The sequence below is a fragment of the Lygodium microphyllum genome, unplaced genomic scaffold, assembly GCF_053477565.2.
Source record: "Lygodium microphyllum isolate KBCC unplaced genomic scaffold, Lygodium_microphyllum_v1.1.10 scaffold_34, whole genome shotgun sequence".
NCBI classification, from domain to species: Eukaryota; Viridiplantae; Streptophyta; class Polypodiopsida; order Schizaeales; family Lygodiaceae; genus Lygodium; species Lygodium microphyllum.
Genome location: NW_028229517.1, coordinates 3,461,820 through 3,533,908, shown reverse-complemented (window position 1 = coordinate 3,533,908; position 72,089 = coordinate 3,461,820). Strand labels below are relative to the sequence as shown.

Genomic DNA, 72,089 nt, shown 5'->3' with positions numbered 1-72,089 from the left:
ATACCATTCCTGCATAGCATGCATCAAATTGACACTCATTCTTATTCAAATGAGACTAGTGGAATAACACTTTAACATGTCAAGAAGAAACATAAAGGCTAAATCAATCATAAACATGATGAAGGAATGCAAAGAATCCCTATTAATGTTAGAAAAAAATGGACAAAAACTAGGTTTCTCTTTAGAACTAACCTTATAGGCATCCCCACCATTATAGTAATTTGTAATCTTGTAATCCAACACAAAGGTTGATGGTTTTATGCTTCCAACATTATCCTAGAAGAATGCTTTTCCTTTGTGTAAATTCTCTTAACTCTACCATGTGATGGATTTTGTTGTCAAAGGATTCATAGGTTCTGTTAATATTACGCATAATAGGTGCTAATTTGAAGATTAGCTTGGTACTAGACTCTTGGTTGGCCTTAGTATTTTGCTAGTTATCATTTTTATCTAGATGAGAAGCCATACTTGTAAGCATGATTTCTCTAAGATACATGGTTAGGTTCATGGAAGTAGTATGTAAATTCAAAAACCTAGCTATAAGCAGGTTGTTCAATTTCAATAAGTACCAAAAATGTAACTACAACAGACATTAATGGACAAAAATAGTAGTCGTTGAAGTCCAAAATGTCAAAGAATATGTTGAAGGCACCATGAGTTACCAACAACATTTTTAGAAGCCACCAACAACTTTTAATAGCGTTAATTGCTAAAAAGAGTAAAGTGATTGTAGTTGAAAACAATAGAAAGAAACTAGGTAAGGAGTCATTAAAAGAATTGAGTGAACTTTGGATCATTATATTACATATTTATTTACATTTTTTAGTTTTTTCATTGTTCCATAGTATTTTGGAGCTAATTCTGGAAAATTTATAGCATGAAAATAATGTTTATTGTAAGGTATAAGCATCAAGCCCACTTCCATGTGAATAACATAAATCTATAAGTCAAACTAAGATGTCTTGTAAACACATGTGCATTAGAATGTCCTTCAAGTTTAGAAGAAGCATGTGCATATATTTTTGAGTCCCTCAGGCAAGTAGTGAAGGTCTAATCTTAGGCATTGTTGTTGGTGGACAAGAGAGGGACTATGGAGTTGAGAGTACCATACAAAAGAAAACCCTATGTATGTGGTGTGTAGAAATGGATAGAGAGCTCATTCTTGTGTGTGAAAGAGAGAGAGAGAGAGAGAGAGAGAGAGAGAGAGAGAGAGAGAGAGAGAGAGAGAGAGAGAGAGAGAGAGAGAGAGAGAGAGAGGCCAAAATAATCTAATGAGACAAAAACGTCTACAATTTTGATTGTCACTAGACATCCAAGTGTGATATACTAAAAGATGGTCAATGCTATATTGCAAAATTGTGAAAAGAAGCTAAGGTGATGTTCAAGTCAAAATAGTGCCCATGTAGGGCTACAATAGGAGGATCAAGTAGTTCATGTTTAGCTATGTGGGTGAATGAGATATCTAATTTCACCTAGTTAGGATCAATTGTCGATATAACATGTCATACATCCCTAATGAAATAGTATGGGGGTAGCCTCTAGATTAATCCCTCAACTCTATCATGTGGTGCTCATGTCATATTTGGATCTCCCTCATCTCTCTCTGATGTAGCGTTTGTTTTTGGTACCCTTGTATTTGTGGTCAACATGCTACTGTGATTTCCTCAACTCTCTAGACTATTGACCCTCTCCATGTGGCTACTTTGTCTGGAATCATTATTTGGAAAAATTTGGTCAGTTGACTGATATCCCCCTCTCTATATCGTGCTTGCCTGTAATAATGACGTGTAGAGCCTTTGAATCTCAATTAAGAACTAGCCCAAGTGGTGTTGGCATGAGGACTCCATGACTAGTCTGAGGGGGGTGTCTCCTCCAAATAACATGGGGTATCGAGCTTGAATTGTACTATAGGATCTAGATATGCACATATAGTACTCCTTGCTTTGCACCTTCTATTGGCATAGTCTAAAAATTTGCTTAACTTTGGGGATGTGGGCTGCTCTCCCAATCTCAATCTCCAGCTAATGAGAGGATACTTGAAGTTGGCCAATGGCTACTCACATCTTCTATGGCATATATACATCTAGATATCCATGTCTCACAATGAAACCATCTTCTGTAGTCGGCATAAAGTGGTCCATGTAGTACGGCATCTTTGAAGGAAGAGGCTGCTGAGGTGAAATCCATGTGTATTGGGAGATGGCACCTATGGGCATAGGGAGGTGGATATAGTGAGGAACAAATAGGTATGATCTACTCCAAGTGAGCAAGGGGGCATGGTGAAGGATCTAATTAGTTCCATTGTCTCAATGGAACCGAGTACATAATCCACATTGTTGGAGTCAATGGGCTAGAAACAAGTTAGTGCTTCAAATTCAAGCCACTTTTTCATCTTGTTGTAGATAATGAGATGTGCCTACCTCCTTTACATCCATCACTTTCCCTAGATCCTCAAAATTAGATGTACCACAATGTCTACTCTACATCTTGGCATTAAAGTCTCCTACCAATAGGATCTCTCCTAATACAGAGTAGTGTACAATCTTCTTTGAGAGGTATATTAGAGGGGAATCTTGTCTACCATCTCTCTCCATCTCTTTCTCCATTGGGACTCCTTGGTAGCATATCTTGACCCCCACCGAGGGGAGTAATAGAGGGCAATGTATAGCACATGATCATGAAAGATCTCCACCCTAATCCACATGCATCGCATGTCATGGTCTTGCGCCATGATGAAGACTCTATCCTAGAGCTCCTATTTGATCAACACTATCACTCCTCTTGATCCTTGGGTGGTATCCCGATGTCTCGTGTAGCTCCTATGTGTGGACTCCCAAACATATCCTTGTGCTCTAGGAAATTCCCTCTCAGGACTCTGGTGTGTCTGTTTAACTAGAATCAACTCATGCTTAGTATAGCATTTATCCTTATGTTCAATTGCCTCACTTATCTCATTCTTTCTTCTTTAATGAGTGTGGCATTAATGATGTGTACCTCCTCATTTTGGCAATCTTTTTTTGCTTCCTTTTTATGTTCTTCTTCACTACATCTACCCACCCTTTTGTGTGGCTCGAAGCTTAACATCTATCACCTTGGAGTTTTCCTTCTTTATGGTAGTGATAGTGTCGTCTTGGATCTCCCCTTCCTCTCATCTAGTGCCACAATCTCCTCTTTAGTTGCTAGATTTGTGTTAACATGGATGCCTTCTCATTCCACCATTCTTCGGCTTCATTGTCAAGTTTTGTGATCTTGCTTAGGCCATGTTGCACTTGGTTGATACTATTGTCTAGGGTTTTTTTATAGTATTGGTGATTGGTGCTTTCATTGCTTTCTCTAGCATGTCTAACTTAGCACCCACACTCGCCATCTATATGAAAAGGTTAGTACTTGCATTCTATTAGCAAAAAATACATTTACTTGTATCCCATTGTAAGCAGAGGATATTGCAAGATATCACAAAGTACTTGTGTACTATTACAAGCATAGGATATTGCAAAGTACTTGTATTTTATTAGCCAGAATTCTAAAAATTAGAATTGTTGATATTACAAGATGTGGAATTGGGATATTTAAGGAGACTCCACAATTTCTAAGATGTGTGGAGGCACACACTTTCCACTACTAAATGTACTATGAGCTCAGCTTCAAATCTTCCTTTCTACCATCTAATTTGAAATTAGATATTAGTAGGTGGATTATTTGTTAACATCATGATTTCTTGATGTATTCTAGTCAAGGGCCAATCATCCTCCATTTGCAACACTTAGGGCCCATAGCATAGGCATTTTCAAATAGACATGTGGCTTAATTAGAAAGGAAAATTGGGAGGAATTGATTTGAAGGAATAGAGAGTAGGAGGGAGTATATTATGAAAGATCGAATATTCCTGAGTTTTCTTTGGTTTAAGAACAATATAAAAGATAAAAAATGTAACCCACAATCTAGTCTAGAGCATTCATAGGCATTCTATTTATTCAGATGTTATGCATAGATTGCATGATATCCATGACATTCTTCCTTAAAGAACACTAGAGTATTACATAGTTTAGAACATTCATATGCATTTTATTTATTCAGATGTTATGCATAGATTACATGATATTCATGTCATTCTTGCTACTTGCATCGTCCAACACGACACTACTTGCCATATACTTGGGAGTGGGTGTTTTCATTTTGCTACTTATTACTTATTGATGCCAAATATCTCCAATTTGATAGCATTACGTCATTTGATGGGCCATCCTTTATCTTCATACTGAGTTTGACCCATTATGAAGTGGCTACCCATAGATTATTTGGACATTGAAGCAGGGGGGTTGTCTTTCTTGAATTAAATATGGTGAGAGTATCCACAATATATTTTAGAACCTTAAAGCACTACACCACTCCACTACTACTCACTACAAACCACTTATTTGAAGTAGCTAGAATACAGGCTGTGGCCATCCACTTGATCACCCAAGAGTCATATACCATAACCTCTAGAAGTATTCGAGCTTGAGTAGTTTGGTTGCTAGTTGATACTACCTTAAGCCTAAATAACCCTTCTATCTCATCTCCTTGCCTTATTTTTGTCTCAAGCCTATTGCATAGAAGCAATAGAACTACTCAAAGTGCCATACACCATTCAAACTTTTGAGAATTCTTCATTCAAGATTACCTCGATATTTTCCAAGTGAGAATACCTCAAGAACAATATAGACTTGTGTTTATCCCTTTAGGTTGAGCATTGCATGGTTCCTTAACTTTTGCGAGACCACACACGACCGTATCACAAGGGTTGATATAATGTTGTAGCTAATGCTCTAAGTAAAATGCCTAAATTTAAACTATTTCATTCATAGTATTGAAGAGTGATCTGTTAAAATCTCTACAACAAGCATAAGCATGATTATTCTTATGCAAAGGTATGGGGTGTGGTTATAAGAAGGGATCCCTCACCAATCTCTATGTGCAAGATGTGAAATCTACATATAGGACTCCTCTCTTACAAGTGATGAGGTTAATCAATGGAAGAACTTTACCATCAATGATGGGCACTTGCTTCACAAAGATTAAATATATATCTATACTAGGAGTCAGACACCTAGTGCCAAATCCTTTACGAGTGTCATGATAGTCCTAGTGTAGGTCATCCATGGATAAAAAAAGACAGGGAAGCCTAGGACAATCGTCCCTAACAACAAATCTGACACCCACCTAGGAAGGGTCACTTTGCAACCAATCAAAGGTAAGAGTGGGCTAACATTACACTTAGTTCAAAGAGATAAGAGATGTCTTTTGGACTTCCATGGCTTAGGACTAGTACTATCAATTGCAATCTGAACCCCTATATAATATTAAGATAGTTCTATCCAACCAAAATTAGGAGGTCATGTTCTAATAATTCTATCTAGTGTTAATGAAAGTGAATTTATCAGGTCCACTTAGCTATAGCCTTTCAGTTTGTTGAGATCAAGGTCTCCCACTTTTCTTAGAAGCTTTGTAGCTATCTAATTAGTAAGATATACTACCAGATTGTGTGAACCTATAAAAGAAACTTGATTTTATTCATTTATTATAGATTGCTCATTAATACAACCTTTCAACACAAGAGCAAACACTTCAAAATATAATTAAATAATTTATTATCAAAACCATCGCTCTTATGAGAATGGCCAAATTTGTCTTGCTGCCTAGGATGGAACCTTGCAACTGTGCAAGGTGGTTAGGGGGATGTATGTGACCACACTCCTTCCAACTTTGAAAGATTAGACTGTATGTGATTACACTCCTTCCATCTCATAGGACATTTATAAATTATGAGCTCAAAGTCCCGCTAAGCTCTTACATGCCTCCACATGTGCCCTACCTCACAAGGGCTTTTATCACTTGGTCTTTTTTCCTAGTACGTACTCAAGTGATCAAAATAGACAAAACACTTACCACTCTTGTAGTAGTGTAGGACCCTCATCCCACAATATGATTTTTTCTAGCATCTCACAAGATGCTCAATACTCTTTGCTATGGGGTTCCCAATACTCTTTACCAATGTATCCTCTTTTCTACCTAGTTGTCAATAGCATGGTTTTAGGGTAAGATATACATAAATCCAAAATCAATCATACCATAAATGGAATAAATATATGAAATTTTTTATTATTAAATAATCATGCCATGCATGAACCTATCCTTATATTAATTCCCATTTTTCATTCCTAAACAATAGAGTGATATGTAATGCTAGGTATAAGCTCTCTTTGGTTTTATTTTACTTATTTCTCAACAGATATAATTTTTATAAACTTTTGTGAGAGAATCAAGGATTTAGAAGAAAAACTTAAATGAAACTTTTTAATCTTTAATGTATGCCAACTTGGTTACCATTGTTAGGCCAACCACCATTATGTGGAGTTATCGCAACCTTAGGTTAGTGCATGATCATTGAAATTTGGGTTATGTGGCTTCCATGGCTTCCTTGGGTTCATCGTTGGGACATGTTTTAGCAATAGCCAAAGCAAGTTACTATCCTAGCATTCCTTCCTTTCCCATCCTAGCTAAATTCGATAAATAGCCATAGGTGAGAATAAAAAATAAAATTGACTTGACTCAAAGTAGTGTATTGTAACCATTCTTATCAAAAGTTGCCATTCCAATCAAATTCATTAAATGGATTAGCCATTGAAAAGATTTATTTTGGATTTGAAGTAGCATAAGATGTTTGAGGTAGGAGAAGAAAATGTGATAATCAAATAGGTGCAAGTTATTGGGATGCTTGAGTATGCCATATTTGGCACTGTTCATGTTAGTTTGATTAGAGAGCATCGATGAGCTCCTCTATGGCTTGACATCTCATGGCTCTAGGGGTTTTACTTGATTCAAAGTGGGGATACATGTGGATTTTTGCCCAAGAGGAATATTCAAATAGATGTTTTGGGGCCTGCCTACATAGGGGGTTTGGGGGGGGGGGGGGGGGGGGGGGGGGGGGTGTGACATGCTTTTCTTCTTTAAAAATGCAAAGCTAATTTGATTTTAGCTTCCTAAGTTGGGACTTCTAAAAAATTCTAATTAGTTTTTATATATATCTAATTTTTAGGAATTTTCTTTTAAACTTTTTTTCTCTTATTCCATCCATTATTGTATTACATGGAAAACACATTCTCACATATTATTTTATTACAAGGATGTTCTTCATCTTTGCAGGGTCAATTGATATTTCTTTGGTAAAGATAATATATCCCAAGTATTCGTTCATGTTTGTGAAAAATATACACTTTATCCTTTTGGCATAAGGCTAGTTTTGCAAAGGGTCTAGAGCACAATCACGATGCTTTAGGGATTTGGAATATACCAACACATCATCAAAGAATACTAGCATGAAGTTATCAAAGTATGGGTGAAAGATATCTTACATCAATTGGTAAAATGTCATTGGGGCATTGGTCAATCCAAATGGCATGAGTAGGAAATCATAATATTTGTATCTACTATTGAAGGACATCTTGCAAAAGGTCTAGAGCACAATCTAAACCTCACGATGCTTTAGGGATTTGGAATATACCAACATTTCATCAAAGAATACTAGCATGAAGTCATCAAAGTATGGGTGAAATATATATTGCATCAACTAGTAAAATATCATCGGGGCATTGGTCAATCCAAATGGCATGAGCAAGAAATCATAATACTTGTATCTAGTATTGAAGGACATCTTTGGGATATCCTACTCCTTAATTTGGATTTGAAAGTATCTTGGCATCGTCTATCTTTGAGAAGACTTTGCCCCACAAAGTCGGTCTATGTGTTTCTCCATTTCAGGTATGAAGCACTCATTTGATTTGATTTAGTCCTTTGAAGTCAATGTAGGGTCTAAGAAATCCATCTTTTTGTTTTTTTGGAAAAGAAAAATTGCTCTTGAGGTGAGTTAGCAGGATGGATGAATCCTTGTTCAATTAGCTGACTTAGTCATTCCTTGAGATCAATAACTTCCAATATATACATTTGGTATGGACTTTTGGATTTAGGTTTTGCTCCAAGAATCAATTTTGTCTAATGGTCAACTTCAGAGGTAGGTGCATCAACTCTTCCAAGAATATTCCATCAAAGTCATCAAAGGTATCATGTTTTACTTAGACTCTTTTGACCTTGTTTAGTCAGATCAACTCTCCCAAGAATATGCCATTAAACTTATCAATCCACAGAGGTATCATGTTTTCCTTGGGCCATTTTGACCTGGTTTAGTCAGATAATTCAATACCCATGAGTTACTGATAGATACTTCTTGCGTCCGATGAGGAATACTACAATATGCCTATCAAATGTCCCCTTCATAACACAATTTAGTAGTCCATTAGGAGATTGTTCTAGGCGATGCCATCCAAAACTCCCCTTGAAGACCAAATCCAAGCATGAGCTATTTGGCTATTATCTTGAAGAAAATGTAAAGTCTAGTTCTTGAAGCCTCAAGAAGAGGCAAGCTTCAAAGACTAACCTCACAAAAACATCCCCTGTTCATAGGAAATTTTATTTTTAGTACTAGTTAATATGGTTTATGCTCTTGGATTATTAAAGGCTAAATCTTGAGGGTAGAAGAGGCAAATCAAGTACATTTCAATTTGTTGCAAATATTTGGCGTCATGTATGTAAGTTAGTGGCTACTCCTACAAAACCTATGTTATTTCCTAATTTTCATGGCCCATCTAATCTAGTTGATGCGTCGTTATATGAACATGTTGTTGGGTATGAAACTTTGTATGTCACTCTAGTTCGGGTAGAAAAAATACTTGGCCTAACACCAGTTTACATCAACTATAATAGATCATGCACATTTTATCCAATAATATAGACATTCCTAAAATTCTTGACAATATCATAAGTATAGAGGATATGATGTAGTCCTTATTTGTGGAAATGTTTGTAATATACCAAGAATGAAAAACGTTGTCTTTATCTTTTAGCTTGTTAAATGCGCCTCCCCTTGAAGACCAAATCCAAGCATGAGCTATTTGGATATTATCTTGAAGAAAATGTAAAGTCTAATTGTTGAAGCCTCAAGAAGAGGCAAGCTTCAAAGACTAACCTCACAAAAACGTCTCCTATTCATAGGAAATTTATTTTTAGTACTAGTTAATATGGTTTATGCTCTTGGATTACTAAAGGCTAAATCTTGAGGGTAGAATTGTTGTGAGGCAAACCAAGTACATTTGAACTTGTTGCAAATATTTGGCATCATGTATATGTTAGTGGCTACTCCTACAAAACCTATGTTATTTCCTAATCTTCATGGCCCATCTAATCTAGTTGATGCGTCATTATATGAAGATATTGTTGGGTATAAAACTTTGTATGTCACTCTAGTTCGGGTAGAAAAAATACTTGGCCTAACACTAGTTTACATTAACTATAATAGATCATGCACATTTTATCCAATAATAGAGACATTCCTAAAATTCTTGACAAAATCATAAGTGGAGAGGATATGATGTAATCCCTATTTGTTGAAGTGTTTGTAACATAACAGGAATGAAAAACTTTGTCTTTAGCTTTTAGCTTGTCAAATGTGCCTCCCCTTGGAGACCAAATCCAAGCATTAGCTATTTGGCTATTATCTTGAAGAAAATATAAAGTCTAATTGTTGCAGCCTCAAAGACTAACCTCACAAAAACATCCCCTATTCATAGGAAATTTTATTTTTAGTACTAGTTAATATGGTTTATGCTCTTGGATTATTAAAGGCTAAATCTTGAGGGTAGAATTGTTGTGAGGCAAACCAAGTACATTTGAACTTGTTGCAAATATTTGGCGTCATGTATGTAAGCTAGTGGCTGCTCCTAGAAAACCTTTGTTATTTCCTAATCTTCAAGGCCCATCTAATCTAGTAGATGCGTCCTTATATGAAGATGTTGTTGGGTATGAAACTTTGTTTGTCCCACTAGTTCGAGTAGAAAAAATACTTGGCCTAATACTAGTTTACATTAACTATAATAGATCATGCACATTTTATCCAATAATAGAGACATTCCTAAAATTCTTGAGAAAACCATAAGTAGAGAGGATATAATGTAATCCCTATTTGTTGAAGTGTTTGTAACATAACACGAATGAAAAACTTTGTCTTTAGCTTTTAGCTTGTTAAATGTGCCTCCCCCTAAAGACCAAATCCAAGCATGAGCTATTTGGCTATTATCTTGAAGAAAATGTAAAGTCTAATTGTTGAAGCCTCAAGAAGAGGCAAGCTTCAAAGACTAACCTCACAAAAACATGCCCTGTTCATAGGAAATTTTATTTTTAGTACTAGTTAATATGGTTTATGCTCTTGGATTATTAAAGGCTAAATCTTGAGGGTAGAATTGTTGTGAAGCAAACCAAGTATCTTGTTGCAAATATTTGCATCATGTATGTAAGGTAATGGCTACTCCTACAAAACCTATGTTATTTCCTAATCTTCAAGGCCCATCTAATCTAGTTGATGCATCGTTATCTGAAGATGTTGTTGCGTATGAAACTGTCTGTTACACTAGTTTGGGTAGAAAAAAAACATGGCCTAACACTAGTTTACATCAACTATAATAGATCATGCACATTTTATCCAATAATATAGACTAAAATTCTTGACAAAATCATAAGTAGAGAGGATATGATGTAATCCCTATTTGTTGAAAGGTTTGTAAATTTAACAGGAATGAAAAACATGTCTTTAGCTTTTAGCTTGTTAAATGTGCCTTCCCTTGAAGACCAAATCCAAGCATGAGCTATTTGGCTATTATCTTGAAGAAAATGTAAAGTCTAATTGTTGAAGCCTCAAGAAGAAGCCCAAGCTTCAAAGACTAACCTCACAAAAATGTCTCCTGTTCATAGGAAATTTTATTTTTATTACTACTTAATATGGTTTATGCTCTTGGATTACTAAAGGCTAAATCTTGAGGGTAGAATTGTTGTGAGGCAAACCAAGTACATTTGAACTTGTTGCAAATATTTGGCGTCATGTATGTATGTTAGTGTCTGCTCCTACAAAACCTATGTTATTTCCTAATCTTCATGGCCCATCTAATCTAGTTGATGCGTCGTTATATGAAGATGTTGTTGGGTATAAAACTTTATATGTCACTCCAGTTCGGGTAGAAAAAATACTTGGCCTAACACCAGTTTACATTAACTATAATAGATCATGCACATTTTATCCAATAATAGAGACATTCCTAAAATTCTTGACAAAATCATAAGTGGAGAGGATATGATGTAATCCCTATTTGTTGAAGTGTTTGTAACATAATAGGAATGAAAAACTTTGTCTTTAGCTTTTAGCTTGTTAAATGTGCCTCCGCTTGAAGACCAAATCCAAGCATGAGCTATTTGGCTATTATCTTGAAGAAAATGTAAAATCTAATTGTTGAAGCCTCAAGAAGCGGCAAACTTCAAAGACTAACCTCACAAAAACATCCCATGTGCATAGGAATTTTTATTTTTAGTACTTGTTAATATGGTTTATGCTCTTGGATTATTAAATGCTAAATCTTGACGATAGAATTGTTGTGAGGCAAACTAAGTACATTTGAACTTGTTGCAAATATTTGGCGTCACGTATGTAAGCTAGTGGCTATGCCTACAAAACATTTGTTATTTCCTAATCTTCAAGGCCCATCTAATCTAGTTGATGCATCGTTCTATGAAGATGTAGCTGGATATGAAACTTTGTCTTTTACACTAGGTCGGGTAGCGAAAATACTAGTCCGAACACTAGTTTACATCAACTATAATGGATCATGCACATTTTATCCAATAATAGAGACATTCCTAAAATTCTTGACAAAATCATAGTAGAGAGGATATGAAGTAATCCCTATTTGTTGAAGTGTTTGTAAATTTAACAGGAATGAAAAACTTTGTCTTTAGCTTTTAGCTTGTTAAATGTGCCTCCCCTTGAAGACCAAATCCAAGCATGAGCTATTTGGCTATTGTCTTGAATAAAATGTAAAGTCTAATTGTTGAAGCCTCAAGAAGAGGCAAGCTTCAAAGACTAACCTCACAAAAACATCCCTTGTTCATAGGAAATTTTATTTTTAGTACTAGTTAATATGGTATATGCTCTTGGATTATTAAAGGCTCAATTTTGACACATCAACCCAAACTAACAACCCAACATGGCTAGTGCAACTCTTAAGAAGCCACTTGAAACCTTCTCCCCATGCTATGGACTCTATCAATGGTGTGAGATGAGAATAGAGGATGCATGAGGTGGAATTAGGCTACCCTTTTTGTTCATAGCTATGTTCAAATAGGTCCATCTTGAGGAAGGTAGTATCAATAAAGTTGAGTTGGAGATCCTCAAGCATATGCTGAAATACTCAAAAATAGAATATATTTATTATTTCCTCCAACATGTGCATAATGAGAGTTTCTTGCCTTACACATGTCTAACACACAAACCTTGCACAATGGATACCAAACTAAAAGTAAATAGTTCCTTACAAATACTAAACCTAGAAATAGTCTTTAGTGTAACCACCTGTGTACATAATTTATTATGTTTCCTTCCCCCTGTAGGAGAAATTGAAGGTGTAACTACAAATTGAGGCCACAATCTCAAATTTGTGTCCATAGTTTTCCGTATCAATTCACCCTCATGCTAACTTGGGGAAACTAGGCATTTTATCTTGATGGATAGCTCTTAACTTCTAGAAAGCTCATTTGTACTTACATTATGAACCTATAGCTTCTTTTGTTGTCATTTTCAATTACATAGAGATTGATCTTCTAAGATGGACCTTGCTGTGGCTATGATTTTATCATTAGTCCAACATCATCCTAAACACATATATTTGTGCACAAGTGAAGATTTTGTAAGGCTTAATTTGTATGTTTAATATAACACCATGCTCCAAACATGAGTTTTTAGACTGAGTATAACATGTGTAGCTATTTGCAAAATTGCTACAAGTAGGCTAATACTTGACAATATTTGTGTAGAAATTTCTCGTGTAAGCTCTTTTGCAAGTATCTTAGGCCTCTAATAAGATATAGTGTTGAGGGTCATCATAATTAGGCAATTCCTTTGGATAGGGATATTTTGCAATTTTATACAATAAAAGTGTACAATACACATTAATGCATCTAGCTTTCAAAATAGCTTGTAAAGGGCGATGCTCATACATTTGTGCACACGAATAAGCTCCTCTTGAATATAACTACAAATGTAGCATAACAATCTTATGACAAGTCCCTTGTGTGTACCATGCTTAATCCCCCATCAATCCAAACCAACAAAGTCAACATGCAATTTATTATGTTTATCATACCCATAATGTTACTTGTGCAAGATTGGTCAAATTTACAAGGTAGTAGTTTTCACTCACTCACTCACACACACACACACACAAGCTCACATTGGCAACACTTACAAAATGCCATATATAGATGGTGGGTTCATATATAACAACCTTGTTTTATACAAACCTTGTGATTCATTAATATAGCCTATTGGCAAATATATGCATACGACAATAGAATAATAATTGATCATAAATTTATGAGTGAAATTAGGTACACATGCCATGCATTACATTTGATATTGCAATAACCTTGTTTTATACCAACCTAGCAATTCATTAAGATAGCCTATTGGCAAATATTTGCATATAGCAATGGAATATTGTGTTTTCATAAATTTGAGTAAAATTAGGTACATTTGTGGTGAACAATACTTCCTTGAGGGATATCTAAAGGAATGGGGATCGCAACAAAATACATATACAAAGTTCATGGAAGCAAACTTTAAATGTGAATGGATTATGCATGGGAAGGCTATAAAAAATGTGAGATGATTATAATAATCATTGTATAAGCATTTTGGGATGATAAGAGTATTTCAATGGTGTCTAAAGGCCTAATTGATACACATTTGATGAAAGTTAATTAAAGTAATTAAAGGGGATGTATTTTTTATAAGGATGTCCAATCTCCTCAAGTGGCTTTCAAAATATAAATGGAAGGGGGGTAAGTGCTTTATTAAGAATCAACCTTTCATAAATAGATCAAAGTATTATAGATATTTTCCTGTTTTTAGTATCTTACAAGTTTTCAAAGTTCAAAATGTATCACCATAACATATTTTAATGGTGTGCAACTTGAAAAAACAAGTGTCGAAATTAGTACTATTTATGTAATCCCCTTGAAATTGAGATAGTGCTGGAAGCTAGCATCACACTTGCGATAGCATGAAAAATGCATGCGTAAATAATTTTCTTGCAAGTTTATTTAATGGGTGTCATATTCTTCACAATCTAAGAAGATTAAGTGCATGATACCAATGTTGTTTTATACGTAGTGAAATGAAATGCCATTTCCCTTTAACATTGTTAGTTATAGTCTATGATATCAAACAATTGTCAATCTACAAAGAGGAATGGCAAGTATAGATGATGTACATCCCTTAGTATCCCTTTTGTGATTGTATCAAGATTACACCTAACTAAAGAGCTTAGCTCTACTCAATGTGTTCAAAGAAACTTAACAAGTAATGGCTTGGAATCACGTCAAAAAACTATAAGCAAACCAAACTTAAAAGGCACAAAATAAACAAAAATGTATCACATTAATAATACAAGTTTAGAGGCTATATTTTTCCTTTCATTGTTTGCATCAAGTGAAACATATGTAAGCAAGACTTATACTTTTGCTTGTTATCCTTAGTGTACTAGGCCTTTCTAGACTTGAAACAAGATGTTTAACACAATGTTAGTGTACTTGTAGTCAATCCAAGGATTTGTCATGCATGCTTCGATTAATAAACTTATCCGATCCCTACATAAGCAAATCTTCAAATTTCCCATTTCAAGCAAAGATTCTTGTGACAATCTTGAACAAGGTTTAGCTATCATTATGCCATTACTACTACTCTTATGAACTTTTGCAACTTAAACTTCCTATAAATCATACACGACGACAGAACTAGAGGTAGGATTTTCTAAAGGAAAAACTATTAAAATTTTGTAGAAATTTTCCAAATGCCCATCTACCCTCACATGTTTTTAAATCAAACTAGGCGCTCTGCGCCTAGACTCCCCGAGGCGAGCGCGATTTTCACGAGGGCAGGTGCTGGACGCGTGGCATCTACCCCTACGTTTCTTTATGGGGAGGTTGGGGGCTGCCACATGGCACCCGCCCCCAACCTCCCCTTAACTAATAGTAAAGATGAAGCTTTTGTTGAGGATCCGCCCTAGAGTACCTTAATCAAAAATCATACAACATTCATGTCTTAAGTATATGACCCCAACCAAAATATAATAAAATTCTAACTTGTTCCTCTTTGAGATATGATGCAACTTTCATCATGAAAACTTGCAAAACCATATACTTGAAAAAAAAATACGTAATTATAAAGAATGTTTTAGGATTTTTTGACAAAATGTGAGAGACTTGCTGAAAATTTCCACAGAATTTAAGAATCTTGGGAACTTTTACCAAGCATGAGAGACATCTTAGCCATTTTTGAAGCTTCAACAATTCTTCAAGATGAGTAAGAGATCTTTTGGAATACTCACATAAAGCCATTATAAGAAATATAAGGGATCATGAGTAGATCTTTTGCAATTCTCACATAAAGCGATTATATAAAATATAAGGGATTAACTAGAACTTCTTGATGTAGACAAAGTCAATAAGAGACATTTAGCTACCTATGCTTGCTTCTCCGAACATGCTCTCTTTTGTTTTTCCGTTGGATTTTCTACATATAAACAACTCTCAAAAGCAAACAAGAGGAATATAGCAAACTCAATCATCCACATGAACAAGTACAACAAAATTGTACACACACACATAATGCATGTACCTATGCACATGTACGTGCGTACATACATAAGCATGTATGTAGATGGCACATAGACATGCACATAGTTTGTATGTTATGTTTGTACGTAATTTACATGCATGCACTGTACGCATGTACATATGTATGTATGTATGTATAGACACATCATATGACGTATGTAACCCCCCCCCCCCTTCTTTCTTTCTTTTTTTTTCGTAAATCCCCCCCTCTCTCTCTCTCTCTCTCTCTCTCTCTCTCTCAATCCAATGTCTTTGAATGACTAATATGACCTCAACTTGTAATAACTTAATCTCAAGTTACCTTTGGGTGCTTCCTCCATATTGCCCTCTCTTTTTTAAAGGCCTTGTACAAATCAAGGCCCAATATAGTGTTTAGAATGTTCAGTCCCATCATTCCTGATATAGCAAGTGGCCACTCTATTCCTGGTGGGAATTTAGGGGCTTCAAAAAGTAGCTTGACAGTAATAAATACATGCAAAAAAATTCTTGTTGTAAAGAATGTGAGCCAGTTCAAACTCCATTCTAACTTCACTAAACTGTTCCGTTCATCTCTTAAGCCAGCCATTCGCAAGACTCGCCTCAAGTGCAAAAAGATGGAATGTAGCTGCAACATTGTCAATACCACTGCAATAAGACATTTTGAGGCAGCACTATGAAAAGTCCAACTATGCAAGTAATTTACATAGAGTTATTTAGTATATTTGCATGATAGAAAATATTTAAAAGGAATAGGGAACAAACCTCACAAACCAATGTGAGTATCAAGTAGTTGATTGAGATTTTCCGATAAAGAGCCATAGTGAAACATACGAGTAGAACAGCATGATGCACAAGTAGTGATGGCGCCCAAGGATCATACAAATGCTTACGAAGCATGTGCAGCTGGTCATATGCAAAATAACCAGATGAGAGGCATAATACAACATGGGCCCCTTGCCAGACCCCAGAAAAAAGTTCCTCATGTTTGTGCATTGAACTTAACCCTTTCTTGCTCCATTCACAAAGGAGTATTGATGCCACTGCACAAGAAAATATGTAAAGAGTCATAAATTGGCATTTTCTTTATTTGAAGCAATGTATCTGTGCCTAAAAATAGATTCACTTCTGCCGCACTCTGGCGAAAGCAATATGGCATGACATTGATGTGAAGCTTTGTGGATTTCTATCAAAACTTATCAGCATGGTTATCTGTTAGCTTATTCTGTCAATGTGTGAAGACTTAAAACAACACATGTAAAGAATGTAGCAATAATTTCAAAACACTCAAGACAAGTACAATTTTACTTTTGGGATAATAATATCTAATGCATCATGTGTACGTTTAAGATCATGGCCAACATCACATGGAACAGGAGAGGAGAAGGGTGTCAGACTGCAGCGAGTGCAAAAGGGTATGACGTGACTGAAAGAAGTGAACACAAAAAGGAAAGGGGGTGCGTGGGTGGGTGTGGGGTAGTGGTGGTGTGGAGAGGAGGGGAGAAGAATGCTGAAAACTGCAATCTATGTATGCTGAATACAGAAGGCAACATGTACAAAGGGGTATAGGAGTATGAATGGCCAGAGCACTCTCTCAATCTGCACAAAAAGGATGAATGTGACCGGGGGCAGCAGGCCTGCCTAAGTAAGCAAAAAGAAATGCTAAAATATGATCAGGTTGGCCAGTAAAAACTGGCTGACTATTGCATAAAACGGCCCACTCCATAAAATAATCAGGCGAATGCTGCATTGCCTGCACATCCTGCCATGTGGCAACTGCCTGTTGTTTGGCCATTCCTGCACACTGTCCTAACTGCCCAAACCTGGCAATTGCAGAAAATTGCTGCCTGACCTACTCCTGTACATGGTTTGACCACATAAACTGCCCTAAACTAACCTCTCCCATCTTGGAGGTGGACAAATCTCTAACCCCCGCTCTCAGATCCTAAATGTGGTAGCGTAAGGCTCAAAGATCTGGAATGCTGACAGAACAGCTTGAGGAAGTGCCTTGGTAAACAAATCTTCCACATTATCCTTTGTCTTGAAATACTCCACATCAATGGTCCCATCCAAGATCTTCTCACGAATGAAGTGAGATACTATATCTTGATATGTTTTGTCCTAGCATCAAATACAAGATTCTGTGCCAAGGCTATACAACTCTCATTATCACATAGTAGTGTGGTAGCCCTTGTTTGTGAATAGCCAAGCTCCTCCAACAACCTCCAAAGCTAAACAAGCTCACAAGTGGTAGAATAAGCCTCTTGGTACATACCCTCTACAGATGAAAGAACAACTATAGGCTACTTCTTGCTGGTCCAAGAAATCGTGCTTGTACCTAGAAGAAAGCAATAGCCTGTAGTCGATTGTGTTTTATCATCATCACCAGCCCACTCCAACCTCATAACACCAAAGCCAAACCACTTAAACATATTGGATAAAATAGGCCTAGATAGGGTATCCCCCTCAAGAACCATAGGATCCTCAAGAATGAACGCTTGGCTGCCAAGAGCCAATTATCCCTATTGCAACTTTTCTGACACATCTAGCTTCAAATTCCGAAACACTAAAGGATCAATAGACCATCCTTTCACAGTTTGCATTCATACTAAAAATCAAAATCAAATGAGCTTTTACCCTTTTGTTCCACATGAGATTTCTATTCTAGTTGAGTTCATCTTAGGACACATGCATTATCTTTCAATAGATGTGCCACCCTAGCCAACCTCCCCACCTGACAATGTGTTCCACCTGGAATGGCACGCGAGTGCACCTTAAGACCAGAAGTAGGGGTCGAGCCCCACCTCCACCTCATAGAGTAAGTAAAATGACGTTAAAGTAGTAGTATTTCACCTGCGCCAAAGGCTCCCACTTATTCTACACCTTTCAAGTCATTTCACAAAGCCCAACAAGGTCTTCTTTCCCTGCTGATTTTTCCAAGTGTGTTCCCTTGGCTGTGGTTTCGCTAGATAATAATAGGGATAGTGGAAATCTCGTTAATCCATTCATGCGCATCATTAATTAGATGACAAGGCATTTGGCTACCTTAAGAGAGTCATAGTTATTCCCACCATTTACCCACACTCAATTGAATTTCTTAACTTTGACATTCAAAGCACTGGGCAAAAAATGGCCACTTTTGAAAATGAGATCATCCGCATACAACAAAACCATTGCGTGCCCTCCAACTTATGTGTGGACATACAAATTTGCGTCGGAGGTAGATCTCCAATACCCCATCTTCTCTCGAAGAAATAAGCCTATCTTCTCATTCCATGCACAAGGAGCTTGTTTGAGGCCATAGAGAGCCTTCTTTAACCCATAAGCTTACCATTTGAGAAAGAAAAGTCAGGAGGCTGCTCAACATAATTCTCATTTTAAGTCACCATTCAAAAAGACCGGTTGGATATCCAACTAGTAAACTTGCCATCTCCTATGGCTAGCTAGAGCAAGTACCATCAAAATAGTGGTCATACAAGCTATTGGGGAAAAACTATTATGGAAGTTAATACCTAGCCGATGTGCCATACTTACATCCATAAGTAGTATAAATTGATCCATACAACATGATATGGTATTGTATTAGTACGATTAGATACAAAAAAATATCCCTTTTTTTCCATATACTTTTTAGTATGAAAAGATGACCCTTGTTAGTATGAACAAACTATCTCTTTTGTATAATCATTGATGTATGATGTATCCATTCTCATCTATCTACTTGTAAGTTGCAACGCATGTTGCACATGCAGCATATACAACACAAGTTTTAGCTTGTTAAGTCTCATGTATTCATCTTATATATTCTTAATGGCATTGCTATTTTGGCTTTAAACCTGTATTCTATCATTTATAGTCCAAAGCAATCAAGTTATAATTTTTTCTTACTAATATCATACATACCTTATAAATTCTTAAGGTAACCATTTAGTATTGTATTTTATCATATCATACGGTATCATATCTTTTGTACCTAACAACTATACATTGTGCAATGCCTTTGGCAACAAACCATACCTTGTGCTTGTCAAGTATGCCATTGTTGAGATACTTGGTCTTAAAGACCAACTCGGCCACTTAACTCCAATCACCTTTCGATGAGTGGGCCAAGACACAAGGTACCAAGTGTCATTCCACTTAATGGACTCCCAACTCTTGCTCCATGGCCTTCCATCAATGATCACACAGTAAAACCTCCAGTAACGATGTCCGTTCCCTATCTTGCATGGCACAAGTCATCAAAACCATAGTTAGTACAAACAACCTCAATGGAGTGTCTTCTTAGATTGCCGCAAGCCATCATGCGGTTACCACTTATCGGGACTCAACAAACCACACATCTCGGCTCATATAAACATCTCGTGAGATGGGATCATAAAGTCTATATCCTTGTGATTCAGAGATGTAGCCAACGAACGCCTATCTTTTGGAAGCTCACTTAAACTTGTCCCTTTGCTTCTTGGGGATGTGAGCATAAGTGTCACGTCTGAATATCCTAGAATAAGGAAAATCCGATTTTAGTCCAAAATATGCCCAAAAGAAGTCATACCATCAATTATGGATATAGATTACCGATTTAGGATATGAACTGTAGTGGCCACTGCTTCAACCCCATGGATACGAAGATGTCTACCAATGCTTCATTATATAGTTCGAACCTTCTCGATCACACTCTTATTCTTCTACTCCAATATGTTAAACTGAAACCAATCTTCCTTCTCGAATAGGGTGGTAAATAACCTAATTAAGCACTTAATTACAGCACTTAACAAATTCACAAAACTAAAATGCACACTTTATCATACAACCTTGGATATTGGACAACCTATCGACTCCAAAATTGGCGCCTCTTGCAGTATTTCTTTAACTTTTATTGTAAATGGATGAAGTACAACAGAGATACTCTAACCTCCTCCACTAATCCAAGTGCCTCTTGCTGTCAAAACTGACCAATAAGCCTCCAAACTAATTTACCCCTTGATTTGCTTGGGAATTGGCCTTCACCCTACTCCTTGAAAAACAAATTTAGTCCCAAATCAGATATTGGTTGGCTGGCCTTTTGAATCTTTCTAAAATTCCTCAATATTAATGCTAGAATTCAAGTCTTAAACCCTTAATTTTCAACATACATTCTAAGGTGGTTGTCAAACCCTAATTTATACTATGAATTAGGTTTACATAAGAGATTGATTGAAATCTCTTTCTCTGATGGCTCAAACTACTGGAAAATGCTAAGATAACTTGAGGAATGGTTGCGGAATGAGAGAGAATGTTATAGAGAGAGAAATTTCAGAGTTTCATCACGAGAAACACTGAAAAGCTACTGCTGCCCTCCTCAAACAACCATGGAAGCTGTCATCTATAGCTTATGATAACCAAAAAGATTGTTGCCCCCTCTTATATATTGTCACCTACACCAAAAAGACCTTGGGCTGCTGTCACCCACTCCTAGAGGGCTCCAAACTGTTGTCACATGCTATAGGACTAATCCTTGGTGGTTGCAAATCATATCAACAACCTCTCCTTGCTCTCCAACAACCTCCTCTCTCACAATGGCTGAAATAGACTTTCACCAACCCCTCGAAACGTTTTTTCCACTTGCATAGGCAAGTTTTGCCAAGTGACAACCTTCTAATTTCATTTTTCATCATTATCCAACTTATTAAATTAATTTTCAAAATATTAACTCTGAAAATTAATTTAAAATTATTCTAATACTCAAAAAATTAATTTCACTAACTAATAATTAAATTGGCTAAACCAATTTGTCTTTCAAGTATCCCTAAATAATTATTGACCATAAGATTGACATTAATTAATTAATTAATGCCTAGTCTCTAATGTCACCAACTGACATTAGTAACCAATAAATTGATCTAGGCCCAAATCTAACACAGAATACCACCTAGCACCTGTCAAGCATAACTTATTACAACTTTTGCCTTTGACACCCACTACATTCTCAAGGCCCTTGGCCTATTGCCATGAAATAACTACCATGTACATCACATGTGCTAAATAACCTTGCATATTTAATTGATATCTTAATTAAATATTACCGGCAAGATTAAAGCATCTCAAAATTTCATGTCCCCGTGACACAAACTCTTGATGAATCATAAAATCCACACAAAACTGAGCTATTTCTTAAAGATTCTCCCCACCCTTGTCAAATCTAACTGTCTTAAGCTTCCATCCTAAACAATTTTTCTAGAAGATAAGCCACTTCTTAAAGTTAGAGAAAGCTTTTGATTTTAAAATCAAAAAATAGACCCATATGGCATGTCATCCTATTATAGTCATTCACAATCAATATAATGTACACACTCCCCTTAAGGGACTCCATCTACAAAGGTCCATATAAATTTATAGAAATAAGCTCCAAGGGCTCATCTTGCAATACACACACCGGTCGGTCACAAGTTGCCTTCCAAAGATACTCATAGTTGAGGTGGCCAAACTGAGCATACCATAACTCGGTCTGAGACTATAAAGAGAGAAGCAAGAAAGTAAGGACTGTAAAACTCCACATCTTGTGGACGCCATTTTCCTCAAGCTCCTAACACAACACCTATCTAGTCTTGCTATCAAGAATTATGAAGAAATCTACATTAAACTCAACCCTAAGGCCAAGTCCACAAACCTTACTAATAGAAAGATGATAGCCCAAGCTTGGTATATAAAGAACTTCGAAGTGTGGGCATTGCACCATGCCCATCCAGAATAAGCTACATATCATCTTTGCCCTATACCAAAGTTGAAAAACGGTCACCGATTAGAATTCACCAATCAGAATGTTATTGGATACACATGGGCAAGTCCACTTTGGAATAAGGTGCATATCATCTTTACTCTATATCAAAACTGAATAACTGTCACCAATCAAAACGTGCCCAAGCATCAAATACATATAGAGAATACTATCTACAAAAGAAATCATGTGGCAAGAAGCATCACTATCCACGATCCACCCTCCAAACTGTGAGGCCATCAACATTGCATCAAAAGAATCCTATATAGAAGGCTCAATCACCTCTAAATGTAGAAAGGCCGCTCTTGAAGGAGCAACTGCCACTCTTGAGTCCTTCGTAGTCTTTTTCTCCTCCTCCTTGGTGTCCTTATCCTTGTCAAGACAAACCTTCTTCCGATGACCTGTCTTACCACATAGGTAGCAAGCAAACTCCTTGTTCTTCTTGTTCTTATCATTCTTCTTACCTGCTTGCATCAGTCTTGTGACGATGCACAACCCTCCAACTCACCCTCATACGCTGAAAATGCAGCCTTGGTGTCGCACCGAGACCTTCCCTTCATATCCGCCCATGGTCAATCAGCCCTTCAACACTGCTCTGATACTATGCTAGGGTGCAGTGAATACGGAAGTGTATGACTCAATTGAAAGAAAGAAGTAAACTCGGGGAAGAAGGGGGGGCGGGGCGCACGCAGAGAGAGAGAGAGAGAGAGAGAGAGAGAGAGAGAGTGTGTGTGTGTGTGTGTGTGCGTGGTTCAAGACTGCAATGAACATCTGCTGAATACAGAAGACAGTATGTACAAAGGGCTATAAGAGTATGAACAGCTGGAGCACTCTCTCTCAATCTGCACAAAAAAGATGAATGTGAATGAGGGCAAAACTACCTAAATAGGCAAAAAGAAATGCTAAAATATGATCACGTCACCCAGTAAAAATTGGCCGACTGCATAAAACAAGCAAATGCTACACTACCTCCATAGGCTGCCACATGGCACTTTCCTGCTATCCAACCACTGTTACGTACTGTCCTGCTTGCCCGAAACCCTGTCCAAACCTGGGACTGCAGAAAACTGGTGCCTGACCAGCTCCCGAACATGCCCATGCCCATCCTAAAGGTGACCAAATCTCTCACAAAGGGGATGGGGGGAAGGGACAGGGACAAGCAGAAATTACCATTGAGTCATATGACACGGAAACAGGGACAAGGAAAAGCTACCAGTTTGAATGTTCCTAAACCAAAAATGCCCACTACCTTATGACTAAGGTCATGGATAACTAGCATTATTGAAAATGACACAATGCCAGCAAAGTATGTTATGACTTTCAAGCAAAAATTGGAAGCGCCACTTGAATCCAGTAATGAAGCAGACTTTAAAAGTTGAATGTAGTTGTAATTTGACAGTGTCCAAATCCTGTACAAGAAGTAAATCAAACTCCTATGAAGAGTAACTAAAGCCTCATTGTCCAAAAGAAGGTTGGACGAACCACATAGTCAATAGACACCTAAATCTTATTGTGGTACATGCTCAAAAGATACAAGAATTCAGGATACAAACGATAGTTTTTGCACAAAATGAGACCTTCATTCTCTCTCATCCTTTCATTTGTCTCCTTTCTTGGGCAACTATGGGTGAATTGGGTTTCATCAAACATATAGAGCAAAAGAGACACCTTCAAACATGTCTTCTGCTGCTATAGGTGGCTACCAACCTCCAAAACACAGAACCAGCTGCATCTCCTTGGCCACAAAGAAGAATGTTTCCAATGGCTGAATACAGCTTCCAACTGCCAACACAGGCTCCAAATAACCTAATTTTGCTGAAATAAAGCTGTCAGCCTACCAGTTGCCTAAAAAACAAGGTTTGGAGTGAAAATCTTTGGCGTAAACAATGTTCGCATAATTGAAGAAAAAGATATAACAACCCAGAGGCTGAAACACTCCTCAAATCATATATTATAACAATAATATGGGAGTGTACAAGATATGGCTGCCAACAGTGTATCTGTGCTGTGCTAAAATCCTATGCACTACTGCATGCCAAATGCAGGTGAATGTGAAGCTGACGCATAAGGTGCAATGGGATCAGTACTCGCAAACCAATCAGACAATCCCTCAAGGGCAATGAAATAGATTGTCGGCGAAGCTAGGGGGCCTGGAACCTGCAAAAACAAGATTGGACTGAATGGAGGGCAGCATGCCTATTTATAGAAAGTTTCAAGACCTCGTACCGCACACCGTTTTAAAACTCTCTTGAACCGCACACCATTTTAGGGTTTTGATTAATTAAGCATTTTTGGGGCTGTTTAAGTGGCTAATTCAGCATGTAATGCTTATGTTAGCTTAACAAAAGGTAGGGTGGATAGGGTGGGGGAGTGGAGTACACTTGGAAATTAATCCCAAAGTGCCCACCATGCATGCGGGAAGTGTGCACAGTGGATCCAAATGTGGGCATGGACTGGCTGGGCATGGGTATGGAAACCGCATGAGGAGGCCATGAAGGAGGGATAGGGATACGTGGAGCAGAGGAGAGGAATCCCTGCGTAGGAGTGACCTAACCCATGGAAAGTGTGATGACACACCACAAGCAGAGGATGGAAATCCTTGCGTTTGAGAGGTCAAAGAACGTGTGTGACTGGGGGTAGTGAGGGGGATGCCCATCACAGCCGTCCCACTAGGAAATGATGTGCTCATTTGCATCAAGGTGGAGGGAACTGTGTTAAAGGGTGGCATGCCCTATAACGAAGCCTCATGGTGCAAAGTGGCTAGAGAATAAGTGGATGGTACAGTGTTAAAGGGTGGCAGTCCCTGTAACGATGCACCGTGATGTGTAGTAGTAGGAAAGTGTGAGTATGGAATGGAGAATGACAATGTGCTAGGGGCAGAAACGGAGGTTCCAACTCCCAATATGAAGGATGCGGATGTGGAGTGTAATCCAAGGTTTTAGAATAAAGTAGAGAGGAAATCAAAGTGGGGGCTAGAAGAGGGTGGGATAGGAGGGATTGAAGAAGAGAGGCTTGCATACTCAAATGAAACAGAAGATGAAGATATACCCAATGAAGGATGGCTGCTTCAAGAGCCCCCTCTATTGAAGGTCACATACAAAAAATCATCCAAATCTAGCACACCAAAAGGGAAAACAGGAGAGGGTTTTGATTTGTATGACTCAAAGGGGTTGTATGAACCTGACACTGGGCTTGGCTAAGATGATGAAGTTGGGTTGCCAATCATCCCAAATGCCATATGCCCTCCATGATCGGAGAAGTGGCTGGCCTCACCAACTAGTCCAAATGGAGTAGGAGGGATGTAAGTTCGACTATACGTATTGCACAAGTACTCTTGCAACTCCTCCTCCGACATGAGACTGAAATCTAGAAAGGTAAGGGGGAGTGTCGTCTTCCTCGCCAAGTCCATAATGCCTCCTCAAGGCCTCTAGTGATGGAGAAGCCAAATAAGACATCATGGGGTCACAAGAAGAAGGTGACTGAGACATTGTGATTCGATTACGAGCCATTCATGTGCCCCGCACAAACACTAACACTCCACAATATCCACAGAATACTCTTTACAAGAGTATCAGCTCTAATACCATGTGAAGAAAACTATGGAGTAGCTGCTAAGGTTTGCTATGAGGAAACACAGTGTACAACCACGACAAAAACATGACAATACAGATACACATATGCAAAACTCAAAACTCAAACACAAAAACAAACACAAGAAAAAGGAGAGAAAGAACACAACTCTGAAGTGAATGAAGAGTGTATAGATTGCCCAAGGGCAAAGTAATAGTGTCAAAGAGTGACGTCCACTGGAGACGGATCCCAAGTATTGTGACCACCAATCGGAGTACCGAAGTGAGAAAAATAATCAAACACAATATCAAAAGCTGCAAACACAACAATGGAGTGTTGGGTGTAAAGGCCCCTTACGCTTTCCTGTGTGTATATTACTTTACACATGTGAACTCACCCTTGAGGGTGTAAGTGTACCGCACCCTAAGTATAAATGCATTCTTTTATTCTTTATGTGTACCACACTGGTACACACCTATTTGTCGACTCTCACTCTCACACTCACTCACTATTCACCAAACTCCTACTGTACCTCAATTGACATGCGTACTCTTTTTGCTTTTGCTCAACTCTTCATGGAGCAACTACCTAATGATGTACACCTGTTGCTAGACTCCAAACACAAGCAACAACAGGGTGTCAACAGCTAGCGATGGCAATGGAGATCCAAACACAGCAATGGATGGTCACTAAGCAGCAAGCGGCAGCATGGAAGAAGTGACCATCTAGCTAGAGGGGTAGACAGAGTGATGGCAGCAGTTGCGAAGGCTAGACCGCCACGTGGTAGAAGACTGATGGCTGAAATCTGCATGCAAGGGTGGGAAACCTACACAGAAGGGATGAGGACTAAATGGGGGCAGCCTGTCTACTTACAGATGTGGATGGACCATCCTAAATTAGGGTTTCACAGAAACTCTCTGAAACCACATACCATTTTTGCGTTTTTCATTAAATAAGCATGTTTTGGGGCTGTTTAAGAGGCTAATCTGCATGTACTGCATTTCTTAGCTCAAAGGTCAGCCAGTTTTTACTGGCCAACTGACTGCTGATCAGTCCAACTGCAACAATAAAATAATAATAATAAACAGAAAAACTATTGCAATGACTGCAAGTTGGCATGTGGCAACCTGCACAACTGATCCAGCCTACCTGACTCCCCAAAATTGATCCTTAAATGCTGGTGACTGCATGAAACCTGTCCAACCTGCTCCAAACTGCATGAAAACTGCCCTAATCAGTCCTAGCACAGCCTATGCCAATCTTGGAGGTGACCAAATCTCTAACACCCCCTCTTAGATCCTAGGCACCACATAAGACTCAAGGATCTTGAAAGCTAACAAAGAACGGCCTAAGGAGGAGCCTCGTAAAAAAGACTGCCAAGTTATCCTCTATCTTACAATGCTCCACATCAATAGTCTCATCCAGTATCTTCCCCAAGTGAAATGGTACTATACTTCAATGTGCTTCATCCGAGCATGGAATACAAGATTCCGTGCATAATGTACCCACCCCTAAAGCCATGGAAGAGGACGTTTTGTAGTCACTCATATGCCTATCTTGAGCAACATCATTCAAACCCCGTAGGATTTATTGGCCTAGCTCGTCAAGCGGCTTTGGTTCTACCTTGCAACAGAACATACGGCCTCAACTCACTAGGATTGCCATGAGGGACCTAGGACCTGATGGTCTCTCTCAACAATCTAGCGCCCAACCACGAAGGATTGCTTTGCAATCAATTGAGGCTGAGAGCATGCTATCATTGCACTTGATTCAAAGAGAGTGAGAGACAACAAGGAGCTACACTCAATCCCTCTACTTTTACGGCATAATCTTAGCTCCAATCCCCTAAAACAGTACACAAACCCTAGACAGTCAACATTCAACCCTATTCCTATTTCCTTCTTTAAGAAAGCACCCAACTAATTGGGTCCATCCATCCATCAAACAACATCATCAAGACAACCATCCACCCACAGAAACATAAGGGATACTTCAACCCATCTCAAAATATATATTGTCCTTCCTCTCAGTATCTCATCACTGGATACTCCAACCCTAAACCAAGTCAAATACACCCTATGACCCCTCTCTTCTAATCACAATCCCTCCAATGTCCATCAACTTGCATCGTGCCTACCAAGGATTTCTTCCTTATCATAGGACTAGTCGCAACTATTACCTAAACGACCACAACCCCATTGGTTCTTGTACCACCATAAAGGTAACCTTTCCTCGTACTTTTGACCTCTCATCGAGGTGGTAGTCTACACATGAAGTGATAATTAACCATGCAGCATGAGACAACATCGTATGGACTTTATCCTGTATGGTCCAATTCATACACTCTGCAACTCCATTTTGGGATGGATTATGAGGGAGAGTAAGCTCCCTCTTTATCCCTTTGCTGTCACAAAATGCTTGAAAGGCCTTGGACGCATATTCCCCACCATTATCAAAGCGAAGACACTTGAGTGTCTTATCAGTTTGATTTTCAACCAATGCCAAAAAAAATTTAAACTTGTCAAGCACCTCATCCTTGCTACGAATAGGATAAATCCATACCTTTCGTGTAGCATCATCGACAAAGGAAACAAAATATTTATTTCCCCTTAAAGATAATCCTAGCATCTGACATACATCTGGATGTACTAACTCTAGAGGAGAAGTTTTCAACAAAATAGATTTTTTGTTAGACATCTGTGCATGTTTACCATAAATACAATGATCACAATGCTCAAATTCAGCATAACGAATACAAGGCAAGTAACCCAACGAGAAAGCACTTTCATTCTGGTTTAACTCCTGTGTCCTAACCGGCCATGCCACAAAGAAACGCTTGGCTGCTCGGTCACGGCAACAACATGATTACTCACACTAGATATATGGAGAGGATACAAAGTATTACTTTTATAACCTCTGGTAATCACTCTAGATTCCTTACAAATCTTCCATTTTTCATCACCAAAGGTGGTATGAAAACCATCATCATCTAGCTGTCCTGTGCTAATCAAGCTCTTCTTGAGCTAAGGTACATGCTGCACATGCTGAAGTGTGAAGACAGAGCCATGTTGAAACTGCAACTGCACACTGCTAACACTTGCAATGTCACATGCATAGTTGTCCCCATGATAAACAACACCATGTCGACCCCCTATATAGACAGAGAACCACTCTCGATGAGGGGTGACATGAAAGGAAGCACCTGAATTGAGAATCCAAGTATGCATATCCTCATCTGTATCTGCAAGTAAAGCATATGCACCAAAGTGTGAAGAGACCAAAAGTACATCGTTCCCACTATCCTCACTATCATGAGTAACTACATTCACCTCTTCAATTTTGACACTGCTCTTCTTGGGTTAACCCTCATTCTTCTCTTCCTTGCTATCATCTGTCTTCTTGCCCTTTTCTTTCTCTTTTTTCCATTTGTAGCAACCACGTTTAAAGTGGTCCTTCTTACCACAATGGTGGCATTCAAAATCTTTGCCACGTGATTTACTGTGTCCCTTGCTATCAGATTTGCCTTTCTGTTGTGATCTACCCCTAGTATGTAAAGCACTAGAAGACTTACTAGATGCATTGTTCTGCCGATTCATTTCTTCCATGAGTAGAGCACTCTCTACATCAGCATACAAAAGAATCGCATTAGAATTGCTCATAGCAGTCCTAAATGTATCCCAACTCTCTGGAAGAGTGCAAAGCAAGAACATAGCCTTAAATTCTTCATCAATCAAGAACTTCAAGGCAACCAATTGGCTGAAAATAGAGTTAAACTCACTCAAGTGAGTAGACATTGTTATACCCTCTTTCATACGCAAATCCATAAGCTTTTTCTGCCAATACACTTTGCTTGCAACACTCTTCTGTGCATACAATTCTTCCAATCTAGTCCATATAGCATATGCAGAATCCAAACCTTCAATGTTAAACAGCAAGGCATCAGAAATCGATAGCTCGATGATTGAGCGTGCAAGCTCATTTAACTCATTCCAATCTTCCTGTTCCATGTCCGCGGGCTTTGCCCCTTTGGTTTTAATCAGCTTTGCCTGCTTCTTTTGCAACAAGATATTGTAGCACAGTTTTTGCCAAACTGCAAAGTTATGTGCTCCTTCAAGCTTCTTTATGTTCATGAGATTACTGCTATCACTGCTGCCAGCCATGATTTTCAGCCCAAATGTAACCAAAAAATCAGCAAATGCAGGCCCAAACTATCACCCAAATGACCATGGTAAAAACAAGTACCAACCAACAATAAATGACCACGTGGAAGCAAAGATTTCAGATCTGAAATTAAATTTTCAGAAGCACCAAACCATGTGCTACAGCATTCCACAACTGATTACAGCTATTCCAAGGACATATGCATCACATTACATAAGAAGTCCCAAATTTTAGCTGCAATTTCTGTTGTACATGTACCCACGGGCATAAAATTTGACACGTACAACCAAAAGCCCCAAAATTTTTGTGCTAAAAGCATCAACCACACATCTGCATTTTCTCTGTCATGCATAGAACACGCCGATTTTGCCAAAATAGGGCAATTTCAGTAAAACCCCCAAATGTTTCCAAGTGTTATATGTACAAATTGCATGGAATTAAACATGCATGTACATAAAATGACCAAGTGGCACACAAGTTTTGCCCAAACTGTAAAAGCCCCAAATTGCACGAGGTCCAATGTGCATCAATGTCAAGAAATTGGATAAATTTCAACCCAATTTTTGCAGGTACATGAAAAGCCCCAAATGTCGGAGGCAAAATGTCACAAATTCCTGCAATTTCTGAATAGAAATCACTGTTGTATCTTGCTCGCACCAAATCTGGACAAATCCCCAAATTTTACAAGTCCTATGTGCACTAATTTCAGTGAAATTGACAAAATTTCACTAAAATGTGAAAAGCCCCAAAATTCCCAAGCAAATGTGCACCAACTTTGTAATTTCTGAGTCAATTTGTCCAGTTCTGCGTTAAGATCCCCAAATTCGGAAAAAGCCCCAAATTTCTAGGCCTAAATTTGCCCAAAATCCTAACTATGCCTACACGCACGAACGCCTGTCAATGGGCAAAGGGCTTGTTTGCACGAAACCTTTGAAAAAATTAAAATTTTGCAAGGAAAAATGACAGATATGCTCCCGTTAATCAGTCGCAATTGTCATGACCTATCGACTTGCAGTCGCGTTGCAAAAAAAGTGCCGCCTGATGCCACGCCTACAGCTCCCACCAGTCGCCTGCAGCCGCGTTGCAAAAAAAAGTGCCCCATAATTCATGCCTACGGCTCCCACCACTCGCCTGCAGTCGCATTGCAAAAAAAAGTGCCATGTTGTCTGTCTAAAGATGATGTTTTTGTCCTATGCCTGCACCTTGGAACTATTGGCTGAGAGAGACGTGACCTGTTGACCTGCACGAACTCCGAAAAGTACAAAACGCCTCATCCGTAGCTCTAATAACCAGTTTGTAGTGACCGGGAGGCACGAAGATCGAGATAGTCAGTGTTCCTTACACGCGGAGAGACAGAGAGTGTGAGAGAGAGAGCAAAGTAGAGAGTGTGCACGATTTGTGGGTACAATGACGAGTGTACCACTTTAGGTTTTTAGATAGATATATATATGTAAGTACAAGTGCTAAGGGTGTATTCACACCGGAGCACATTTAAAGGCACAAGGGCCTTTATTCCCAATAGGCAAAGTGCCACAAATAGGCACTGAAACAATGTCAACAATAGTGAGACAGAACCCTCAGACGGGCATAGATCCTACAATAAATCACCTCGTGGAGTTATATGACTAGAAGCTCCACTATCAACCATCCAAGGCCTCGCAAAAGATAAGGCAACCACTGAAGAAGGCTCCTCCAAGTCAACAATATGAAGGAACATTGACTTAGGGGTAATTGCTGAAGTAGAGGTAGAAGGCTCAGATGCGTCAGCTCCATCCTTTGCTCCCGAACGAAGGTGAGGATACATCTTCCAACATTTCTTCTCTGGATGTGTCCCCTTCCCATAGTATGGGCATTTAGATTTCTCTGAGTCGGAGTCAAATTCTGAAAAACTTTCTTGTCTTTTAGCCACTTCCCTTTCTTCTTCATCCCCCCTCCCGAACCTGCAACAAAAGCTTTGGTGGAAGTGGATCCACTAGCTACCTCTTTGGCGCACTCATCATGCTTCAAAACAAGCGGGGCAGGCTCCTCCCATAGAAGCTTTTCATAGGTCCACGATGTAAAAAGGCTGGCGTAGAAGACATTAAACCGAAGAGATAGCAGCTGAGTCAAAAGAATCATAGTCATATTCTTTGAAGAGATCATCTTGCCAAGGGATGCAAACTTATCCCTCATGTCCTCCAACCTATTGATATGATCCTTCAAGGAATAAGAATCATCAACAGTAAGCATCCGTAACTTCTTCTCGAGAGTAATCCGATGGGTAAATGTCTTCTAACGGTACAAAGAAGCAAGCTTTGTCCACACTTCCACTATTTTGCGCAACCTGCGCACATGCACTAAAACAAAATCCTGTAAGCTCATAAAGAGGAAAGATCGGGCTCTAGAGTTGAGTTGATCCCATAAGGCTGCACGATCCATCGATGGTCCAACAATGGGATCCTCCATTGGACAAGGAATAGGGTGGGTAACAAACTCCCAAAGATCAAAGGTATCAAGGATACACTCCACCTTACACGACCAAAGCAAATAGTTGGAACCATCAAGCCGGTCTTCTTTGGGTAAAGAAGGGAGTACGTGCACCTGTATAGAGGGTGCCATGGAAGGCATATGAAGGCCAATGGAACGGGCCTTCTAGAAACATGGAGAGAACGGGGAGGAAAGGGATCATTTACAAACGGGCTTGCATGAAAATCTCTCCGTCTCTCAAGAAAGGAAGGAAACTGTTAGATATGATCAATGCCTCACCCTCATTAGGTGCTACCAATGATCCATGGTGCTCAAAGTTGTAAGGCCCCCATTATGAGGAGAAGCCAAAAGTGAGCCCGGACATTGGTTGAGTCCTGACTTGTATATCAGATGAGGTCTATGTGACCGGATAGCAAAAAGGTGATTGTTGTGGGTCTAATCTTTGGGTTAGACTGAGTGGTTAAGCTGGTAGCAACTCGAGGCGCATTGCATTGAGTTGCGGTGTAAGGGAGTTAAAAGGGGCCCCTATTGTGGGATCTGGGAGCCGCAGAAGCGGCCCCTGGCTAGGGGGTCCCAGGGGGGCCAGCGGCCCCCGGACCCCCACCAGGATCACAAGGAAGTCAATGTAGAGGGTCCGCCTGGAGGAGATAGACTGTCACCTGCACAAGGACTATGTGTGTTTGCTGAGGAGAGTTGTCACCTAGCCAAGGAACACTGCATTTGCAACAGAAGACTATCGCCCGACTAAAGAAGCCTATCATCTCCAGTAGGAGAGGAAGTAGGCAACAAAACGGGTACTTGGAACACGAAAAGCAGACGCCTCCAAGCAGTCTGGAGTGGTCCCCTCTACAAGAAGTCAGCTCTGTCTCCCTCTTAGGCAATGATACCATGCTTTGATACCATATGAGAGTACGCAATGGAAGAAGACACAAATATAGAGGAAGAGAGAGAGACAATCTGTAAGAAAAGAAGAAAAGAAACATGCACTAAACAAGGAACAAATGTTGAATACAGGAAGAGGACTGATCAATCCCTGCATGCAACCTACAACGCCAGTGAGGGCACCAGATCAAGCGGATGATGATGATAGCACTGAAGACGAAGGAAGATGACAGAGTCGAAGTGTGCACCTGCCAAGGAAGAAGGAAAGATGATAATATATATGACTGCCAAGTGAAAAATGCACATAAATTCCCGATTGCAAGAGAAAATGCACTGAAATGCAATAAATTGAGTGCTCTAGAATGAGCTACCTCCTCTGTCAAAACAAGTGATAGACACGTCAGAGCTCCTAAAGTCCTTATCTGACTCAGATTGAGCTTCACATGCAGGAGATGAGAAGGCATGACAAACATGACTGCTAACACTTCCTTGGTTCCGAGATTTATCAGATGGCATAGGGCATTTTTGTTTCACACCACAAGTACATCTCTAAGCTTCTCTCGGAGTTTGGTATGGCCAATTGTCAACCTCTTTCATGCCCCATGTGTGAAGAAAACTGCTAGGGTCTGCACTGAGGACACACAGAGTGTACGACCATGACAGAAACACAAAGAGACAGACACAGACACAGAGGGCAAAACTCAAACCCTAAACGCAAAACTCAAAACTCAAACACAAACAGAAGAAGGAAGAGAGAGAACACAACTCTAAAGTGAATGAATGCTATAAATGAATGTAAGAGTGTACAATGTGCTCAAGGGCAGAGCAACGTCGGAGTGTGATGTCCACCAAAGACGGATCCCAAGTCTGTGACCACCAATCGAAGTGTGAAGAGAGGAAACTGCAAAACGCTGACACCAGGGGCTACCAGAGACAAAGGCGACAGTTGCAGAGTGGCGAGATGAAACTAGGCGGCTCTAGAAGGATGCAAACGTAGGCTATAAGATGTCGCCTGATGTTGGAGATGCAGGTGATGGCAGGTGGATGCCAAATGCAACCTAGAAGATGACGCCTGACAATGGGCGACAACTAGAAGAAGGCGACAAGGCACTACGAGGCTGGTGGGAGAGGTGGCAGCAATCGCGAGGGCTAGACAGCCACGTGGAGGTAGACTGATGGCTGAAATCTGCACTGGAGAATGTGAAACCCGCACAGATGGAATTAGGATGAATGGAGGCAGCCTGTCTATTTATAGATGTGGAAGGAGCCCCAAAATTTAGGGTTTCCACCGAACTCTCTCGAACTACTCCCCGTTTTTGGATTTCCACTGAACTCTCTCGAACCGCTCCTCGTTTTAGGGTTTTACTCTAAAAGAGCATTTTTTTAGTGTGCTTTGGGGATATTTAAAAGCTAATCAACAAGTAATGCATGTTTTAGCTCAACACCCCCTCTCAGTCCCAAAACTGAGCCAAAAGGTTAGGCCAGCCATTGTGATGTTTAGTGACCTCAAGGCGTCCCACCCCAAAGCAACCAGGGCATCGGACAAAGGGTGCATAGTGGCTGCCCAATGGCCTACCAAGACTACAGAGGCAATAGTTATCTTACCAAGGGAATCGAAGTAGTCACCCCAGAGAGGACAAGGCATCAGACAAAGGGTACACGTCAGCTGCCCTGCCCAGTGGCCTACCAAGCCCTACAAAGGCGGATGGAACCACATGGATTTTATTTTATTTTTTGAATAAGTGAGATAAATTTTATGGAAAGCGGCCGATTGAGTAATAGTGACCCAAAAGACGCGAGTAGGGAGGGTACACCCACCAACACATCACAAAACAGAACAAGCTAACCCATCCACTCAAGGTGTCGATGATGAGAAAAAATAGGTGATGAGGTATCCATGTGATGGAGGATGGTGGTGTGGTAACAACAGCCACCGGTTGAAACGGCTTAGGATCCGCCCAAGTGATGCTCTGCACGATAAGATCCAAAGTATGCTACATGCTAAAGAATGCTCATGCAACAAGTGCCACTTGGACAATGTCTCTCGTGGGAAAATTCTTCACTTGCCCAAGTGCCCTAGTACAAAGATGATGAAATTATGCAATACAAAGGGTAAGATACAACAAGGGGGAGAAGCTAATGTTGAAGACAAAGTGCTAAAGCTTGTAGAATACCAAGAAGGGTAGGAACCCCCTCTCAACCTGGATGTAGATGCCGAAGAAGGAAGAGGAGCCTAATGTCGGTCTTTGGATGGTACCGAGAACCATAAGGAATGAAAGAAAAGAAAGTGGATGAAGCACCCCGCTAAAAGAGCAAGGTAGAAATCACTGCCATGATAGCATCAAGAGAAATGCTGCACAATCCGCCTCGAGAGGGAAAACCGCCATGCTAGAAGAAGAGCAAGCACTCCTAGGATGATGAAACTATGAAAGGAACGGTGCGCATCCCCACGTCTCTAGCCCAGATAGGACCAAAGCAATATGCAAGGTAGCCCTACACGAAAAGACAAAACCCTACAAAAGAGATGAGAATCTACAAACACAGAGGTTAGTGGTGAGATGCTCCAAAGCAAAACATAAAAGAAAGAAAATCTAACTCAAAAGAAATGCAATGAATGTGTATGTATGTGAGTAAATACAAGGAAGTCAAAAGAATGGAAAAGGTAAGAACAATGAATCCTATGGGCCCAACTCTAAGAGTGCGAAAAATAAATACTAGACTGACCTAGGGTATCCGATTGGACATAGAGACATGCTAGTCTAAGAAGATGGCCACTATCGCATATGTCCAGTAGCAGGGCTCTGCCAAGGGAATGCCTAATGAGGTGGGGAGAAAGATGAGATAGATGCATGAAGTGCAACGGGATCAAAACCCGCAAACCAATCAGCCAATCCCTCAGGGGTAGTGAGAGAGATGGGCTGCTAAGGCTATACTCGAGCCACATGTCCAGCAGCAACAACGGCTGCTAAAGGAGCAGATGAAGCAGAAGCGAAAGACGTAGCCCCACTGGACTGTGCAATCATGACGCTCTGCTGAGGCTTTTTAGGTGGAAAACCTTGGGCCTTGGAACGACACTCCTCGTCCACATGGCATGCTCTCTAGCAGTGTGTGAAACCGGTTTTTCTTAGGGAGTTGCTACCAAATAGGTCTAGATTCTTTGGTTCCATCTGAGAAAGAGAAGTCACCCTTTGATTGGCTTGCTTTCGTATCTTGCAAGTTCTTGCCACTGATGGTTTTCCCTTCCGAAGAAAAGGCAACCAACCCCCTCTGCTCTGAATAAGGCTGTGATGAGGATTTCTTGTGGACTTGATCATACAGCCTTGCATAACGCAAGAACTAGCACTCAAACTCGTAGAAGGTTGGCAATCGAGGTTGGAAGATGATGTATTGAATGAAATTAAAGTATTTTTTGAACTTATTCAAGAAGAATGTAACATGATCGTCATCTGACTTAAGAGAGCCAACAGTAGCGAACTCGACAAGTAACCGCCTATATTCAGCCAGCTTGACTTTCAGATCATCCCCTTTCTTAATAGAGAACTCTTGAAGCTCAAAGTCGAGATTGATGCGCCAAGTACGATCACGAGCTGCATAGCGATCGAGAAGGTGACTCCAACCCTCTGACGCAAGCAAGAAGTGCTGCAACTGAGAGTGAAACTCAAGAAGCAATCCTTGCATCAGCTCAACATTGGCTGTGGCATTACGGGCTCTCCATTGACGGATGTAGTCAGGGTGAGCTAGTCGAGGGTCTGGCATAGACTCTAGACCAATGACGAGGTCCCAAAGACCCTGAGACTCAAGCACTTGTTGCATGAAATTAGCCGAAGTGGTGAAATTTGACCCGTTAAAACGCGTCTTGTCCGTGAAGGCATTCTTGGCCGTTGCAACAGGAGTGGTAGTGCGCAGAGATGGATAGTGTGAAAAAGTGTAGTGTGGGTAGGATAGGGGAGTGGAGTACACTTGGAAATGGGCCCCAGAGTGCCTACCAGGCATGCGGGTAGTGTGCAAGATGGATCCATAGGTAGAGATGGGCTGACTAGGCATGGGCATGGTAGCCACATGAGAAACCCAAGGAGATGGGATAGGAACACGGAAAGCAACAAATGGGAATCCCTGCGTAGGTGTGACCCAAGGAGAGAGTGAAGATGCACCATAAGTTGAGGACGGAACCCCTGCGTTTGAGTGGTCATGTGAGATGTGAAGCTGAGGATAGTGAGGGGGATGCCCATCACAGTCGACCCAGGAGTAATGGGTGTGCTCCTTTGCTAAAAGGTGAGAGGCACTGTGTTAAAGTATGGCATTCCCCCTAACAAAGTACCATAGTGCAAAGAGATAGAGAATGGGGTGGAGAAGGAAAAGATGCTAGGATCGGAGATGGAAGATCCAACCCCTAGGGTGTGTAATGCAAATGTGGAGTGTAATCCAAGGTTTTGGAAAGATTATGAGAGGTGATCAAGGTGTGATATAGAAAAGGGTGGGATGGGAGAAAAGTAAGAAGTGTATATGATATACTCAAATGAAACAAAAGCTGTAGATGTACCTATATTTCGTCTGCTTCGTGAGTCCCCCTCTATTGAAGTTCACATACGCAAAGCCATCCGGATCTTGTACCTCAAAAAAAGAAACAAACGAGGGTTTTGATTCATGCAACACAAAAGAATTGTGCAAACCTAACATTGGACCTGGCTGAGATGATGAAGATGAATTGCCACACATTCCGAATGCCGTATGTCCTCCATGATCGGAGAGGTGGCCAACCTCACCAACCAATCCAAATGTGGTAGCAAAACTGGTAGGAGGGATGTAAACATTACCGTACTTGTTGCAATAGTACTCCTCAAAGTCCTCCTCTTTCATGTTAGTGAAATTGGGTGAATGTCGAGTGTCGTCCTCCTCACCGAGTCCATAATACTGTCTCAAGGCCTCCAATGATGGAGAAGCCTCATAAGACATCATAGGAACTAGAGAAGAAGGTGTCTGGGACATTGTGATTCGGTTACGAGTCGTATTGTGTGCCTCGCACAAAGACTAGCTCTCCACAATATCTGCAAGATACTCTTTAGAAGAGCACCAACTCTTATACTATGTGAAGAAAACTGCTAGGGTTTGCACTGAGGGGACACAGAGTGTACGACCACGACAGAAACACAAAGAGACAGACACAGACACAGAGGGCAAAACTCAAACCCTAAACGCAAAACTCAAAACTCAAACACAAACAGAAGAAGGGAGAGAGAAAACGCGACTCTAAAGTGAATGAATGTTGTAAATGAATGTAAGAGTATACAGTGTGCTCAAGGACAGAGCAATCTGGGAGTGTGACATCCACCGGAGACGGATCCCAAGTCTGTGACCACCAATCGAAGTGTGAAGAGAGAAGAAACTGCAAAACGCTGACACCAGGGGCTGTCAGAGACAGGGGCAACAGCTGCAGAGTGGCGAGATGACACCAAGCAGCTCCAAAAGGATACAAACGCAGGCTGTAGGATGTCACCTGATGTTGGAGATGCTGACGATGGCAACTAGAGGCCAAACTCAGCCTAGGAGATGGCGCCTGACAATGGGGGACAGCTGGAAGAAGGCGCCACGGCACTGCGAGGTTGGAGGGAGAGGTGGCGGCAGTCGCGAGGGCAGGACAGCCACGTGGAGGTAGACTGATGGCTGAAATCTGCACTAGAGAGTGTGAAACTTGCACATACGAAATTAGGCTGAATGGAGGCAACCTTTCTATTTATAGATGTAGAAGGGCGCCCGAAAAATTAGGGTTGTCACTAAACTCTCTCAAACCGCTCCCTGTTTTAGGGTTTTACTCTAAAAGAGAATTTTTAAGTGTGTTTTGGGGCTGTTTAAGAGGCTAATCAGCAAGTAATGCATGTTTCAGCTCAACACCATGGACCCAGAGTTCAAGCTTTTGGCAGCCGGAGTTTCCCTTACACATGTTCACACTCAACCGGATATTTCCTTTGTTGTGGCTCTATTGTCTTCTTTCATGAAGACTCCCACTCAGAAGCATTGGAGCTTACGCATTCTTTATTATTTAGAGGCGACTTGATCCTACAAGATCATGTATGGAGAGGGGGGTAGTCTCTCTGGTTGGAGTAATTATGACTGGGCAAGTGATGTGGATTCACGGAGGTCCACTACACGTTATGCCTTCTCCCTTGGATTTGGAGTTATCTCATGGAACAGCAAGAAGCAGCCTATTGTGGCCCTTTCTTCTACATAGGCAAAGTATCGTGCCTTATGTTCTACAACTATGGAGGCGGTTTGGCTTCTCTACATGTTGGCTGAGCTTGGCTTTCCGCAACCAAGACCTACGGAATTGCATGTGGACAACTAGAGTGATCTAGCTCTAACCAAGAACCCTGGATTTCATGCTCGCACGAAGCACATCAAGGTTCGATACCACTATGTTCGAGAGCGGATCTTGGATTTCGAGTTGGCGGTGGCCTACTATTCTACAAAGGACAATACAGCTGATCTCTTCACGAAGCCTTTGCCCAAGGCTTCTATGCTTCATCACATGAGGTTGTTGGGTCTTCAAACACTCCCAAGATCTGAGAGGGGGTGTTAGCCTACTTATATTAGTCATGTTAGCCTACCATCTCTTGATTGTGAGCTCTTGTCAAAGTTTGACGAGGACATATGAGCTTTGGCAGTTTAGGTGCATTTTCTTTATTTGTCAGCTTCCTGTGTGCATTCCTAGGCCAGTTACTACTTTCCATAGTCTGCCTACACTTGCTAAACATTGCCTTTGTCATCTAGGATTTTTCCAAGGTGTCCCCTATTTTTTTTGGCATTTCTTTCTATGTGACCAGAATTTATTGCTGGTCGGCCAGCATTTTTGGCCCCCACTGATGCAAGTTAGCCAAATTTGGACATTTATGGCTATTTTTAGCCAACCCCCCACTTGGCAAACACACACACTCTTCAATCTTCAGTCTTCTCTTTGCAAGTGCACACTCCGACTCTCCGTGCTTGGTGATGCCATCGTCATCAACCTGATCTAGTGCCCTCACTGACGCTTTGGGTTGCGTGCAAGGATTGATCAATCCATCATCATTGTATCAACATTCTTCTTCCCTCATCCTTTGCTTCCTCTCTCTCTCTCTCTCTCTCTCTCTCTCTCTCTCTCTCTGTTCATGATTCTCTTCCGTTACACACTCTCAAAGATACATCTCTTCAATCACATCCACAAATAACCATATCAATACGCAAACAATTCTATCAAACAATAATGCTACTTAAAACAACCCTTTCGCATTAGAATCTTAAGGAGAAAACAACACTTCACTATAATCACAATGTATGGTTCAAGAATCATTATAGCATTACATGATCCCTTTTCTTCCAATAGAATTTCTCCAAAAAAGCACTAGGCACAATTCAAAACAACCATATTATATATACATTTCCTTCATCAACTCTCCTCCCTAAACCGGAAAGTTTAAAAATTAAAGCACATCTATTATACCATCGGTTATTATACTCATGAAATCCTCTTCGCTAATGGGCAGTGACGATTTATGAGTCTATAGTCTACTCATCCTAAAGACCATTTGATGGGAACTATTCTCTGCAAGCTTCCGCTAGCATTTGATGGTGTTGCAAATGCCTTACAAGCTCAAATATTCAATTTTTCATCAATTTCCAACACATGACATCAATGCACTTGAGCATGAGTCCGCCTTACAATCAAAAGGCAGATTGGCATCTCGTTCTTCATAAAGGGGTGACATGCAAAAGAAAAAGAAGAGTCAATGCTACATTTGTGGTAAGAAGGCATCTCTATAAGGATTGCAACCAACTAGCAGCATTGCAAAACTAGAAGGAGAAAAAAGGGCATGTCGAAAGTGGAGTAGCAATGGAAGTGTAAACATTTGCTGTCATAAACTGCTGAAACACAAGACAAACGAGAAAGGGAAAGAAAGAACATTGAAGAACACAATACAGATGAGAACTCAGATGTATGCTCGCAAAATGGAATCCATATATCCAACACAAGACGATCGCATACAACATTGAGTCACTGGTTGCATGGGCACCGGCACTAGCTCCTCTCTCCACTGAGTCTCCACATGTGATAGCAAATAAGTGATGGAGTGAGGAGGAGAAGCCTGAATATATAGGACAAAAATATGTCCTCTATATGATCAGATCCGCCAACAATAAATGCTGAATATGACCAATATGAAGACCATAAAAAATGCCTAAAATATCCTAAATAATGTGCCCAGCCTCTGCATGCACAGACTCACACATGAGCTTACATATCTGCTAAAGCCCTCTCTTAGATCATGGGTAATCTGATACAATACAATGGTACAATGAGAATGGATCCTAAACCATATAACATAGAACCACCAAGTAGAACCATGGATATCCAAGCAATGGGTGATCAAGCCACCACCAAGGTGCCGCGAAGAGAACCTGATGTCGAGGTCGATCATACTAGCTCCTAAAAATAGAGAAGATCGTAGCATATCTCTATGTTTGTCCCAATGTCTCTCAGTAGCAAACGTGAACCACCTGTTAAAAATGCCTTTGGGACATACATGACCATGGATTCCCCGTCGCCTTTGGCTAGACCGCCAAAATGTCCCCTCATATGAGCTCATTACTAGGAACCAAGCCCACTCTCTGTCAAATAAACAGCCCATCATGAACCTAGATATCAATCCTATCATGAACCTGAATGTCAATCCTAGCTTCTGGATTTGTACCTACCACACTGCGGTCGATGCGTCAGGGATGTCCCTCTCTGGATCCTGTGCATCTATATAGAAATATAGATGAGGCACGGCTGCCCCATCTCACCACCCTCTCACACTCCCTCTCTGGCACTGGAGAGTCGTGAGAGATGACCACATCACTACCACTAGAAAGCAACTAAAGAAGGGGCCACCAAGCCCTTTCCACGAACCGAAGAAAAGGATCCCTTCCACACCTTGGAATTCGCCTTGGTCAAAGGAGCTGAGTCGGAATCTGAGGCAGATGATGACTCGTCAGAGGAGTCCGCATCCCGCTTCGTCTTCTGCTCCTTTTTCTTCCTGAAAGCCGTTAACTCATTGTAGTCCTTCTGTAAATAACCCTTCTTGCCACAATGGTAACACTAGGCCTCTTCTTCATCGTCGAACCCCTCTCTGAAGCTGCAAGAGCCTCACCCGAACCTCCATAATGTGACGAAAGTCTCCCCTGTAGTTGCAAAGTCGCCTCATGCTCAAGTAGCATCGAGGACATATAAAGAAAACTAATAAGAGTTGTAGATGTCCGCACCCGTAAAGCATTCGCCACTCCAAACTCTTGAGGAAGCTTGTAGAGTACCGTACCAACAAGATGTGCCTCTGATAGAGCAAACTGCATAGTGCGAAGCTGGTCCTGGAGTTGGGTAACTCAAAGTAGGAATGATTGGATCGTGTCTTTGGAATCAAACTTCAGTTGCTGGAGCTAGCCATAGAGAGTAACGGCCCTCATGGTGGAAGGAACCTCATACATCAACTGCAACTTCAACCATACGTCTCAAGCCATCTTGCGGAAGGTGACCACTGGTAGAACTTCTTTGGAAATACACCAAAGTAAGGCAAAATAAGCACGAGCATCATCCAAATCCCATGTAAACACTGCCTCCTCATGGTTATCTTCATCAAAATCATAAGGAACAAGAGAAGGCTATTGAGGACGTACCATAGCTCCGCCAACCACGTACCATAAGTGCTTTTGGATAAACCGGGCCTTCATCACCGCACTCCACGCATAATAATTAGGTCCATGGAGCTTGTTATCAATGGATGTGCATGGAGGAGCCATCTGTAGAGGATTTAGAAAAAAAGTAGAGAAAAGAAAGTATTTGGAGAGGAAACACAGCCAAAACACGAGCACAGACTCCAAAAAGCAAGAGTTCACATACAATATAACCCAAAATCTGACCAAAACAAGACAAAGGCTGCTGTAAAAAGTCAAGAAATCAATCAAAAACTGCCAAAAATAGTAAAAACGGTGTGATGATGCAAGCACCCAGCTAGGAGATGCAAAGGCACCAAAACGCTGGCTGAAATGGATACGTAGGCTGTATGGATGCTGACGTCAACAAAAAACGCAAGTAAAGCAGGTCGCCTAGTTGGAGCAGTAACCACTTGATCAGCAAGGGTGAAAATAGTCCCAAAATCAGCAAGAAAACACAACAGGAACACAAATCCTGAAATCTAATACCATATCAAAAGTGGTGCAGCAATGGAAGCGTAAACATAAGCTGTAATAAACTCCTCAAACACAAGACAAAAGAGAAAGGGAAAGAAAGAACACAATACATATGAGAACTCGGATGTATGCTTGGGAAATGGAATCCATGCACACTAAAACCTGACAAAAGTCTCCCCTATGACTGCAATGATACCTCATGCTCAAGCAACATCAAGGTTATATATGTAAAACAAATAGGAATTGATGATGTATGTGCCCTCAAAGCATTCGCCACTCCATCGAACACTAGAGGGAGTTTAGAGAGTACAAGTCCAATAAGATGAGCCTCTAGAAGGACAAACTGCATTTGCCGAAGCTGGCCTTGGATCGGGGTCACACGAAGTACAAAAGACTAGATAGTATCTTTGGCCTCGAACGGAATTTGTTGGAGTTGTCTATAAGGAGTAACCACCCTCATGGTGGAAGGGACCGCATACATCAGCTGCAACTTCGTCCATACTTCAAAAGATGTCCTACAAGAGGTAACCACCACCAATAGGATGTCTTTGAAAATACACCGAAGAAAGGCCGAGTAAATACGAGCATCGTCCAAATCCCATGTACGCACCGCTTCCTCATGGATATCTTCATCAAAATCAACTGGAACAAGAGAAGGCCATTGAGGACGTGCAATAGCTCCACAAACCACATACCATAACCGCTTCTATATAAACCAAGCCTTCAGCACAGCACTCCATGTAAGATAATCAAGTCCATGTAACTTGTCATCAATGAATGTGCACAGAGGAGCCATCTATAGAGAATTTAAAAGAGAAGTAGAGAAAAGAAGGTATTTGAAGATTGAACACAGCCAATCCACAAACACAGACTGCAGAAAATGAGAGTTCACATGCAATATTCACCAAAATCTAACCAAAACAAGAAGAAATCTGTTGCGAAAAGTCAAAAAACCAGTCAAAAACTGCCTGAAACAACAAAAAACGGCCTAACAATGCAATCACCCAACTAGGAGGAGATACAAAGACACCAAAACGCAAGGTAGAACTAATGCACAAGCAATAGAGAGACTGACGCAAGCAGTGCAGATGTTGACGTCAGTAAAAACGCAAGAAAAAACAGGTCGCCTGGTTGGAGCAGTAATCACCTTATCAACAATGGTCAAAACAATCCCGAAATCAATAAAGAAAACACATCAGGAGCATAGAACTTGAAATCTAATACCATGTCAGAAGTGGAGCAACAATGGAAGCGTAAACATCTCCTGTAATAAACTGCTGAAACACAAGACAAAAGAGAAAGGGAAAGAAAGAACATTAAAGAACACAATACAGATGAGAACACAAAACATTGAAGAACACAATACAGATGAGAACTCAGATGTATGCTTAGGCAAGGTTGTCACGTCCGATGGCATCCAATTAGTACCATTCGATACTAGTACGATACTAATCAGGCTAAAAAATCCTGGACCTATGTTTGATGCTACGTTCGATGAAAAAATTGAACATATAATTTTAATACCTATACCGAATGTTGGGGCTCAAAGTAATATACTTTAAACATTTAGAGACTTTATACTAGAAGTTTACATATTAAGAGCTTGAGGATAGAGAGGGTGACCAATGGAGAGCTTGAAAGTGGAGGCAAGGTGGAGATATGGCAAAGGAGATCTTTAGGGAGTCGGGTTAGAGAGTTTAAGGAGAGGGAGTTTGAGAATAGAAGGCTTGAAAGTTGAGCTTGAAATTTGAATATGAAATTAGAGAGAGAAAGAGAGAGAGAGAGATTATATTGCTAGAAGGGAGGTAAGGGGGGGAGAGAGAGAGAGAGAGAGATTTGGGGTATGTACAAGTGTGTTGTGGAGAGGAAGCCTAAACAACACCTACAAATTACCCCAAAAGTGAACCCAAGTGGTCGCAAACAGACACTTAAAACAGTCGAACAGTTTCCATCGGACATAACGTACTGGACAGGACGGATCGAACGAGTTGATCCGTCTGTCAGACGTGGACAACTAGGTGCTTGGAAAATGGAATCCATAATCCAACACGAGACAGTTGCATACAACAGTGAGTCATTAGCTGCGTGGGCACCGGCACTGGCTTCTCTCTCCACGAAGTCTCCACATGTGTGATAGCAAATGAGTGACTGTGTGAGGTGGAGCCTGAATATATAGGACAAAAATGTGTCCTCAATATGATCAGGTCAGCCACCATTTAACGTTAGTCAACCAACAATAAATGCTGAATATGACCAATATGAAGGCCATAAAAAATGCCTAAACTATCCTAAATAATGTGCCCAACCTCTACATGCACAGACTCACACATGATCTGACATATCTGCTACCAGGGCAAGGCCTACCCCAACTCTTCATCTTCATGGACTTTCGACTCCAATTTTGGCCATGCACAAAGGTCACAATAACCTTAGAACCATTCTTCTAGCCATAATGGTGCCATTACCCCTCACGACTCTCTAGTGCTAGAGAGTGAGCGAGTGGCGGTGGTGGTGGTGGGGCATGTGAGCATCATCCATATACAAGTGTGGTGACTCTTGAGCATGGCTTACTACAGACACTGCTCAAGTTTGGAGATTCAAATCCTAGAGCCAATTTTCCTTTCAAATATTCATGGTGAGACAAAGCAATCTTTGCTTCTAGTCTACTCCCACATGAGAGGACACTTTGGCAATTCGAGCAAAGGTAGGGAATCCATGGTCATAGTGTGCTTTCTACAAAGTTATGAATAAGCATCAAGATTCAACTATTTCACTCTATGGTCAAGGATTGGTACAATCAACATCAACATCGATGTCTTTTCAAGGCACCTTGGTGGTAGCTTGATCACCCACTGTTCGGATATCCAAGGTTCTGTATGATTGTCATTTCTTGTATATATTATGGAGGATCTTTGATCAAAGAGAGGGTTTAACATTGTACATATCATGACTCTACAAGAATCATATTCGAGTGCATTGCATTTCTAAGTAGACAACACATTTATGGTTGGCCGACTTGCACTTCTGGCCTCGTTAATGAGACTGCCCGAGTTGATCATTGTTTTGATTTATTGTTGCCTATTTATAGACTGCCTCTCCTCCATCTCAACACTACTTGCTATATACACATTGCATCCTACTAGAAGGAGGGAGGCATGGAGCACTTGGCTAGTTGCTCACAACCTGTGCCTTTGTATACACTCTTGTGCTTTGATATATGGATGATGTCACAGTTTTAGGTCACACAGACGGAGGACAACGTGTATTCATAACCAGTACACTTGTTAGAGTGTAAACACACAAATTTATTACACACTTGATCGAGGTTGGTGCAAGCAACTTAGGACACTACACTTGAGACAAGTCTGGTTGATTCAAATGCAAGACGCATGGCAATCGCTAGCATTGAGAGAGGATTGGTTTGTGACTACAAACCACTTGTGATTCTTGCAAACTTTGAATAATGATAAAGAAATACCATATAGGGGTACCAACCTTTGGGGCCTATCATGTGTTGTCTACTAGGCAACAATGTTTAAAGGCTCAACAAAGGCAGCTTCTGCAAAAATTGAGCTGAGAAGCTGAAGCATAGTATTATCAATAAATACATAGACAGTAGTTACAAGGTGAAGAACAGGTCATCCAGCCTAGGAAACAAGTCCCCAACAAGAGTTTAAGCTTTAGGGTTTAAGATTGGCATCATCCATTGTATACTGTACAAGAGTATTATAGCTCTCCTTTCAATGAGCCTATGCTGATTATTCCATGTGTGCAAGTCAGTTTATGTTCACTACCCTTTAGATTATTTACAAAGGCCGGTTTCACACCTCTTAAGGCTGAAATACAATCATGATAAAGTTTACTACATGTAGGAGCATACCAACGACCAAATGCAAGGTCGACAAAGTGAAGGACAAGTAGGCAAAGGCATTTGGAGGCTCAAAAAAGGAAGCTGATACAAAATAGATGCTGTAGGAGCTGAAGCACATGGTTAGCAGGTAGAAACACAAGGTAGACAGTTACTGTGAGAGTGCGCAACGGAAGAACACGAACACAGAGGAGAGGAGAGAGAAAGCAGAGAATGAAGGAAGAAAGTCTGCACTGACTGAGATGAATGCTGAATACACTGAAATGGACAGAGCAGTCCCTGCACGCAGCCCGGAGCGTCAGTGAGGGGACCAGGACAGACTGGAAGCAGTGGCAGCACCAATGCCGGAGACGGAGATGACGGAGGCAGTGCTGAACCTGCAGAGCATAATGCTGGAATGACTGGGGGGGCTGCTATATATAGCCCCCAGGCCAGAAAACTGGCCGACCTGGCCAGATTTGGCCGACCAGCCAGATCTGGCCGACTTTGGCCAGATCTGGCTGACTGCCCAGAAAATGGGCAGACTGCACAAAAAACAGCCCAGTTTGGGCTGTATGACACCCACAGGCTGCTGGCTAACCAGGACAGCCACAAAATGAACTGACAGAGCTCCTCTGTCTCCTGTCAGACTCTGACAGGAGCTCACAACCAGGAGATGACAGACTGAGAATGATAAAGAGCAGGCTAACACCCCCTCTCAACTCCTGGGAGAGTCTGAAGACCCAAGAACCGCATGTGATGAAGCAAAGAAGCCTGAGGCAAAGGCTTCGTAAAGAGATCAGCTGCATTGTCCGCCGTAGGACAATAGACCACCACCAGCTCCAAATCCACGATCCGCTCTCGAACATAGTGATACTGAACCTCAATGTGCTTCGTGCGAGCATGAAACACCGGGTTCTTGGCCAAAGCAAGAGCACTCTGGTTATCCACGCGCAGCTCCGTGGGTCCGGTCTGGGAAAAGCCAATCTCCACGAGTAAGCGACGGAGCCAAACTGCCTCCATAGCGGTCGAACATAGGGCCCGATACTCAGCCTCTGTAGAAGAAAGTGCCACAGTAGGCTGCTTCTTGCTGCTCCAAGAGAGCACCAGATCCAAGGGTGAAAGCATAACCTGTAGTGGATCGTCTCGAATCCACATCACCTGCCCAATCAGAATCATTCCATCCAGAAAGGGTAATCCCATCTCCATACATGATCCCGAAGGATCGAGTCCCCTGTAAATAGCGAAGAACCCGCAAGGCCGCCTGCCAGTGATCCTGGGTAGGAGTCTGCATAAAAGAAGACAATAAAGCCACCACAAAAGAGATATCCGGCCGAGTGTAAAGCAACCAGATAAGAGAGCCGACAAGGCACCTGTAACGGGTGGGATCGGTAAGAGGAAGTCCAGCTGTCAAAAGCTTGGACTCGGGGTCCATGGGGCATGAGATAGGCCGACACTCAGCCATATCAAACTCCGAAAGAAGCTCGGAGATGTACCTGTGCTACGAGATAAAAATGCCTTGTGCCATCTGATAGATCTCCAGGCCTAGAAAGAAGTGAAGGATCCCTAGATCCGTCATGTCAAACTCCTGCTGAAGAATGGACCGTGTATGCTCCACCTGCTGAGTGTCGCTCCCTATAATGATAAGATCATCCACATACAAGATAAGGAACACCGAAAGAGAAGCCACAACCCGTAAGTAGAGGTTGGGATCATAAGCAGAGAGCGCAAAGCCACTCTGTAGAAAGAAGCGGTCAATCCACTGGTACCAAGCACGAGGAGCCTGCTTTAGGCCATAAAGAGCCTTCCGTAGCCTGTAGACATGATCCTCCTTCCCCTGCACAAGAAAACCAGGAGGCTGTGAAACATAAATCTCCTCCTCAAGAACGCCATTCGGAAAAGCAGACTTGACGTCCATCTGATAGACAGGCCAACGGTGGTGAGCAGCAAGAGCCAAAAGAACTCGGATGGTGGACATCCTAGCTGTAGGAGCAAAAGTCTCGAAGTAGTCCAACCCTGCACGCTGTGCAAAACCCTTGGCAACAAGCCTAGCCTTATGCTTGTCCAAGGAGCCATCTGCAAGATACTTGGTCTTAAAGACCCATTTCACACCAATCACCTTTCGTTTCGCGGGACGCGAAACAAGCTCCCACGTATGGTTTCGCTCGATGGAATCGAGCTCAGCCTGCATAGCCTGTCTCCAAATATCCTGTGCAAGAGCCTCCTCCACAGTGGAAGGCTCGGAACCCTGAAGAATCTGACATAAGAGCATAGTTCACACATAGTGAACTGTCCCGCTGGGCCTGTAAACATGCTGATCGACGTGGACCTGTAGAAGAAGCAGGAAAGTGAGTAACACCTGAATCCTGCATAAGCCGGCGATACCATAAAGGAATCCTGAGAGACTCCTGCTGCGGTGAGGGAGACCGGGGGGTCTCTGGAACCTGCAAAGCACCCAAATCAGAGAGGGACTCCCCCTCACCGAGTGAAGGTAGATCCTCCGCATTTGAAGAAGGCTGTATATCCCGTGAAGATCCCGAAGTGGCGGTAGAAGAGCTTGTAGTAGACGGAGGCACATCCACCAAAGGGGAAAGGGAAGCCGAAGGAGGAGGAATAGGGGGGGTGCTAAGGGGCATCCTGGAAGGAAGGGAAGGGAGAGAAGGTGGGGGGGAGGTCCGTCGATGATGAAGAAACATCTGTAATGGAACCATCAATCGGATCCTCAGAGGCCGAAGCCTCATCAAAGATCACATCCCTGCTCACCTCAACCTTCCGCGTCGTCGGTCGTAGAGCCGATATCCCTTCGTAGTCGTACTATAACCAACGAAGATAAGCTTTCTCGACTTAGAGTCGAACTTCGTCTTCCTCTTCTTCTTGTCCACATGGACAAAAGCATCGCACCCAAAGATGCGAAAATGGGACACGGAAGGCTTCTTCCCAAAGAAAGCCTCATACGGAGTCATGTCCTGTAACGCCGAAGTCGGAGAGCGGTTGCGAATATGCACCGCTGTAGCCACCGCCTCACCCCAAAGGAAATGAGGAAGACTCCTATACTCCAGCATAGATCGGGCCATCTCAATCATGGTCCGATTCGCACGCTCCACCACACCATTCTCTGATGGTGTGTTCGGATGGGAATACTCCACCCGAATACCATGATCCCTGCAAAACTGAGAGAAAAGGTGAGAAGTGAACTCGCCACCGTGATCAGCTCGAACGCCACGAACCTGGGAAGTTGTTTGGGTCTCCACAAACACCTGCCACTCACAGAAACGGGAGTACGCCTCGCTCTTGTACTCCAAGAAATAAGGCCACACATAACGACTAAAGTCGTCCACAATCAACATCAAATACTTGGCCTTCCCAAGGGAGGCCGTGCCCATAGGTCCGCAAAGGTCGGTGTGAACCAACTCAAGCGGAGAAGTAGCCCTCCTAGAAGCAACCTGCGGGTGAGGCTGCCGGTGCTGCTTGCCCCTCAAGCAACTAGGGCACAAAGTGTGTAGAGGAGGGAAATCAAGAAGTCCCTTCACCATCTTCCTCCTAGAAGCCCGGCGAAGAGAATCGAGGTTCAAATGACCATACCGAGCATGCCAAAGCAGCCCAAGCTCATGGGAAGTCCGCGCAGCCAAAGCTGTGAGCGTATAAAGCCCACCCTCTTGTGTACCTGTCCAAAGAGCATCACCTGTAGAAGCATCCTCCACTGTGACTGCATCCTGAGTAAAAATGACTCGGGTACCTAACTGAGTAAGGCCGTGCACAGATAATAGGTTAAAACCCAAATCAGGGACATAGAGAACTTTGGCGGAGGAAGACCGCCTGTCAAAAAACATAGGTAAAATCCCCACGCCTCGAACAGGAACTGTAGAATTGTCACCAATGGTGACTGTACCCCCTCTAGAACGAAGATCCTGAAGCCAATCCTGACGGAAGGTCATATGTGAAGATGCTCCACTGTCGACGAGCCAAGGCTTCTCCTGTGTGGTAGAAGCTAGGGCAGTGTCATCCTCAACAAAGACATGCACAAACGCAAATTCTATTGTGGCTGGGGCCGCCTTCGAGTCCTTCTCCTTAGGCTTCAAATGGGGATACTTTTGCCAACACTTCTCCTCGGGATGAGTGCCCTTTCCACAATGGGGACACTTGGGCTTCTTCTCCTTCGCATCCTTCTTGTCCTCCTCCTTTTTGTCCTTGGCCTTCTCCTTCTTTTGTTTCTTCTTCTTGCCGCCACCTGTGCCGGCCGTAAATGCCTTGGTGGAGCCACTGGCTCCCACCTCTTTGAGTCGCTCGTCATGCTCCAAGACAAGCGGGGAAAGCTCCTCCCATAGGAGTGTCTCACGGGTCCTCGAAGTGATGAGGCTGGTGTAGAAGACATCATAACGGGGTGATGGCAGCTGAGTCAACAGAATCATCGCCATATCCTCAGACGATATCAAACGACCAAGAGAGGCTAGCTCGCCTCGCATATCCTTCATCTTCGTGATGTGCTCCTTGATGGAAGGAGAACCATCAAGACTGAGCATCCGCAACTTCTTCTCCAGGGAAATCTTGTAGGCAAATGTCTTGTGCTGATACAAAGACGCAAGCTTCGTCCACACTTCCGCCGCGGTCTGTAACCTGTGAGCATGTACAAGAACAGAATCATGGAGACTCATAAAAAGAAAGGAACGGGCTCAAGAGTTGAGCCTATCCCATAAGGCTGCACGGTCCATAGAGGTGCCATCGGACGAATCCACGGGGGGACGGTCGATGGGCGAAGAAACAAGCTCCCAAAGGTCAAAGGTATCGAGTATGCAAGCCACCTTGCATGACCATAGGGAGTAGTTGGAACCATCCAACTTATCTTCCTTCGAAAAGGAAGGGAGAATCGGCACCTGAATAGAGGGAATCAAGGAAGGCATCCGCACATCTGAAGCAGTCTTCACTGAAGAAACCTTCGCGGTAGATGGAACCCTCTGAGATGCATGGACTGAAGAAGGACGAGTGCGAGGAGGTTCTTCCCGATGTCGAACTTCACGATAATCCCGCCTCCGCTCAGAGGAATGATGAGAAAGAAGTTCATCCTCTGAGTCTTCAAAGCCTGAAAACTGGTAAGACATCTTCCAATCTGCAAAATACCAAAGAAAGTTGTGCCGCTGTCGAAATAGGACCAGCAATGTGGTCACCAACCACCAAGACGCAGGCAAAGAGTGCCTACAAACACCTGAATCTGCAAAACGCAAAGATAACTGATGTCGATCACCAGGAAAGAGACCACCAGCACCAGGAAAGAAGTCGCCAGCAGGAATGTGCCGCCTGGAGTGAAAGCGACCAGCAGGACAGCAAAACGCAGCCTGTAGGGAGGTCGCCCAGCAACAAGAGGGACAACCTGATGGAAAACGCAGGATTTCTGTGTTGCTGGATGACATGGCAGCCTCTGCAGACAGCGTGGGCAGCAAAACGCAGGCTGAAAGGCCTCCTGTAGAAGTCGCCTGGCAGTTGTTGATCAGTTTGCAGCAGCAGTAGGGTATCTCACTCCTGAGGGTATGTCCTCCGTGCTCTCAATCAGGCGATGATACCATGTGAGAGTGCGCAGCGGAAGAAGAACACGAACACAGAGGAGAGGAGAGAGAAAGCAGAGAATGAAGGAAGAAAGTCTGCACTGATTGAGATGAATGCTGAATACACTGAAATGGACAGAGCAGTCCCTGCACGCAGCCCGGAGCGTCAGTGAGGGGACCAGGACAGACTGGAAGCAGTGGCAGCACCAATGCCGGAGACGGAGATGACGGAGGCAGTGCTGAACCTGCAGAGCATAATGCTGGAATGACTGGGGGGGCTGCTATATATAGCCCCCAGGCCAGAAAACTGGCCGACCTGCCAAATCTGGCCGACCTAGCCAGATTTGGCCGACCAGCCAGATCTGGCCGACTTTGGCCAGATCTGGCTGACTGCCCAGAAAATGGGCAGACTGCACAAAAAACAGCCCAGTTTGGGCTGTATGACACCCACAGGCTGCTGGCTAACCAGGACAGCCACAAAATGAACTGACAGAGCTTCTCTGTCTCCTGTCAGACTCTGACAGGAGCTCACAACCAGGAGATGACAGACTGAGAATGATAAAGAGCAGGCTAACAGTTACAAGGTGAAGAACAGGTTGTCCAGCCTGGGGAACAGGTCACCCAGCAAGAGTTTAGGGTTTAGGGTTAGGACTAGAGTTGGCGTCATGTTTTGACTATTGTGCAAGAGCATTATAGCCTTCTTATTCAATAAGTTTTTTGTTTATTTTGCCGATTAATTAAAATGCGCAAGTCAGTTTACATTCACAATCATTTCTGAAGGCTAGTTTCACCTTTCTAGGCTGAAATATAATCATGTAAAGTTTGCCACATGCAGGAACAGAAAAGCCACCAGATGCAAGGTCAACAAAGTGAAAGACAGATAGGTGACAGCATATGGAGGCTCCACAAAGGCACCTGCTGCAAAAACAAAGCTTTAGAAGCTAAAGTGCAGGATTATCAGGTGAAAACACGGGGTAGACAGCAATTACAAGGTGAAGAACAGGTCATCCAGCAAGAGTGAAGATTGCCAAGCTCAAATAAAGAGGTGCAGCAGCAAAATGCAGAAATTTGCGACCCCCAGAGCAGTAAAACCAGCCGGTAGCAGATCTGTCACAGCAGGAACAGCAGCAAGAAAATGCACTAGGATCAAGAACTTGGTCAATGACATCATGTCAGAATGAGATATGCAATAGGAAGCAATAGAAAGAAACTGCTGAACACTAAATGAGATGAACTGTGAACAAGAGAAGCAAGAACACATGAATGCGCAGACTGAAGAAACAGGCCATGGAATCCATAGACCAAAGCATAAGGTGAGTGCAAACCAAATCGGCAATGGTAGACCATAAGGGTGCTTCCAATCTCCATGTCTCCACAGGATGCAGGCATGTAAGATGAGTCACGGGAGAGTGGAGAGACTGCATAAGCCAAGGGATGAGAGTCGAGACCCAAGACAACCAAGTTGGCTAGAATCCATGCAGCCAGCCACCCACTCAGGTGCAATTCCAAATGCCCAATAAAAGCCAAAAAAACCCAAATAAGTGAAGCTAACAATAAATAGGCAACACTGAAGCAAGGCCCAAGAGGACCAGTGAAGCAAGACTCGAGAGGATCACTCTGCCAGTGAAAAGGAAGCTGCCCATGGCCTAAATGTGGCGCTCAATGTACCCACTGGCAGTGCCTATCCCATGAGATGTATACTGCTAACAGGCCCATGTCTAACCAAAGAGGTACAAGCCTATTGGGGAGTACAAATATCATGGCCTCCTAATTTAGGAGGAAGAGGACTCCCCCACAAGCACTAGAGGAGGAAATCGTTGCTTGAACTAGTATTGTGAAAATCAATCTTTTGGGTCTGATCAAGACATGTAAAAGTTCTAAACCTGCAGACAACACGTGGTAACTCAGGGGTCATTGATGGTTGACACAAGGACATTCTACTTTGAATGTCTGGAAAGGAACGCAATAACTTGTTGTGCACTAGTTGATGTCATGCCCATCACTGCAGCACCTTGCATGTGAGGGTGGGAGGGCTGGAAAATAAACAACTCAGAGCAGAGCTAAAAGCCACCCTACTGTTGAAAGCAACTTGCTGCCCACAAGCACACAATTCTGCGAATTACGCTCAACGTACATATGCAAATAAAGAAAAAAGAGTGCCAGTAGGGCTTGTTTTTAAAACAGTTGGATTGTGGAATTTTGAATCTTACAGAGTTGAAAATGCACACTCAATCTTTAGAGTTGAAGCTATGCAAGCTTAATATCTTGCTGATTTCTTTTTCATCAGTACTCACACTTTGCAGTTTTGAGGAAATCCTTTCTTCAGCTATGACTTAGAGTGCTATGAATTCCACACATTTATGTTGTGCCTTTTGCTACAAACACAATGAAATAGGCTAAGGGTGCAAATTCGACCAGCAGGCTGCATGATTATTCAATACACTATCACCCATTTTGCTCTCTGCACATATGTACAACTAAGATGTCTCATAAAACGTACTCATCAAAGCATAGGGATAAAAGCAATGTTCACAGAAAACATTTTGGTGGCAGATACAGAAACATTCAACTCAAAAATCCCACCAAAGTGCATTCGATCTTATAGAATTGAAAATATGCAAGCTTAACATCTTGTGATGTCTTTTCCATCAGTACTCACACTTTGTGGTTTTGAGGACAAAACTTTCGTCAGCTATAACTTTGGAGTGCTATGAATTCCGCATATTAATGTTGACTTTTTGCTATACAACACAATGAAATGGGCTAAGGGTGCAGATTTGACCAGCGGCTGCATGATTATTCACATGCATATACTATCAGCCATTTCACTCTCTGCACATATGTACAGCTAAGATGTCTCATAAAAGGTATTGTAATACATACTCATCAAGGCATAGAGATAAAAGCAATGTTCACAGACAACATTTCGGTAGCAGATACAAATATCTTCAATTCAAAATTTTGGAGGGATTTTTGAATCAAATCACTTGTATTTGCCTTCTTTATAACTAAGAATTTTGTAAAGTTCAAGGTTTTAAATCGTCTTCTTTAAGTTTTGATTTGGAAAAACCCTCAGTTTGTTCTACATTAACCCCAGTTTTTTGTGAACACTCATAACAAGTCGAAGCAGCTCATCATCTGTGGCGGCCCAATTCACAAGATTGAAGACAGGGCATTCAAAAAGGGAAGGGCGATAACACATTGTCGTAACATATGTGAACCCCAGGATCGGAGGAAACCAAAAAAGCATAAGACTACAGGAAAAATACCTGAGAGACCGACGATCGTGGAATGGAGGAGAGAGACAGACGTATTGACGAAGAGGTTGAGGGAGCTTCGAGGAAGTCGGGGCAGCAGGGCGTGCGAGCTGGAGAGTGCGTATTCAATGGAGGAACAGAAGGCTTGGAAGATGACGAAGCCTGCCAAAACAGGCCACAAGTCCGTCCGGCCGTGCCACATGTGCAGAGCCAGAGAGGCAATCCATGGTAGGAGGAGGGTGTAGAAGACTATCCCGGTAAGATCGATCGAATAAGGGCGAGATGGAGGCGACTGTTTCTCGCCTTGTTGCTGTTCCTCTGCGGTCGCCATGGGCTCGTCCTCGCCTGTGAGGCGGAAACATCACTAGTGAGCTTTTGTAGCTTAGCGCCTTCAATGACCAAAAATTACAAAAACTACGATGCATTAACGAACCAAATAATTAGAGGGGGAAGTTCAAATTACAAAAATTAAACCATTAACGAATTACAGCTTGGTTGACACCTACGGCCAAGTTTAGGTTATGGGATCTTGTTTATTTGACAATTTGAGGGAGGTGTTGGTAATCTCACATACCTTTTTGGAGGTCGTTGCTAAAGGGGGACGAATTAGGTAGAGAAACGGCGGCTCCAGAAGAAGAACCTCATCATCATATTCCATGGGTATATAGGTCACCATCTTATTCTTCCTTAAATCCTCCTCATGGGCATCCAAGTTGACTTGTGAATCCCTTCTTTGTCTATCTACCCAAATATAGATGATGATACACATCAGGAGGGAACGGCAAGTATACCCTACCATTTGGGCAGAGAATAGCTACATAGCAATGGGACCAATGGCTCTTAAGAGACACACTTGCGTGAAACCATACACCTTTGTGTAGCAACATCTGTAGGCCTTCACATTTCCCCACTACTTTAGATCTTGGGAATAGTGCTTAGAGCATGGGATACCCATGCCCTATAAACGTGTTGGAGAAGTTATTCACGTATGCTTTTTTGGGCTAATTCATGGGGTACCTCCTCTAACAATATTAACATGGATACATCTACAATCTCGCTAATAGGACTATGGGATTGTAGGCTCGGCTAATCATCCTAGCTCATTGGATGTTCTCCTCGTAGGGGGATTCCCTTGTCATGGAGGATAGGGGGTTCCCAGTTGCACTTCATGGCAATGTGATAATAGGATATAAGGGGTTGCTCTCCCATTCTACGCTCATTCCACCAAAACTAGCAGAGATATGACCTTTATCGAACTTATTTGGAGAAGGATTCACTATTGGGTATGCTAATTGAGTGGTAGAAGTGAAAAAGGCTTCCTCCTCTCATAGCCATCTCTCCCTCTCTACTCTCTCAGCCAGTGGGTAGGTGCAATGGTTGATTGTTTTTTAATTATGCATAGGGAATTCTCTTGTATAAGATTTGCCATACAATTTTCTCTTGGGGTGGAACCTCCTCACATTCAAAAAAGAGTGAATATCCATTTGTGAGAAACTAAATGTGTGTTTTTTAATATATGATATTAATTGTGTTGAATTGAATTTGTTTTTAACCATATCTAAGAAAAATGAAATGTTTGTTTTAGAGTATAAAACAAAGGAATAACACTCACAAGGTTTCGAAGCTAATCAAAATTGGCTGGAAACTTATCATATGGTGTGAGATGTCATTTTGATAAAGAGTACCTTGCAAAGATAAAACCAAAAACCAAAAAGTTGCTCGATCAAAGTCTAAGATGTCGCAACTTTCCCATCTCACTAATTTCTTTGGTTAAGAATCAACTTATTTCTTTATAAAAGCACAACACTAACACAAAAAAACGCAAACATGCTATACAAATAGCATGTTGAAGAATCGGCATAGGTCTCTTCATTATTTTATAATTATGGGGGAAGGTGCCATTCCCCCATCGTATAAGATGACCTACACTTTTCTTTGCTTTTCTTTACTTTCCTTTGATGTTGATTATGGTAAAAAGGAAATAAGGCATATTCTAACCTTGTGAAAGATCGTACATATCAAGATTGTAGTTGCCTTTGATGAAGTGAACCTTGCAATGATGAGACAAAACTAAATGAGCAAAGCATATCAATTCTACATACAAGTATAGCAGTGAATTAGTTATTCTAATGCACTAAGTAATTGCAATTCAATACACTAACGAAATGACTAAATACATTAATGCTTAATCGCATTTTAATTACTAAACTAAAACTAATATTAACTAAAGTAACACTAATTAATTAATTAGTTTGCATATAGTCTCGGTCCACCTACTAAATAATTAACCTTGCTTAACCCTAGACTAATTACTAATACTTATAACTACTACTAAGGGTCTCTCGGTTCACTTGAGAGAGTATAGACCTCTCTATGTCATAGAAGAGTCACAGTTTCAGTTTGGGATAAGGCCTAGTCCATTTTCTAGAGTAAGGTAAATATGTTTCTTGAGGCTTGACTTTCAAATATCTAATACTATACCACTACAACAAAGAAGATGGTTGAGACTACTATATCATGGCAAACAAATAATCCCTCGAGATCTTTCCAAATATGAATGGGAAGAAGTTTGTATGCAAGGTTTCTTCTTCTTTGAATTTTTGGTCTTGTCTCAACAAGGTTTTAGCATGAAAAAAACACCCTTTGAGGGTATTGAAAATGGCTTGAATGCCTATCCTCGTGAGGTTGGACCTTTGTACTCACAATCAACTCAATAAGCACATGTGGCTCAACCTTGTTGTGCCATTATCAAGAATCAACAACCTCCAATTCAAGACTTAGGAATCTATGTGCATTTTGATTATGTGGAAGTAGAATTGGTCTTGAAAGAAAGAATTAGGAAGTGTCCAAAGGGTGAGAAACAAGGGGGAGTTAACGCGTGGACCCCTCTACTCGTCAGGCAAAGTTTTACCGTAGCCCTATAAAATGACACGAGATAATGCCCTCCCCTTGCATTTATATCCATTCTCTCTATAGAGGACATTTGCAATGCTTCAAACAACACCGAATGTTCTTGAAATTGCCACAATTGTAGCAACTTGGGTTAGACATGATCTTTGTTAACAATCACCAAAAGTACGTGAGGTACAATAGTATCATCAAGCCCTTCTACAAACCAGGTGCTAGTTGGTCACTCAATAAATTGCATTTAAAGCTTGGAAATTGAATGGAGAGTAGGAGAGCCTATGTTATCTTCTAGAATTATTGTCTGGGGGGCAACAACTAAAGCATGACTCCAAATGGTTACTAGACTCTAATTTCTATTTATATTTAGCATTATTTACATTAGAATAAAATATTGTAACGATCAGAGAAGGGAAATGGCTTTGGTTGAAACCTTAGCATGACAAAATCACACAAAAGCTTGATTTGTTGGACCAACTCATGGTGTGTGCTAATATTGAGAAGCTAGTCATTTGCAATTTATGAGGGGGGTCTGAAAGATAGTATTGTGCCCAAAGCACATGGCCTCTTTAGTGGCAAAATGATTTGAGAGTTATAAGAGAGAGTAATGTTGGAAAATAAAGCTAGGGTTATACCATAGGTAAGCCCATTGTACATGATCCAAATGAGAACCATGAACAATAAGATAAGCTTACGAAATGAACACAAGCTTATGCGTGGGTATGAATGAAAAGAGTAATTAACAAAGCCTATTACACTCAAGAGAGCAAGTAAGGCAAAGGCCAAAAGGGTAACATACACTAAAGAAACAGTAGTAGAATTGCCTCAAGAGTAAGCGTACACTGAAAAATCAATTGTAGAATCATACAATAATATAATTCTCTCAAGAATATGCAATGGAAGAAGTGTGGGCAGTATTGAGCTTAATTCACTCAATGAGATGAGAGAAACATGATGCTAGGGATACTAAATTTTCCCTCTGGTTATAATAAATTTGATGATTCTAGTCATAACAATAGCAATGGATGATGATGAAGTAAATGATAGAGATGATGAGCGAGTGTTGAGGACTAAATTGACATGTTTTTTGGGGTGATTTTTGTTGTTTTTGTGAGCTGAACGGTTGATTTTGAGGGTTCATTGATTGATTTTTGTTGAGTTCGAAGTGTTTTGGAGTGTGTTGAAATGGGTTGGAATGGTTTGAGTATATTTGAGAAGCTCATGATGTTTTTAGGTTGAGATATGATTTTCTGATAGGTTATGCAATGTGTCTATTTGGTTTTTAGGGTCTGTTTTGCCAATGTTTTGATTTATTTTATTTCTATTTGTGAGGTTAGGATTGTGAATAAGTCTTTTGAGGAATGATTGAGAGTGTGTTGGATGGTTTGAAGTGGTTTTGAGATGTATGGTATTTATGCCTTCTATAGACCCTCTATAGTGTTTTGTAGAGCTTCTGTCTCTGTTTTGTAAGCCTCTGTTTGCTTATGTATCTATTCTAATGGATGGATGTTTAGCTTGGGAATGTTTGCAATCTTGAAAAAGGAAGAATAAAAGTTTGAAATAGCTTGAAAAAGCAAAAGAAGTAGCCGAAAAGGACTTGAAGTGAAGACTATAGTGACAGTGACGGTACTGAGCTCTCAAGGGACACTGTAGTGGCTCAGGTGACTCTTCATATCAGACATAACTCTTGGGAGGGGCATCCACGAACAAGGGAGGATTATTGAGAGTAATTGATTGTAATTCCAATGTACTATTGAGCGAGAGAGAGCATATGTGAGAGAGAGAGAGTATGAGAGGTAGGTAATTTTCTATGGTGACAGTGACAGTACTGAGCTCTCAAGGGACACTGTAGTGGCTCAGGTGACTCTTCATATCAAACATAACTCTTGGGAGGGGCATCCACGAACAAGGGAGGATTATTGAGAGTAATTGATTGTAATTCCAATGTACTATTGAGCGAGAGAGAGCATATGTGAGAGAGATAGAGTATGAGAGGTAGCTAATTTTCTATGAGAAACATTGTATCTACATGAAAGAGAGACTATGAAGACTATGAAGATGATGAAAATTGAATATTATGTGACAAATTCCATTCAAATTTAATCTTTCATTTGTGTCATTGTGGTTCTTTAATGGTTTTTATGAATAATATGAAGAATATGTTGAAGATTGTTGTGATAAATCCATAGGAGAATTGCTAGATGATGTTGCATGAAGATTTGTGAAGTTTGGTGTTGTTTTTGTTCTTGTGGTTGATTAAAATACGAAGAACATGCTATGATAAATCCATGGGAGAATTGCTCTATAATGTTGTGTGAAGATTTGTGAAGATTGGTGTTGTTTTTCTTCTTGTGGTTGATTAAAATATGAAAAACATGCTTGTTGGTGTGATAAGATAGATTTTCTTACAATAGTTTCCTCCTTTTTCTTGGTGTTTCTCTTTGGGCTCCATGTTTTTTGTGTGCAAATGGAGAAAACTGGCATCAACAAGCACTAACATAGGCTAAAAATGGAAGAAGTGGCACTATTGACGAGAAATAAAAGCAATGGAAGATTGTAGAATTCCTGATACTATATTGCAGAATTTGAGATCTTCATTGTTTGCCAAAGCCACTTTATATAAGAAGTATACCCCTTAACGGTGGAAGCATGTTACTATCTTGATGAGGGCTCTATGTGACAAACTAATCCCATTGTCTTCTGAAGCTATAGAAAATTATATCGCTATAGCCAATTATTTCTCACAAAATTGAAGAGTGAAGCAGAAACAAAGAGAATGACCATCCATGGGAGATTTGGCCTTCATTGAAGAATATATAGACATCATCAAGTGGGAGATTGTGAAGAAGCTTCAAGAGTCGTGGTCTGTTAAGGTTCATAAGAATAAGAAGGAAAAGAGTTGGAATTTGTTCGTGGATGCTCAACAGCAAGAGATGTGGGATGCTTGATGCACTGACAACCTTCTATTTGTCTAATTGGCAACCCATTGACTTTCCAAAACCCTACTATGAGCACTCCAAGAGGAGAATTTTTGAAGGAATATTTGTCCAATTCAGTTATAAGCATTAAGAAAGAGTTGATGGATGTGATTACAGAACAACTACAGACTCTGAAGGTGAATATTGCCACCATATCTAGTACTACAAGAGATGAAAGAGATGTGATGCAACCAAATATATGGTGTAAAAAGTGCCATCAAGTGGGACACTTAGCCATTGAATGTACCCAAAAACCAACTATCTTTAGATCCTTCTGTTCGTACTATTTAAGAAAGAATCATATAGAAGGCATTTACTCTTTCAATATGAGATGCATGAAAGAAGGAAGAAAGATGAGGAAGCAAGATTCAACTTTTTGGAATCCAAGATGACAACCCTGGATATCGGACCAAAGCCTAGAGAGTTCAGTCCTAATTTTGGCCCAAGGAGGTTTCCCTCTCAAAGTTATAGAGGAAGACAATCTAATGGTGGCCAAAGATCAAAAGTGGAGTGTTACTGATATGGAGAAAAGGAATATATCTCACCAAATTGTCCAAACCCTAGAAGACCTATGGACTACAAGCCCTTATGCAATCAATGCAAAGGAGAAGGCCACACTGCAAAAGATTGTTCCAGTCCAGCTCCTGTGAAATCCAATGCCATTGATACTCAAGAAAAGACCCAAGAACCTATCTCCAACTTGGTGGAATTAGATGTTGTTACAATAATATGTACCAAGAAAAGAGAACCCATAGTTCCAAAAGAGAACGTTTCCTCTATCAAAATGGTGAAGTTCAAGCTTCCAAAAGAGAAACAGAAAAATTCAGAACGAATCAATGCAAAATAGAGCAATCCAGTGCTACAGAAGGATATAGAAACAATTATGGAAGCAGGATCAAAGGTCCAAGAGATAGAGGATGTAGAAGTAACCCCAATGATAGAAGAAGAAAGAGAAAAGATGAAAGTGGGTGTCGTCCCATTCCCTGGCTAGCTGGAGAAGCCTGTGGATTCTATCAAAGAGTATGACTTGGTCAAAGACCTAGACACCTTCAAACCAAACCTAACATTTCAATGGTTGCTAATGTTTTCCACCAGCACCGAAAGAAAATTAAAAACATGCTGACAAGAAGATGTGGCCTAAAGATTTCTCCCACACCTGCCACTAAGTCCAATAAAGCCCTGGAGCCTGTGAAAGAAGTGGATGTAGCTAATGCCTTCCTGGGTCCTGGTACCCCATAGATTGATGTTTGGATTGAGGGATGTTTTATTGCAGATGTATTGATTGATGGAGGCTCATCAGTGAATATAATGACAGATGTGACAATGAAGGATTTAGGCCTGTAGCCTACACAGTGGCTTATTAGACTAGTAGACTAAAGTAGAATTAAGCCTTTGGGCATTGTCCCACATGTGAAGACAACCTTGGCAAGAAGAGACTATTGGCCAACCTATCTTGTGGTAAAACCAAATTCAATATGGGACCTCATACCCTCTATTGCTAGGAAGACCATGGCTTTTTGAAGCATGAGTATCACAAACGAATTAGTTCAAGGGAGCCCTGACCTTGGGTAGAGGACCCAATAAGGTGGTAGTAAAGTTGTATGGCTCGAAAAAAGGTAATGGATCCACCTCTATTGAAGTCTTAACAGACTCCTCCAATGAAGTTATAGACTACACATTAGTAGATAAAGAAGCTGTCAAACAAATCTTTCCCAAGAAAACAGAGGCATAGTCCCTAACAGTGGGCACTGTAGGCCAACTCTCAAAAGAAGCAAAGTCCTTGTCGATGGGTGAATACTTATTGCCTAAACCAGAAATGAAATTTGAAATTACCTTTGATTGTAAGATAGAGGCCTGGATGTACTATTCTCCCTGATATATGGCCATTGCAGAGTCAAAGAGATAGAAGTAGAGACAGAGACAAAGCCAGAGGCAGAAGTAGAAGCAGAAGCATAAGATATAACAGAGAGTTTGTTTTTCTCCTATTATAAAGCCCATACAAAGGAAGAGGCAAAGCCTGAAAAGGATGATGATGAAAGTCAAGATGTAGATTATGGAAGCAAGGTGGAGGATTCTATATAACCAGAAGAGGATAGGAACGAGGAGGAGGTCTCAAAGGCTTCAGAAGAAGTTGAAGATCCCATGTTGTTGGATAGAATGACTCTGGTACCCTTTAGACTAGTAAATGAATTGCATCATATGCAAAACCTTTATAAAAAATCTTGTTGCCATAATTTACCCTTCTCAGAAAGAATGATGATGATGCACCTTACCAGCAAACACCAGTTCTGCAGTCCAAGCATAACTCATATGGTTCTTGTTATGTGACATTCCTAGAGGCATCCTTAGAAGATGAGTCCTCGAGTCAAGAGATAATTAACTCTCCCACAAATTCCGAAACAACCATGACACCATTTCAGTATCCCAAAGAGCTAGCCAAGTTCCCATGGAAGGAAGAAGTCACTTCTAGCAAAGCATCAGAAGAGGAGGCCACTCCCTTAAGAGTCGAATCTATACCCAGAAGCAGTTCGCAGGACCTTCATCCACGAAGTGGAAGGTGAAAAGCAATTAACTTTTGTGGATGCAGATGACACTAAGCATCACTTGAAGGTGGGTACCAGTCTTCTAAAAGAGGAGCCATCGGTCTTGCATGACTACTAAATGAGAACTTGGACATGTTTGCATGGTTACATAAAGATCTAAAGGGGATTGATCTTACAGTGTGTTAGCATCACATCGACTTAGAGCTTGATGCCAAGCTAATAAGGCAAAGACGAAGGCACATGAATCCAATTTACTCAGCTCTGATGAAAGTACAGTTATTGAAGATTCTTGAAGTTGAGTTTATCTATCTAGTGGCCAATAGTGAATGGATTTCGCCCATCGTGGTAGTACCCAAGAAGAATGGGAAGCTGCAAATATGTGTGGACTTTCACAAGTTAAATTCCAAGACAAAGAAGGATCATTTCCCTATTCCTTTCACAAACCAACTATTAGTCATAGTGGCTAGACATGAGCTCTGTTCCCTATTGGATGGATTCAACAAGTATAACCAAGTCCAAATAGCAAAAGAAGACCAATCCAAAACAACCTTCCCAACAGAATGGAGAATCTATGCTTACAGAGTGATGCCATTTGGGCTTTGTTAACGCCCCTACTATCTTTCAAAGAGTAATGATGGCTGCATTCCAAAATCAAATGCATTATTTCATTGAGGTATACTTGGACGACTTTTGTGTCTATAGCCTAATCCGTGAGCATTGGGGACACTTGGAGCATTGCTTTGTCGATGCCAGGAGTATGGGATCTCCCTCAACCTTGACAAATGCATCTTCGGAGTCTCTTCAAGAGTTCTCTTGGGCCATATTGTCTCTACACAAGGAATGGCAACAGACTCCACCAAGATTGAGAAGATTGCAGCTCTAACAGCACTAACCAACCTCAAACAGTTAAGGGGACTTCTCAGTCATGTGGGTTATTATCGACGATTTATTGCACATTTTGCAACAAAGGAAGTCCCCCTTGCATAAGCTCCTGAGGAAAGATGCAGAGTTTGTTTGGACATCAGATTGTAAAGAAGCTTTCAACACTCTAAAGTAGTGTCTGATTGAAGCACCCATCATGTAATCTCCTGATTGGACAAAGGAGTTCCATGTGCACACTGATGCATTTGTATAAGGTTTAGGTGTAGTCTTATGCCAGAAGGGCTCCTTGAAGTTGGATTAGTCTATCTACTATGCAAGCTGAAAAGTAATGGATCAAGAAAGGAACTACGCAATGACGAAGTTAGAATGCCTAGCAATGGTGTTTGCCTTGGAGAAGTTTAGACCTTACCTACTATCGATACACTTCAAGTTTTATGTGGATCATGAGGCACTGTCCTTCCAAGTGAGTAAGGCAGATGTTAAAGACATAATGATAAGATGACTCCTTCTGTTCTAAGAGTTTGACTTTGAAGTGGCTACCAAGCCTGGTCACTCCCATATTTTGGCCAATCATTTATCGTGTATCCCTTATACTAAAGAAGGGGAGCAGGATGATTCGGACCTCCTTGATGCTTTTCTGTTTCTAGTTGAAACAAGACCCCATGGTATGCATACATTGCCAATCTCCTGGCCACAAAACAGTACTCCCTGGCATCTCTAGTGGAGAGAAGAAGAAGCTTCTACTAGAATTAGTCCCCTATACTCTGCTAGGCACGGCGCTTTGTACAAGAGAGACAAAGATGAAGTGCTGTGGAGATATGTTGCAAGAGATGAGATTGGGATAATGTTGAAAGCATGCCATGATGAGCCATGTGGCAAATACTTTGCGGGAGAAGTGACGGCTATAAAGACTTTGCTCGTATGATATTGGTGGCCTACATTGCATAAAGATGCCTATGACTACTACAAATGCGGTGATGCTTATCAGCAAATGGAAGAGCCTACCAAATCTAGTGCTATGCCATTACATCCCATCCTTCCCCTAAAGCCATTCGAGAAGTGGGGTATCGATTTTGTGGGCCCCCATTGATCCTTCAACCAGAAGAAATCAGAACTAGTACATCCTGGTATGTGTATGGACTATGTGACGAAGTGGTGTAAAGCCAAATCCCTGAAACGAGATGACAATAACAGTGCGGTCCTATTTCTATATGAGAATTTCATTACTCACTTTGGCATTCCAGTTGGTGTACTGCACAGAAGGTGTCTTCCCTGTCGAGTTAGAACTTTCCTCTCTTTGCGAGTGGCTATCACCGACGAGCGTTTGGGAGATAATGAGTCATTGCAACGTTGATTCCTACACTTGGAATGTTTGGATGAAATATGACATATGGCTTTACAGTATATGGAAGCCACACAGGCTCGATGAAAGGCTTACCATGACAGTTTCATCAAGCACAAAGAACTCAAAAACGATGATCTAGTCCTTGCCTATGTTTCATGCTTTGGCAAGTTGCCAAGAAAGCTCCAACAATGTTGGATGGGACCTTACAAGGTACTCATTGTCAACCCTAACAACTCTATCCAAGTGCAAGCTGTTGATGCATTTGATGATCCCTTATTGATTAATGGTTACCGTCTGAAGAAGTATTACCCTCCCTAACAATCACAGTCGACAATCCCTCTCCCTCTGAGGCATTGCTCCTTACTACTTCTCATGTTGTTATTAATATCTATCATTCTCATCTTGATGGGATGGCATCATTCTATTAGCCCCTCATCTCCACCTCTTGCTATTATTGATATCCATTATTCTCATCCTAATGTGATGGCATCATTCCGTTAGCCCCTCACCTCCACCTCTTGCCTTTGTTCGATTATCCTCCTATTCAATCCAATTGACGTGGCGAGGTTGGTTTTGACCTATGGTGTTCTGCCATTTACTTGAAAAAAAAGAAGAAGAAAAAGAAGAAAAAAAAAAGGTCATGAAAGAAAAGGACTTCAGTCCCTATCATGTCAACCTGCTCTTTGAGAAAAGGTGGAAACACCCTTGAGAGTAGGATAAAGAAAAAGAAAACAAAAATAAAAGAATAATAAAGATTATTATGAGAGAAAATGAAGAAATTCCTTGCAATAATAGGCATTGTTCCAAGAAAATGTGGCAAACACCCTTGGACAGGAAGTTGGATGTGGAAAATGTGGCAATACCCCACAATCTAGAATAGCTGACTTCTCGGTGGAAATCCCTAGGATGCAATTTCAAAGCTACCTCCCTTGGTGCACTGTGTCTTGTGGTTAGACAGTTGCATTTAATTCCCTTAATAGATGACCACTTCTACATGTAAACCAAGTTCTTGATCTGTTGGCTACCTCATTGGGTACGTCTTTTCATCAACATACATTATTTGACATCATCGACAAGACAAAGCCACTCTTCATTGACAAACCCTGAGTGATGTGAGCTTTCATTCTAACCGGATGGGGATATAAGTATGGGCTACCCTCTTGTATTCATCAATAGAGAATGAGACTAAGGGGGGGCTGAGTGTGATAGATTTTCGCTTCAACCAACTCTGAGAGGTGAGAATTGAGGAATGTTATGACACTGGTGCCAAGTATGTTTCCATTTCTTTATGCACACATGCGATGAGCCTTTGCCATCACCATCAGACATGTCACTCTATTTTGTGCACTACACTACTACAAGGCTCCCTGGGGGCCTGCCTTCTCGAACCTATGCTAGATGGGTTGGGATACACTGATACACCATTAATTGTGCACACTGGCATACTTCCTTTGCATCATTCCCCTTGTTTATTTCTCAATTGGATGTGTGATACGAGTTCTCCTTCCTTCCCTTTTGAGTGATGTGAGCCATGGGATGAGCAATTGATTCATCATTCTCATATAAGCACTTTTTGAGCTATGTTATATTCATCGTCACACTGATAACTTATGCTTGTGGGACACATGTGCTGCGACGAGCCGTGGTACCTCTTGCAAACGACTCTAACTCACAACGCATCGACAACAGTCCACATCGACCAACTGAATGGGCCAAGTGTTTTTAACCCTCCTTCTTGTGTTTATCTATATGTGTGTCATGTCTTAAGTGTGGAGATGCAAGGGCTAGGGTCATGGTCAAGTGTTAGGCCCTTGCTGATTAGACAAACCGATCCGTTAAGGTTTTAAGTGTGGGACGCATCCTTGCGCGTCTTGTTTGCATATATTCATGAACACATTGCTATCTAATCTTTAAATGATATCATGTTTTATTTATGCCTTGTTGAGGCCCCTTCCTCATTTAATCATCATGTTCTACCTCGTTTTTGGGGTCTCTCCTTGTCCTTTAGCATTTTTTCTCATTTTGTTGATTTTCTATGGGAACGCATCATATGATCACCAAAATTGAAATTTGATCTTATAGCCCTGTACTTGTCACTTTTTCTTTTTACTGCATTTTGTTTCATTCAACATTTTCTTAGTTATTAATTTTTGAAAAAATTTATGTGAATTAGACGTGTTTTCATGCGAATGCACCTTTCTTGCCTTAAAACCATAGTATGACCTGATAACTCCGATCTTTCATTCTCTAAAACAATTTTTCCTTTTACAACGTGTCTATCTGATGCATGGATTGGTCGTTATTTATTTTTGTGTGTTTACATGTATTTTCTCATGCGATTTTTGCTATTTTTTCATGTGAACACGCTCTCTTCTCCTCGGAATGGCATCCTACTTGGATAGCCTCAAGCTGCTGGTCACATCAAATATTTCCCCCTCCCCCCTGTCCCCCTTTTTGTTTCGGCCCATGGATTTAATGTTATTGATTTTTAATTGTGTTTTTCTATGTATTTTTAACTTTGACTTGTTTTCATGTGAACATGCTTTTCTTACACTAGAATCGCATTTTGTTGGCCCTTATTTCAATTGAATGATTGTCTCAAACTAATTTTTGTTTTGCTTTTCATGTGTTTTATCATTTTTTCCATGTGAACACTCCTATTTCTCGCCAGATCTATGTTTGGATTTGATGCTCGTGTCCGTGTTATCTACCTTGACATTTTTTCTTTTTGTTGTACTCCTTCCAACCAACAGATTTTCCATTATTAATTTTTTATTTCGTTTTCAGGTGCATTTTTTCTATTTTTTCCATGTGAATGCATATTTCTCCTGTTGAACATCCCATTTATGTTGTCCATCTTGTTCCTCTAGTCACCTTGCCTACTTTTTCTTTTCAGCGCATGTCAATCCAAGGCCTAGCTCTTTTTGAAATAATCTTGCCCGATGCTTATGCGCGAGATAGGGGGTAGCCACCACTGTGTTCTATTTTTAATTTTTGGTTTAACAATAGCAAATGAATTATTATTTTTAAAACAAAAAACAACAAAATAATAATAATAATAACCCACCCTCACCCATTCCAACCCCCCTTCTTTCTTCTTCTTTGCTCTCTCTCTCTCTCTCTCTCTCTCTCTCTCTCTCTCTCTCTCCCCTACCCCTGCCATTTTGCCTCCCCTCCCTCCCTTTCCCCCTCATCACCCCCCTCTTCACTGCCTCCACCTCCCACATCCTCTCTTCTCCTTCCCCCCAGGCTGTTGTCACTCCGGCCGTGCTGCCGCCACCAACTACGCCATCTAGCTACCCATCGTTTATTTTGCCGTCACTGCCACTGTCGTTTATTTTGCTGCCACCTCCTACACCTTGCTCATCCCGGCCGTCGTCTCCTTCTCCTCTCTTCGTTGCCCCCTTTGCTTGCTTGTTGTGCCCCTAGCAACTAAGCTCCTTGCCCCTACCATGTAACCTCCCTGCCCACTCCCCGGCCCTGCACCACCCACCCCTTCCTTACACCCCCCCCCCCCCCCCCGTGCCCTCCACACACACACACCATCTAACCCACCTTCTACAATTCTCCCCTACTTTCCCACTCACCCTTCCCCCTCCTACCCTACCCCATTCCCACTTCCCGCCCACCCCCATACCCTTTCCCAACCTCCCTGTCCATGTTAGAGATTGGCATTCCCTTGACAGGCAGTTCGGCTCTCCACCTATAGCTTCGTCTATATGGCTTGGGCTTCTTTTGTGGCCTTCTATGATATTTGTAAGTCCAAAGCCTATCCTTGGCATTGTCACCTAATCTTCTGGTTTTAAGCATGGCCTCACTCACTGGTTCTCTTTGTTCAACATGTGCTTGTATCAACTCTTTCAACAAGTCCTTGCTCTCATCACTAGACTTTCCTGGCGTATTAAAATGTTCCTTGTCCTTCCCCTCGAGTTTTGATGAGGTCACCCTTACTAAAGGTTGTGATTATTCTCACACCCGATAATGTCAAGTGTATCCTCTGTGCTACGTAATCGGCCTCACACTTTGTTACCCTTTGAAGGGTCATCCTAGGAGGGTTTCCTTTCCATAATTAGCACTATTTGGAGAAACATGGAATAGGATAGGAAAGCTTTTAGTCTCAATAGTTACAAGGATTTTTCATTCCCTATAAGTGCTTGTGGGTGTCCCCCATAAGGATTAAGAGTTGCCTCAGTTTGTGTGAGCTCTAGTTGGCTTAGTAGGGTCCATGGTTCATAAGTCAGATACTAAAATCAGCTCCTTCATCGATGAGAGCATTGACATAGTGCTCTCCTTTTGCGGTGAGTTTGACCCTAAGATAAGTAGGCGATACTATGCCTTCATCTTCCGGGTCTTGGCTTATAAATTTAAGCCTTCTGATACATGCCTTTGAGTCCCCAACTACACAACCAGATGTGGATTCTCCACTGATTTCTTGTGTTGCTTGTGCAGTGCCATTCAAGGTACATCTATCATTGGGATTGTCATTTCTAGTCATCCTCGCAGTTGTAGCTTGATGTTGTTGCATTCCGCTTTGACTAGATGCAATCTGAATGCAACCTATGCATGTTTTTGTGGTATGGCCTTTTTGCCCTTGTTGGCTAGATTGGCCCATTGAGGTTCCACGGTCTCTGTTTGTCTTTATTTGTGTATGGGCTTTTGGTTGTTATTTTGCAAGTGAGAGTCTATGCTTGTGCAGAGCCATTACTACACTAGGATCCAATTTGGAGGACTTGCCACGGCGCGCGTTTTCTCTCAAACCTACTTGGAGGAGATGCGGAGGGGGGCAGAGCCCCCTCTACGGGGGACTCGGGGGGGTAGTCCCCCCTGGCCCGCAGGGCCGTTACGCTAAACACCATGTACAATTTGAAGGACCATTTGTAGCCAAGTTTTGAACTACTTGCTCTAGATTTCAGCTCGATGATATATCTATGATGTGCTTTCGACTCAATATCATCTCTTGATCCATTTCAGGGCTTAGATATG

General features: G+C 41.3%; 1 protein-coding gene across 1 annotated transcript; it reads right to left on the bottom strand.

The window, feature by feature from the left end:
* Positions 1 to 16,035: 16,035 nt before the first annotated feature.
* On the bottom strand, positions 16,036 to 56,841 carry LOC148009187 (uncharacterized). The gene is made up of 3 exons (XM_087673729.1): positions 56,467 to 56,841; positions 16,552 to 16,829; positions 16,036 to 16,414 (listed from the first exon to the last, which is right to left on the bottom strand). The coding sequence occupies exons 1-3, from the start codon at positions 56,783 to 56,785 to the stop codon at positions 16,103 to 16,105; spliced, it is 909 nt and encodes a 302-aa protein (XP_087529855.1). The 5' UTR covers positions 56,786 to 56,841; the 3' UTR covers positions 16,036 to 16,102.
* Positions 56,842 to 72,089: the final 15,248 nt, after the last annotated feature.

Excerpts from the sequence above, each read along its gene's own strand:
- LOC148009187 (XM_087673729.1), bottom strand. The coding sequence starts at position 56,785 with ATGGCGACCGCAGAGGAACAGCAACAAGGCGAGAAACAGTCGCCTCCA. Across the intron at positions 16,830-56,466 it reads CACGATCGTCGGTCTCTCAG|TGGCATCAATACTCCTTTGT; the intron begins GTATTTTTCCTG and ends TTTCTTGTGCAG. Across the intron at positions 16,415-16,551 it reads TACTCACATTGGTTTGTGAG|CTACATTCCATCTTTTTGCA; the intron begins GTTTGTTCCCTA and ends ACAATGTTGCAG.